The sequence below is a fragment of the Lactuca serriola genome, chromosome 6 (assembly GCF_051521515.1).
Source record: "Lactuca serriola cultivar US96UC23 chromosome 6, Lser_US96UC23_V15, whole genome shotgun sequence".
Taxonomy (NCBI): Eukaryota; Viridiplantae; Streptophyta; class Magnoliopsida; order Asterales; family Asteraceae; genus Lactuca; species Lactuca serriola.
In genome coordinates this window covers 79,470,811-79,542,899 of record NC_136413.1, presented here as the reverse complement: position 1 = coordinate 79,542,899, position 72,089 = coordinate 79,470,811, and the positions used below count along the sequence as shown (strand labels likewise).

Here is a 72,089-nt window from a genome sequence, read left to right as displayed (position 1 = left end):
AGGTCCAGTGGCAGCATCGGAGAGGGTCCGAGCTGACCTAGGAGCCGGAAGCGGAGATGCGGGAGCAGCATCCAGATTTGTTTGAGTAAGACTTCGAGGGCGAAGTCTGATTCTAGTGGGGGAGTATTGTAACATCCGGATTCCCAGGTATGGTCATTTGATTATTTATTTTGAGATATGAGGAGTGACTCGACGAGTTGATGCCCTAACTCGTCGGGTAGGATCGCGAATGATGACTCGAATTAATGAGTGGACTCAATGAGTCGATGAATAGACTCGATGAGTCCGTGCTGTTAGCAGAAACCCCAAATCCTTGGGCCTGTGCCCTATTTAAGGGTCCTTATGGCCTTCATTTGCGGCCACCCATCCAGAGAAAAGAACCCTAGCATATTTGAGCGTGTGAAGTGAGAGAGGGAGACATCTTGAGCCATTTGCTGTGATTTTGCTAAGGAGGAGAAGTGATCCATCAAGAAGGACCAAAGTAGGTTGTTATTCTGAGACTTTCAAGCAAGGAGACTTCACTTTGACGTAGCAATTCGACCCTTTTCTTCTTTTGTGTAGGCTTATTGAATCAAGGGTTTCTTTACCATTTCTTGAGTTGGAATAAGAACCATGAGAAGTCCCAATGTGAAATAGAGCTTAGATATGGAACTTAAGGGGTCCAGAGAGTCCCAATCATCTAGCTTTATGCAGTCCCTTTGGGGTTTTTGATCTTGGTTGTCATATTAAGAGCTAATTCATCAAATAGATCCATATGAGTGTTGCATGAGCATAAAGATTGGACCTTTACGTGACTTTTGAGTGTTTAAAGGTCATATCTATATTTGGGAGTTTCCATGGAGGAAACTCGCCGAGTCCATGAGAGAACTCGACGAGTCGAGTCGGGTTGCCCCGCGATTAGTGATCAGTGGTAACCCGTCGAGTGAAAGGTTAACTCGACGAGTCGAGTGAGGCCTTAGAAGGATTCATAGGATGCACATGAACTCACCGAGTCCCACGAGTGCACTCAGCGAGTCTTGTCAAAGTTGAACCATTGACTTTTGTTGACTTTTAGGGTTTGGTCAACAATTGGGCTTTTGGGTCTTGGAGGGGTAAAATGGTCTTTTACCCTTATGAGGAATTATAAGGGGGATTAATCGAGCCTTTGAGAGTCGTTGTTAATTAGATGAAAATTGTTTATGCGATTAGGCGGAGGCTAGATCAGTATTCGAGATACGAGATTATCCGAGTTACCCAAGGTGCGTCTTCTCACTATGCTTTACCTTGAACGGTAATTATGTGTGTCCGGAAGGTCTTATAAACTATGAAGAGTATGTAATATATGTTTCCATGTGATATGTATATGTTATGTGTGTTATGAGTAGTATGGTATGGATCGGAAGGTCAGCACTGGATGGACCGGAAGGTCGATATGGCATGGACTGGAAGGTCGACGGAGTAGGACCGGAAGGTCTACTCAGATTGTGGGACCGGAAGGCCCCTGAAACACATTGACCGGAAGGTCTCATAGAGCTGTAGCCTTGACTGGCTTATGTATTGTATGTAGTATTTTGGGAAACTCACTAAGCATTTATGCTTACCATGTTATGTGATATGTATTTCAGGTACTAGCGAGGATCGCGGGAAGGCACCGGCATGATTAGTACACACTGATAAAGGATTTTTTGTAGTTGAGATTATGGGATATGTTCTACCGTAATAACATTCAATACACTTGTGTTTTGAAAAGATTTTTATTAGATGTGTTATGGTTGAAAAATGAAAGAAAAATTGTTTTAAATTTTTACGCTGTTATAATGACTCGCCGAGTTGTATGAACAGCTCGTCGAGTCTGTTCTTGTGACAAGGAGATTACCTTGGACTCGCCGAGTGTGTTATACCACTCGTCGAGTCCCATGGTTTCCAGATCATGGCTATGTCTTAAAACATCGAATCACTACTCTGGACTTGTCTAAATCCTTGCTATCACTCAACTGGGTTCCTTTGAACTACAACAGATTGGGGACTGAAACCCCGGACTCGTCGAGTTCCAAGAACAACTCGTCGAGTCGCCTATTGTCCAAGTCAATAACTCGATTTATAACGTACAACCCTCAATCAGAATGTAGATATGGGCTTCTAAGATCGTTCTAGCACATAAAGTTATGAACTTTACGTGCATGCATGGAAATATAAGTTTTAAGGACACAAAATGAGGTCTAAAGGGGGTGCATGTGCTAATATGGCCATAAAGCTTGCATATTTATGCCATGAACTCGGTTCTAGAGTTTAGATATGAAGATGAATCAATTGGGACGTCCAAGTCTTAAGGATCAAGCTTATTGACCCCCAGAACTCCATAAAGGGGCAAAGGAGAAAATCTATAAAACCACAAGTCAAATATAAAACTTGATTACCAGAAAATGAGGAGAAATTGTTGTTGTTCTTGGATCTACAAACTTCTCTTGAAGTCCTCATTCTTCCTCTTCTTCACACTAGCTTCAAACCACACAAGTTTACTAAAAAATGGCACTCAAACACTCACAAGGCTCAAGGTGGCGAGTTAGGGTTTTCTCGACATAGAGGGAGTGATAAGGAAGGTTATAGAGGCATTATGCTCTTTAGATAGGGGGACAAACCCTTGAAATTAGGGTTTTCATCAGACAGTGCCGACTCGCCGAGTCGGTCTTCTGACTCGTCGAGTAGACTTACTTAGTTCCTGCCCCGAATCCGATCTTACTCGACGAGTTGGGCCTTCAACACGTCGAGTTCAAGGGTAAAATTATGAAATTGACTTGATTAAATGCGTACCTGAAACCGGGTGTTACACGAAGTCTACAACTTTCATGATGTTTTCCCCGAAGATCTTCCCATAATTTCTCCCGAGCGCCAAGTCGAGTTCCGAAACGACTTGAGCCCTGGAGCTACCCCCGTAGCTAAATCCCCTTACTGTCTAGCGCCAACAGAAATGCAAGAGTTATCCAGCCAGCTCAACGAACTAATCAACAAGGGATTCATCGGACCAAGTTCCTCACCTTGGGGAGCCCCGATATTATTTGTGAAAAAGAAGGATGGGTCCTTTTGGATGTGCATAGATTATCACGAATTGAACAAACTTACCATAAAAAACCATTACCCTCTTCCCCAAATTGATGACCTCTTCGATCAACTTCAAGGAGCTAGCTACTTCTCAAAGATAGACCTGAGATCAGGGTACCATCAATTGCGAGTCCAATAGGGGGATATTCCTAAGACAACATTTAGGACTCGGTATGGTCACTATGAGTTTGTAGTGATGCCCTTTGGTCTAACCAAGGCACCGACGATATTCATGGATCTGATGAATCGGGTGTGCCGCCCGTTCCTAGACAAGTTCGTGATAGTATTCATAGATGATATACTTGTCTATTCTCGGAGTGAGGAAGATCATAGACAACATTTGAGGCAAGTGTTGGAAACTCTAAGGTCGGAGAATCTATATGCAAAATTCTCTAAGTGCGAATTCTGGATCAAAAAATTAACTTTCCCCGGTCACGTGGTTAGTGAAGAAGGCATACACGTCGACCCCTCCAAAATCAAGGCGATCGAGAATTGGTCAGCACTGAAGACGCCCACAAAAATCCATCAATTCTTGGGTATTGCTGGCTACTATCGCAGGTTTATCCAGAACTTCTCCAGGATTGTTAAGCCTCTAACCATCCTAACTCATAAAGGTGTAGCCTTTTGTTTGGGAGAAAAGCAAGACATTGCATTCCACACATTGAAATAGGCCTTATGCAGCGCACCTATCTTGTCTCTGCCGGAAGGGACGGGGGACTTCATTGTCTACTGCAATGCATCCAATTAGGGCCTAGGTTGTGTGCTCATGCAGCGAGGAAAGGTTATTGCCTATGCCTCGAGACAATTGAAGGCACACGAAGTCAATTTACAACTCACAACCTAGAGTTGGGAGCAGTGGTCTTCGCACTAAAAATTTGGAGACATTATCTCTACGGAACCAAGTGAACTGTCTTCACCGACCATAAGAGCCTACAACACATTTTTAATCAGAAAGAGTTGAACATGAGGCAACGACGATGGGTAGAGCTACTCAATGATTATGAGTGTAAAATACGCTATCATCCGACAACGGCAATGTGGTAGCAGATGCCCTCAACCACAAAGAGTATCCAGGTCGCAGAGTGAAGGCACTTACAATGACCATCCATTCCCATGTGTCCACACAAATCATAGAGGCTCAGCTGGAAGCCTTGAAACCAGAGAACATGTTGGATGAAGCTTTGAGGGGATGGAAAATAATTTAGAGATTAATGGAGATGGAGTATACTATTTCATGAACCAGATCTGGACCCCAAAGTTTGGCGGTTACAGGGAGGTTGTCATGAACGAAGCTCACAAGATTAGATACTCCGTTCACCCAGGTTCAGATAAGATGTATCTGGATCTCAAAAAGCTCTATTGGTGGCCAAACATGAAAGCAGAGATTGCTACCTTCGTAGGTAAGTGCCTGACTTGCGACAAGGTGAAGGTGGAATATCAAAAGCCCTCAGGTTTACTTCAATAGCTAGAAATACCTGAGTGGAAGTAGGAAGGAATTGCGATGGATTTCATCAATAAATTGCCCAAGAATCTGAGTGGTTATGACACTATCTGGGTAATCGTCGACATATTGACTAAATCCGCCCACTTCCTGCCAATCAAAGAAACTTTCAAGATGGAGAGACTGACCTAAATCTACATCCAAGAGATAGTTTGTCTGCATGGTGTGCTTGTGTCTATTATCTCCGATCGGGATAGCAGATTCACCTTGAGGTTTTGGCAATCACTGCATAAGGCTATTGGAACTAAGCTGGATATGAGCACGGCTTACCATCCGCAAACCGATGGGCAGAGTGAGAAAAACATTCAAACCCTAGAAGATATGTTGAGAGCATGCGTTATTGACTTTGGTAAGGCGCGGGATACCCATTTGCCATTGGTCGAGCTCTCTTACAACAACAACTATCATACCAGTATCAAGGTTGTGCCGTTTGAATCCCTCTATGACCATAAGTGCAGATCCCATATGTGATGGGATGAGGTGGGTGACACGTAGCTAACTAGAGGTCAAGTCCCTGATAACTCTCTCACCGGCCCAGAAATAATCCGAGAAACCATAGAAAAGATCGTACGAATTCGGGAACGGCTAAAGGCTTCAAGAAATAGACAAAAGAGCTATGCTGACAAAAGATGAAAACCTTTGGAATTCCAGGTTGGTGACCGCGTTCTATTGAAGGTCTCACCCTGGAAAGGCATGATATGTTTTTGAAAGTGTGGAAAACTAAATCCGAGATACATAGGACCATTCGAGATCCTCGCTAAGATCAGTCATGTAGCCTACAAACTTCGTTTACCCCAAGAGCTTAGCAACATTCACACCATCTTCCACGTGTCGAACCTTAAAAAGTGTCTATCCGAAGAAACCCTTGTGATCCCTCTCGATGAAATCGAGATCAACGAGAACCATAATTTCATGGAAGAACTAGTCGAAATCATGGATCGGGAACTCTAAAGAACGAAACAAAGTCGCATACCGATAGTGAAGGTCCACTGGAATGCCAAGCGGGGACCTGAATTCACTTAGGAGCGAGAAGATCAAATGCAAAAGAAGTACCCGCATCTTTTTCCGAGTCCATGATTGTATTCTATGTTAGAATTTCAGGACGAAATTCCCTCTATCGGGGGGATGATGTGTCGACCCGAACCTTTTTCAGTTAACTCCCGTTAAATAAAAACTTCGAATTTTATTTATTTTATCAAATTTTTTCAAACTCGTAAGGATTGAGAAGAACTTATATTATATAAATTAAATTTATATAAATGTCGGGACTAAAATCGTGCGAAAAGTCAAGTTTTTCATCGAAAATCAACCAAGTCTTGTGCATTCCGGTGTTTACGGCCGCGAATTGTTCACGACCGTAAACCGTTCACAGCTGGGGGGATCCCACCACCGACCATGAACCCAACCTATATATACGTGTTCCTACCCTTATTTTTACTTTTCTGGCCGAAAACACCACTTTATGTCTCTAAAACCACCAACCAAAAACTCAATCTATCCTCCGAAAATCACCCAAATCCACCTTGGAACTCATTTTGGAGCATCAAACATTCATATTTTCATCAAATCAAGCATTCTTTGTTCTTGAGTTCACGGCCGTAAACCCTTCAAATCTTCAAATCTTCAAGGGTCGAAATCAGTTCACGGTCGTAAACCATTCAAAGACGTAAACCCTTAAAGGCAGAAAATTGTTCACGATCGAGAACAATTCCTGGAAGAGAACAGTTCACGGCCGAAAACCCTTCATGGCCGCTATCATCCCCAATCGGAATCTTGGCTGAAAACCTACTTTTACTCTTCGATCGAGTCTCGGTAACATTCCTTAACCAAAAGTAAGTGTTTTTCTAACACTTTAACTAATGGATTCACTAATTTAAATACAAATATGTGTTTAATTATTATTAGGATTTCGTTAACTTTGCGTACAACAACTCGAGGGTCCTCATTTCCAGTCTCGTTGTCCGACACATACACGCATTCAATTGTGAGTTCATACCGCTACGCTTTACTATTTTTAATGTTTTTCGGGGGGGGGGGGGGGATACAAGCCAAACACAAATAGTTTTTGTGAACTTTATACACATAAGTTCAACAGGATTAAAACTTAGGCAATTGATGTTGGATTAGTGTCTAAGTCCATAACTATAATTGGTATGTACTTGACCCGATTTGGCATGGTCCATTTTAGTTGCATGGAATCGGAACAATTGGATAGACAAAATGAGAAAAAAGATACTTATGATTTATATTAATATATTATAAGTTCTAATATATTAATATGGAATCATATTATTTAATAAGTATTGATCAAGAATTAATTTAGTGATCAAAATGAACTAATTAAGTACGGACTCTTATATATATATATATATATATATATATATATAGAGAGAGAGAGAGGATAGGCCAAGTTCATTTAGGTTGGGCTAAGCTTTCATGGATAGTCCTTGGAGTGTTTAACCCATGGATCCTATGGAAATGAAAGGTCATGGGTATTAGGGTTTACATGAATGTAACCCTAATCCTCCACACTATATAAAACGGTCTATAGTTCATGAAATGGGAACTAGTGTGTGTGCACAAGATGGGAAAATCAATTTTGGTGCAAGAATCCTTATTCTCAAGTTATTCCAAGGGTTTTTGGTGTTATGTGAACCATTTGAGGTGCAACACTTGGGGCATAAAGCTCTTAAAGGTTCAAGACTTCAAGCTCCATCAAAAGCTATGTCATTCAACTAGATTCTTGTATTGCATAAGCCAAAAACCGCTCGAACTAAAATTCGAGTTTCGGGTCGGGCACCGCTATGCCAAATCTTAGAAAATCATAACTCCCTCATACAAAGTCAGATTTGGGCGTTCTTTTTATGGATGTTCTCCGTTTAACGTATACTACAACTTTGGTTTATATTACTAAGGCAAAAAATTCTTCTATTGTAAATTCACTATTTACGTCTCACGTTGCCGGGCCGGTTTTGCCGAAAAACTTCGACGGGCCATAACTTCTTCGTTATAACTCGGATTTCGGCGTTCTTTATATGTACGGAACCCTTGAGACATATTCTACAACTTGGTTAAGATTATTTACTCTAAATAATCTTTTGTAAAAAATTCGTTTTCGACCCCTATTATCTCTAAATTGACTAACCCGGATCTACGGGCGTTACAGAGAAAGGCACAATATCGATAGCGAAATACAATTTAGTTCTCTGAGAAACTACAGTTAGGTAAAAGTTACTGCCCCACCCATGTAAAACAGGTGGAACATTATGCCGAGGGGTTACCACTAGAGTATCGAGCTATTGTGAGGCAACGCAACACTTTGGCGGCTGCCATGGATGAGGCTATTCGAATCGAGGTTGATTTGGCCACACCCGGGCGCACTGTGATCAAGGGTGGGGAGAAGAGGAAACAGGATGGTTCGTCTGAATCCTCGAGGAAGAAAAAGAATGCTCACCAGGATACGAGGGGTGACAAGTCGGATTACTGTATGAAACGTCGCTCCTTACACAAGGGCTCATACAGTAGCGACACCATGAGATGCAGACAATGTGGAAAATTAGGCCACAAGCAAGAAGAGTTCAAGAATGAGCCACTCTGTTATAATTATAGGCAGATGGGTCATATGAGTGGTCAGTTTCCAAATCCAAAGGTTCAGGCTGGTGGCAGTGTTAAGAAGAATGATGCACCAAAAATGCAAGCGCGAGCATTTCAGATGATTGCTGAGGAGATCAGACGCGATAATGAGGTATTCTCAGAACTTTTTTATCTAAGTGTTTTGTTGCTATTTATAACTGTGTTGATGTTAGTGTGGGTAGACAATTTGTATTTGTTGAATTACGTGTTTGTTATATGTTAGTAGAGAGTATTTCTGAATTTTTGTGTGTTAGACATGGTAAAAGCGGTAGGGAATCCTATTTTCATTTTTTGCGAAATGTACGAGGGTGTTGTAATATGACGATTGGACAAAATTTTCCCTTTTAACTTGGATTCCAATCGGGATCAGGTTGTGCGATGTTGTCATGGATAGGTTTTTACTGTCTTCCAGTGATACTAAGATTCTCTATGCTAGAAACATGAGCGAGTTTCGCGTTTCATTTGAGTGTATGTCTATTTCATGAGGAGAGAACTTTAGGGTTCATTTACATCCTTTGTGCTTTGTGAATAGAAAGCATTAGGTTCCTTTGGCTCATGCGGTGGAGGGTTCAAGGAAGTCAATGGGTACCTTCTTGTTGAGGTGGTCAAGCAATGATAATAATACGTCAAGGACAGCTAAGTGGTGAGTCTCCTGTTGCTAGAAAGGTTACAAGTCGATGAGTTGATGCACGAGTAAGGAGAGTCGGTGAATATCTTGGTGAGAGAAAGATCAAGTAGCGATGTATGAAACGATCCAAGCTCATTAAGTTCCGATAGGAGGGCATGTACAGGTCAGAAGTGACTTAGGTGGTCGAAGATATGAAGGTTTGTTACCCTAAGTTGTTCGTATCGGTATCTGATTCCGAGGACGAGATCATTTTAAGGAGGGGAGAATTGTAACGACCCGAAACTTCTTTTGTTAACGATGTTAGTTTTTCCGTTAGTCGAATATTTAGTTTCGTAAAGATTATTTCGATTCTAGATTATAAATTGAAATAAATTAAATAAATAGGTGGTAATTGTTATTATTAAAAAAATGATGTTAATTAATACCAAAAAGAATTAACTAAAAGTAAAAAAAATGTGTAATTTAATTAAACTGATTCATGAAGTTATTAGGTTAAAATGTAACTAGTTTTATTAGGGTAAATGGTGTTGAGGGGCCAATGTGTCATAAATGGAAACTAAAAATGTTATGTTGTTAGGGTTAGAGGTGTTTGAAATTTAATCATGGAAGTTTAGGGACTTAATGTGAAAATGGCATTAAAAATCCCATGTATTACATTGGACGTGATTAAGGGGCTTTGGATCAGCCGTTTTGATGTCTTGGGGCCATATTAATCGATCAAAATAAATTTCCCCAATTGTTTATGTTGTGTGTCAAGTAGCAAGGAAAAAAAACGATTAATCATATTTGGGCGTGAAGTAGTCATCGACGATTGCTAGGAAAGAAAAAGAAGAAAACCAAACGTGAAGGAGAGGGGAAAAAGGGTTGCGAGTTTTGTGAGTCAATTTGGGGCTAGGAATCGTCCTTGGTATGTCTTTGATTCTTCTCTTTTGAAATTCATTCATCAATTGATGAGAATTGATTAATAGCAATGTCAATTCCTTTCTTTTTGGTGTTATTGATCATATCATCTTCTTCCTTACAATATTTGAATGTTCATATGTTTAATTCTAGTTCTATTGGGTGTAATTTTGATGGTTTATTGCTGTCAAAATTGCTTATGAACACCTTCATTAAGTTTATTGCTCAAGTTTATGTTTTGATCAAAGTTTTGGAGTCACAATTCTTGTTGATTTCTAAAACTTATGATAAATTCCACCATGAATCAAATGGATATGTTTCTGTGATTAAATCATGCTATTTCGGTTAAGAAGTTAATTTTTACCCTTGTAGGTGTTTTTAGTGATGGCTTAATGTGTTAAGTGGTCAAAAAGCCCTTGAAACCCAAAGCTGGAAAATTCAGCAAGAATTACCAATCTGTCCCTATGTTGGAAAAATTATAGAAAAATAAACAGGAATCGAATTAATGATCTGTAAACTCTCAAAGTTTCCATTTTGAGTCTAGTTTATCCATGAATTTTTCCAGAACCTTTTGTTGCTTCTAACTTAGGTGAAAAACGCCTTTTTCACCAGCTGGTCAGAATTTAGCTGTATTGATAGGCAGATTTGTAAAAATCATATAAAATTGTAGAAAAATCGTTTGGACCTTCAAAAGTACATTCTAAAAAGATAAAAGTCCTAACTTCTGTAATATGAAATAAAAACGAAAGCTATACAGGTTCTAAGTTTGTTAAAACAGCTCTAACAGGTGGCTGTTTTGGGTTCAAAACTGGGAATTTTACTTGCTAGTTGATTTATGTGTTTGGCTTATAAACTTGTCATCTTTGGCATTGTAGAACTCCAATAACCTTGTTATTTGAAATGTAATAGGGGTAAGGGTGATACTTCAACCAATACAATATTTGAAGTGTGAGTTGATCACATTTTTGGCAAAGGTGAGTGAACTTGTGGTTTTAAAAGTACATTGTTAGGAGTATCTCATATCTTAGATGGATTGGGATGAACCTAGTTATCTAGGATGCATGTGCCCTTTTGATGACTGATTGTTATGCCGTTATTATTGAAAAGTTTTATGTGTAATGATATCTAGGGTGTTGCACGCTAGACTCTTCCTTGTTTATTGTGAGATGTGAGTTAGGGTCATGCTAGATTGAGTTAAGTGTATGAAAATTATGTGATGTGAGCATATTAATTCTGTTTGAAAATATTTGTTTAAAATGTTTTAGAACAAGCATGTTAGTGTTGTATCAACTTCATTGATGTGTTGTGTATGGAAGTAGTGTGTGATGTAAAATGTGATAACTTCATGAAATTACATGTTTGCATGAAAATAACCCTTAAAGAGGTAATATGTTAATAAAAGAAAATTCATAATATTTACATGTTGAAAGGGTAAATGTGCAACTTCTTATTTAATTAATTATTATTAAATTAAAAAGGGTAACACACTAGCGGGGCGAAGGGTAGTAACCTAGACATAGGTATATACCCAATCCGGATATTATGATGACCTAGTGGGTTGAAAGATACCTATAGGATAAAGAGCTTAAGGCAACTGTGACGCCGATTGGTTTTTTTAGACAACCACTCGAGACATGGTCTTCATACTGTTGGATAAGGTGTCTAAGTCCATAACTTATTTGGTATATACTTGACCCGACCCGGCATGGTCCATTTGGGTTGCACTTCACCCGAACTATTTATATGGATAATATTTATGAGAATAGTATGTTTATGATTTATTAATATATTATAAGTTATAATATATTAATATGAAATCATATTATTTAATTAGTATTGATCTTAAAATAATTATGAATTAATTTAGTGATCAAAAGGCGACTAATTAAACATGGGCTATTATATTTATATAGTGTGGGCTAACACTCATTATGAAATGGGCTAAGCTTAAATGGGAGTCCATGGATGGTTCATGGAGCTTTTAACCCATTGATCCTTGGAAGAGGAAAAGACATGGGTCATTAGGGTTTGCATAAGAGGCTTGTGATGCTTGAAATGACACTAAGTGGGTGTGCATAAGAATGGCCGATTTCTAGAAGCTAGACATACTCTCTCATAAAGTTTTCCAAGTTTGTGGTGTTTTGTGATTTCCATTTGAGGCATTCACATTATTGGTGCTTGGCTCTCAAACTCCAAAAGAATCAACTCACAATCAAAGGTATGTAACTCTTCTTGTTCTTTTATGTTTAAAAGTACCCCATGCCATGCTAGATAGGTTATGAACCTTGGAAAAATTATTTTGCATGTATTATAGTCAAACATAGATCCAAGGTTTCTAGGGTTGCATGAACACCTTAGGAGCGTTAGTTTGCTCAAAACCCAGTTATCGGGACTGGAGTGATGTTGTTTAAGCGGTGGGACCAGCGCAAACATCATGTGGGATTTGGGAGGTGTATCGGTTGGAATTGGCACCGCTCGTACCAGTCCTTAACGACAACACATGTACATGTATGTGCACAGTCGGAGTAGCGAACGTAGCGCACCGGGAGCAATGATTACGGGTGAGAGTTGCGCCTCACTTAGTGCATTGGGTCGTGCCGGTCACGTTAGTAGCAAACGGGGTCTTGCTTTGGGGGATTTTGCGGTGAATAAATAGACCCTAAATAAGAGGTAATACTTTAATAATTATAACGATGAGCTGTGAGTAATTATTAATGTAAAGCGGAGAAACAAAATATTATATAATAATATTCAAGAGGTGAATCGATAAGATTAATTACAACGGTGTGAAGGAGAGTAACTAATAAAATAAGCTCTAACTGAAGAAATAAAATAAATTGAGCTAAACATGTGTTTGTTATGTGGTGTGATTTGTATGTCTTGCTAGTGAGTCTTTGACTGGGTGTGGATACTTTGTGTGAATCCAACTATGATATGTGTGTTCTATTAACACTGTACTATCTTGACTCACTTAGCTTATGCTAACACTTGTTCTTTGTTTGTTGGTTTTCTTTGTTTGTTGGAACAGGTAGCTTGACATGATGCCTTGGTGAGGATGGGAGCTTTTGGGTAGTCTTAGTTAGTATCTTTAGTTATGATACCATTTAAACATGTTGGGTTTTCATCATTACGTTTTTGTGAACTTTAAATTTAGATGGGTTTGTTTTTACATGAAAGTAACATTGGTGATGTTTTTGAAATAAACATAATAAGTATTCCGCAACGTATTCTGTTAAATAATGTTTTACAAATAAAAAAAATTGGGTGAAAAATCACGTTGTTACACTTTATGACTACTATATGACAAACCATGACTTGACCCTTAATGATCTCACCTATTTACTTGATGCCGCTGAATCACAATGATTTGGAGCACTAGTAAAGCAAATTTGATTGGAAGATCAACTTCCCAAACTTCGATGGACATTGACAATGGATACATTGGAAATCTAGAAAAGCTTTCTCTTCCCAATGGAAAGGGATCGACCATAGTCAACTCGGTTGACAAATGGTAAAGAGAAAGGCTAAGTTTGAGATAGTCTCGTGTACCATTCCCAAAGAGTCCATATGTTTCTTTGTCAAAAGAAGGGGCATTGGTTGCGAAGCTGCCCTATTTATTTGATAGATCATAAGGATGGTCAAGTCAAAAAGTTTGACTCTGCTTCAGGTAAGTCCACTATCTAACTCTATTAAGTTCCTAACTGTTGATTCTTAATACATGATGTGACTAGATTACATTTTGATGTATGGAAAGATCAAGCAAAGGGAAGGAAACTTAAAGGAAAAGTATGTTGAATATGATCGCGAAGATGGATTTCTATCGCATAATTTGAAGATCGGATTTTTGAGCTGCTGCTTAGGGGTTAGGATAGATTACTAGGAAATATGTAACAACATAGTTTTCATCTAGCGCCACTACTTGTACGTGGTTCAATGTACCATTTACACGGACCACAAGAGCCTGAAGTATCTCATGGATTAGCCCAACCTAAATATGCGCCAGAGGAGGTGGTTGGATGTGGTGAAAGACTATGACTATGAGATTCTGTATCATCCAAGCAAGGCTAACATGGTAGCCGACGCCCAGAGCCGCAGAACAGAGTGCGCCCCGATCCGTGATGTGTATATGAGGATGACCGTGATGACGCCGGTCTTGGATACCAAACGAGAGGCCCAGGTGGAGGCCGTGAGACCGGAGAACCGCAAGAGGGAGCAGGTGATTGGGCAGGTGTCTGAGTTTACGACGGATAGCCGAGGACTTATGACTTTCCGAGGGCGAATTTGGGTGCCCTATTCAGGCGGAGCTCGGCGTATACTGATGAAGGAGGCGCATAGATTGAGGTTCTCGATCCACCCCGGGGCCACTAAGATGTATTTGGACCTGAAGAGAGATTACTGGTGGCCCTGTATGAAGAGGGATGTTGCCTGGATAGTTGAGAGATGCTTGACCTGCCATCGGGTCAAGGCGAAAAACCAACGTTCGCATGGTCGGATAGGCGGTAGGTCGGTGATTTCGTACGAGAGGCCCAGATAGGCGGCGATTCGACCTACAGTTTCAGGTCAGAGATTTCGTACTCGTGAATGTATCCCCATGGAAAGGGGTGATCGGGTTCCAGAAGCGGGGCAAGCTGGGGCCCTGATATATCGGCCCTTTTAGAGTGACCGCCAGAGTGGGTAGGGTAGCATACCAGTTGGAGCTACCTGCAGAGTTAATTCAGATTCATAACACCTTCTACGTGTCCCAACTGAGGAAGTGTGTGGCCGACGAGACGACAGTAGTACCGCTGGAGGACATTCAAGTGGATGCGAGCTTGAATTACATTGAGAGGCTGATTGTGATTTTAGATCGAAAGGTGAAGGTTCTAAGGAACAAAGAAGTGCCCCTGGTTCAGGTCCAGTGGCAGCATCGGAGGGGATCCGATTTGACTTGGGAGCCGGAGTCAGAGATGCGGGAGTAGTATCCTGAGCTATTTGAGAGTCAGGACTTCAAGGACGAAGTATGATTCTAGTGGGGGAGAATTGTAACATCCGGATTTCCAGGTATAATATTTAATGTATTTTATTTTGAGACATGTGGAGTGACTCGACGAGCTGGTGCCTCAACTCGTCGAGTAGAGTCGTGACTGGTGACATGGATTAATGAATGGACTTGACAAGTCCATGAGTCGACTCGCCAAGTCAGCGGTGCTGAAGGAAACCCTAATTTCTTGGACTTATGGCCTATTTAAAGGCCCTTATGGCCTGCCTTTGCGGCCACCTTCCCCAGAGAGAAACCCTAACCTGCCTTTTCGTTGTGTAAAGAGACAGAGAGTCCATTTTGAGCATTCTTGTGCATTTTGGAGGAAAGATTGGAAGAGCTTGGTAGATCTAATCAAGAGAAGGATGTGGATCTTGCATTCTTCTGTCATTAGCTTCTCTTCTGAGGTAAAAAGCACTTACCTTGGCCACATTTTTGTTAGATCTCATTTTGGGGAGTTTCTAGGGTTTTCTCCCAAATCATCTTGTGCCTTTGAGTTATTTGAGCATGGTTGAGGTTAGAACCTCAAATCTGGACTAGAGAAGGTCTTAGGAGTCCAAAGATTTTAGCTTTATTGAGCTGGAGGCAAGCTCATATGCATTTAACCTTTCTTGGGGCTTGTAATGGGTATATGGAGCATATATGCCATGCATGAATGTAAAGATCAAAGCTTTACGTGACATTCAAGACTAAGGAGTCTAGATCTAGTGTTTGGAGCGATAGATCTGCCCAAAAACGTCTGAATGGGAGTATGGACTGGATGGACTCGTCGAGTCCATGCGCAGACTTGACGAGTCGATTAGGGTTTACTCGATAAAGTCTGGTACGCTGTAACTCGACGAGTAGACGGGTCTACTCGACGAGTAGAGATGGTTTTCATAAGACCTCTAAGGGATCGAGGGGACACGAGGAGTCCTCCTGGTGTACTCAACGAGTTGAGTCAACATGGACTGTTGACTCAAGTTGACTTCTGTTGACTTTTGGAGTTTATACCAACTATGAGTAATGGAGACCCTGGAGGGGTAGGATAGTCTTTTACCCTTACCAAGAGTTAGAGAGGGGTTAGTAGGAGCTTATTAGAATAATTGGTCTAATTAGAGATAATCACCATATGTATTAGGCGGAGGTTGTTTCAGTGATTCATGTACGAGGTGTACTAGCTTGCTTACTTCGAGGTGAGTCTTCTCACTATACTTTACCTAAAGTGGTAGCTATGTGTGACTAGAGGGTCTTATGTGCTTGCTTGAGTTATGCATGTTTGTGTGATATTTATTGTATGCTACATTATTTGTTGCTTAGACCGGATCGGAGGGTCCAACGAACTATGAGGCCAGAGGGTTCTCAATCAGACCGGACCAGAGGGTCTAACGAGCTGTGGGACTGGAGGGTCCCACTGAGACACATTGACCAAGAGGGTCTTCCAGAGCTATAGTCTCGAGTGGCTAATTATTTATACGTGGTATTTTGGGGAACTCACTAAGCATTCGTGCTTACCGTGTTATGTGTTTATGTGTTTCAGGTACTTCCGAGGATCGCAGGAAAGCACCGACTTGATTCTACACACACCCACCGAGCCGGAGTTATATGTTTTATGGATCCTGGATTGTGATAAATACTTTTGAAAACTATATTGTCAATGGATAATTGGTGTTTTGAGAAATGTGATACATGTTTTTATTATAATTAAAAAGGAAGATTTTGTTTGAAAATTTACGTTGTTATAATTAAGTTCTTTAATTATATATATTTCACAATAAATATTTTACCCAATTACCCATTCCCGTTATTCTCACATATTGATCCTAAAATATTGATCTTAAGGGACCTATCATAAGGATCATCATCGTCAACGGGTAGACAATATTGCTTGGGGGACTCCTTTAGAAACATGTATCCATATGGCAACCATTTAGGGATATAGTACATCAATGAACTTATAGTTCACTAACACTTACATGTGAGTCTACCAACGTTCCACTAGACTGTCTAGTATACTCTGTTAGACAACTGGTTCATCAAAAGTTAAGTCCTCTCATCACCATCTCATCATTTTCATCACCCATTACAACCCAATATTATTTATTTAAATATATAAGAAAATATGTATATGATCAACCAAATAAAATCATATAATTTATCTAACACATATATAAAGTAATTCATATAACATGCACACCTATCATTTAATCATTTAGATACATTATATCTATGTCTAAGCATAAAGTAACTATGCACTCACTTGTTAAAGTGGATGACTGGAATGTTGGACAGTGCTTCGCTTCAGCACTTGTCTTTTCCTTTGATGTGACATAGGTTTAATTATCACTAAGTATTAGTTTATTATATCTTATGACTAATTAATAGTCTAGATTCCTCAACAATCCCAACGCCTACTGATCTACAGTTGATAAGAAACAACCATGTAGGATCATATCGAAGGTACAATCCATTTGGTATACAGAGTACTGTTTGAAAATTCCACTTTAAACACCTCATTAAATCCACATCCCTGTAAGTAGATCAATCAATAATATGACGTTGGAACCACTGACAAATCTTATTTATAAATTTGTAACAACGACTATGAATTTAAATATAAATTACACTAAAATAAAAATAGAGTGTAATTTAACTTACATAGATTCCCTTAACAAATGTCTGGAAATTGAATTGGCAGAACCTCGGTCTGCTAACTATCGGCCTCCTAGGATTCGCGGGGCTTCGCCGGTATACTAGAAACTATGGTAAAATGACTATAAGTCGAAGAATATCGAGAGAGAATGCGTGTGGGTCAGATACGAAATGCTTATATAGAGGCAAGCATATATAGCCCGAAAAAGCAATGTGCGCCATGCATTATGTCGGAGGTGGTGACATGGCATTTATCTAGCGATGACACGTGTCTCAATCTCGTGGGTTGTCGCTGCACCCCAAGCATCTTGTTTGTGCGTACGACTGCACATGAATTTTTTATAAAATCTTAGAAAACTCATATCTTCTTCATACGCGCTCCAGTTTGACGGGTTTTATATCCATGCGTAGCAATCGACGAGATCTAAAACTTTTATTTAGAATCCATCGGCTAAGTTTGACTTTATTTTTAAAGTTATATTTTTAATAAGCTTAGTCTGTTAAAGTCCGTTAAAAATTCATAACTTTCTTGTCCAATGTCCGTTCTCGATTGTCTTTATATCAACGGACTCCTATTAACGAGATCTTCGATTCTTGCTTAGATTGTTTCAGCTAAAAATCAACTGATCTAAAATCTGATTTTTGTGCTAACACACTTACACTGAAATATTAGAAAAATCATAACTTCCTCTCATTAAGTCAGATTTAGACGTTCTCTATATGCACGTTGTTGGTTTTATGGTTACTATAACTTTTGTTTATATCACTTAGGCTAATAAGCGATCTATCTCTGATTCACTATTTACGACAATCGATGTCGTATCGGGTCGAACGCGAAACTTCAAAGAATCGTATATTCGTCGTTATAAGTCGGATTGGAGCGTTCCTTATACTTCCAGAATCTTCATCACAACTACTTCTTCCTTCATCAAGGTTATTCGTCATAATTATTATTCTATTTAAGACACACATTTTATTTATTATTTTATTATATTGTTTTAAGCATGTATACTACATATAACTACATATAGAACACATAATACTTAATGATTCTCTTTATTTACATCATAAAAATGTTACAATTGTTGATCATTACAATTATATCATATTATTAATGCTTAACGAGAAAACGTGAGCATTACATTTACTAACTATAACTGAGTCCAATTCATTTATATTAACCTTCTACGTATTTACCAACTACTCTTATTGATGAGTTTTGAGCATAACAACATTCCTATGTGTTCAGTAAAATTGACAATTATGTTACCTGGTTAAGCTATATAGGTCCCAGATTCTTTGTAAATATATATGCTTCCCTTTTTATCTTAATCTTACATGTATGAAGAATAGTCTACATTCCATCTGATACACAACTGTGGAGTATTTTATACTATGAGAGGTGGATTGCTTCTTCAAGACATGGAACACAAAGCATTACCACTTTTGGAATTAGAGGCTTGTATTGGAAAGATAAAGGATCATATTAAGTATATCTACTTATATTTATATTCTAAAATAAACAAAGGACATGACTAGGCCCTTGTTTTCTTTCTCCATTTTATCTGTCACCATCTTCACTCTATAAGCAGTTGGTAAAATTCATATTTGTTTTGTGGTTTTTACCATTTTACCCTTGGGGACTGTTTTAACTTGTTTTTACCATTTTTCCCTTGGGGACTGTTTGATCTTCTTGGGTGCTACTGTGGGGTTTACATTTAATGATAAACACTCTTTTGTCATCAATTTCTTTGATGTTGAAAGCATGTTTACTATCAAGTGCTTCCCCTATCCAAAATATTTGTGTTGGTCTCTTTGTTACATGTTGCCTCTACTTCTTATTCCATCTTTTTCTTTATATAAAGCTTCTCATTCTTTTTATTCTCCTTATAAAAATTTAATAATTTGTTATTTGAACTCAAAGTCAGGTACTATGGCCTTGAATTATAATAGTGGGAAAAAATGTGATTGGCCAAATAAGTCGGTCACGATTTTGTGTGATATTTTAAAAAATATATCATGAAGAATGGTTGTACCTCTCTAGTTAAATGGCAAGACCTTCAACCAATTTTTGAAAAAGATGCTAATACCAAGTTAAATAACTACAAAGTGTTAAAGAACAAGTATGTGTTGGATTAATGTCTAAGTCCATAACTATTTTGGTATGTACTTGACCCGATGGTGCATGGTCCTTTTAGGTTGCCTTCACCAAAGCAACTTGATAGGATGAATTATGGAGAGAAAGGATTAAATATGATTTATTAATATATTATGAAAATAATATATTAAAGGAGAAATCATATTGTTTAATTAATATTAGTCAAGAATTAATTGGTAATTAAGTTTGTGACTAAAAGACATTAATTGAACTTAAGGGACTTGAACTGTCAATTGTATGATAGTTGAATATTGAGCTAATGGACTCCATATTAAAGGGGTGGACGAATTCTATGGGGAAACCCATTAGAAATCGTCCTAGGCCCTTAAGGAAAGGAGTCCATGGTTGCTTAGGGCTTAAGCATCCAAATTAGGGTTTCCTTGTTAGATAACCCTAATAGCCTCACTATTTAAAGAACCCTTATGCCCCAAAAACGTGGTGAACTAGTTGTCTAGGGTTTCCACACGTTTTTGGACAGCCTCCTTCTCTTCTCTTCTTCATCGTCTTGCTCTTGGTGTTTGTGAGCCATTAGAGGAATGATATTTGTGACTCTAAGCTTTCTAAAGTCATTACAAGGAGGATTTGAGATTGTTATTGCTACATAACAATCAAGGTATGATCTAAACCCTAATTCATATGTTATATTGATTATCATATACTAGATCTAGGGTTTATAGTCTTGGATGAATTGCATGTACAATAGAGAAACCTAGATCCAAGCATTAGGGTTTGTATGAGCACATAGGATGTTCTTATAGCTAAAACCCATCAGTGGTACCAGAGCCTTGATTGGTTTCTATTGTATTGATGCCTTGTGTGTTTGTTCAAGTTGCAAAATCGAGTTTTGAGCTCCCTGCCTGATGAACTCGGTGAGTACCACAGTGTACTCGGCAAGTAGGCCTCAACTAGGCGAGTCCAGTGTGGTACTCGGCGAGTTCGAGCGTCATAATGAGGCATGTTTGGGATTTCTTGCTGTTTTGGTCATGGATACTTGCCTTAACTGTTATGGGTCATTAAAATTCGAATTTTAATCATATTTTGAATGTATCATTGATTAAACAGTAGATATTTACCAATTAATTAGATAATAACTTCCTTATATGATAAAGTTTAATTATTTGTATTAATTGAGTAACTCATTTTGCAAGAAATTGAAATTAGGTCAAATATAGATAATGATGAAATTAATTGTTTAATTTATATTATTTGTTATTTGATACTTATATTATGAAAAATTTCAAATTTTCCCTTTTAGGTTTTATAGTTTAAATTTGAACTCAAAAGTTTTGTCTTGAAATTTAAATAGTTGAAACCCTAATGTTTTGAAATGTTTCAAAACTTGACCTCAAGTTTTGGAATTTAAAGGTTGATTAAAAGTTTAATTTAGGAATGTTAAATTCTAAAACCCTAGTATTGTTTTGAAAAGTTCAAATCACACCCTTATGGTTTTATTAATTAATTAAAGTGTATAATTAAAAGAGATTTAGTAAATACATAAAGTTTTGGTGTACAATTTAATTAAATTAAAAGTATAATTATTAAATTAGAACACCTAGTATTTTAAAAGTGTAAAATACACCCTATACTATATACAACATTAAAAGTCTAATATTATATATATATGTATGAGTAAAAATCAGTCTTACCGTTAGTAGGCCTCATTCACGAAGCTGGTCTATAAGAGGTGTTTAAGGAAATTGCCTATAAAATGGCGATTGAATGGGTATCCACTCTTACCCACCAAACTCTTGACTAGTGGAGGGTCGTTAGCCGAACGGGTAGGATAGGACAGAAACCTTCCATTATAAGTATAATGAAGTATAAAAGTAACTAAATGCTTTTTCAAAATTCCCAATCTTAGTTACTTTAGGCAAAAGTGAATTGATGCAATTCCATGAAATTACACTTTGTACCCTTGCGAAGACGTTAGTGGAGCGTGTGTGGTTAACCGGCACACTAAATGGTTCTAAGCAAAGGTTGCAAAGGGTGACTCAATGTTTGTCATAGTTCGGTGGAGCGTGTGTGGTTTACCGGCACATCGAATAGGTGATTGTAACATGTGGGGGCACCATGTAGATTTGCATGGTTATTCACACCCGCTTTGTGATCCTCAGCATCCCAGTCACAAACTAGAGGGGCATATCGAGATTTAAACATGTCATTGAAAAGTTCAATGAATCTCATAGGATCTAGGAGTTTTCAATACATTTAAAACTTAATCTATTTTTCGTTTTTCGTTGGTGGAAATTAGTGAATCGTCATTCACTTACCTTCAAATGTTCTACAATTAGGGTTACGGCATCCCTCTCCCGAGTTGTGGAATATTGCGTTGGGTCCTAGCCTTAATATCTCATTTGGGTGATTTATTAAGGACTCAATCAATCAACTAACTTGAATTTGTTTTCTCCCGTTTTGTAGATATCAAAGTACGACAACTATGGTCTTCCCAAATCCCGTGGAACAAGCATTCCACATGAAGATGATATTCCACGATTCGATCGAGGAACAAGAAATCATGCTTCACTTCCTCCTCCTCCTCCCATTGTTCTCCCTAACCCACAAGATCAAAGAATTGAAAGGTTCAATGTCACTAAAGCCCTATTGGAAATGAAACATGAAGATGGTAAACCCGTGTGTGCCCACATTCTAGAAATGAAATCACACATCGATAGGTTGATAATGTTGGGTGCGTCATTCCCTGATGAGTTGGCTATAGGCTGGGTTCTATAGTCACTCCCTGAATCATATAATGAGTTCAAAAGAAAGTATTATATGATGGATCATGACGCAAACCTCATTGACCTAACTTACATGCTCATTGTTGCTGACTCAGAAATGATTTGGCAAAGCAATGGAGCATATTTGTTAGGAAAGTCAACCAACCATGCTTCCGAGGACGTTCTAGGAGAACCGACCTGCGTTTGCTGCCAAGAGAAAGGGCGTTGGATACAAGTCTGCCCTAAGAACCTGAAAAGTCCAGAAGATGGGAGAGTCAAAGAGTATGACTGTGCTTCAGGTAAAAACCACTATCTAACTCCATTAAGTTCCCATTCATTGATTCTTAATACATAATGTGATAAGATTGCATTTGAATGTTTTTGTAGGATCAGTGAAAAGAGAGGAAGCTTGATGAAAGAGCAAAAGGAGTCTAATCACAAAGAAATGGATCTCGATCGCATGGATTCGAAGATTAGATTTTGAGCTTAGATAGTTATGATAGAGTTGTTAGGAATATTTATTACATAGTTTTCAATTGATTTTGCATTGTAAGGACAAAATGTTTTCCGCTGCTTTTATGAATAAAATAAATTTTGGTTTGACTCATTTATTTATTTATTTATTTCCTTGCAATGAAATCGTTATAAAAAATTGATGTTTGCATATTTCTACAACGAATGGATGTGATTCTTAATTATGTTAATTGTGGAAATGTCAAGAATTTACCAAATAGGGAGAGTTTCTCATCATCCAAGTTTCAAGTGGACAGAAACTTGAAATCATGCAACAAGTATTGTATGATGAATGAAAAACTTTCACATTTGGGAAAATTAGACTAATTCGTTGACAAAGTGTCAAGTGAAGGACTAGGAGATCAAGTACACAAGGTTATGTGTTGATCAAGTCCACCACAAGAGTAATAAAGATATTCGTCATGATTTACTAAGGTTGAGTAAATATGATTACACTTATGAGATTAATTGTAATTCTTAGTTGATTGAAAAAGGTTTATATCAATAGCAGAACGAATAAGAAGAATCAAGTAGGCAGAAAGATAAAAGTTTCTCTATTCTAAGAAGAAGGGAGAGTACCTTTTATCATATGATAGGTCTTAATGATTAAGAACCATATCAAAATTGATCCTCTAAGTGAGTCTTAGTGCAATTGTATATCTAAGAAGAGGAATCAAGAATTGAAGAAATGGTTAAATCAAGAAGTCAATCATACTTCGTTCCAAAACAAGTCTTAAAGTTAAGATTGTGACATTGAGTGACAAGTCTTAAGAAGGTTTATAACACTCATCAAATGTAGAATATGGAAAAGGTTTTCTTATTATTGCACATTTGAAATTGGAAAGTTGTGATGTCTTTGATAAGACAAAGATCAACTAGGACCAATTTTGTAAAGTGTTTTGTCTTGATAAAAACTACACTAACTCTTGAATATTTGTTTGTCAAGAAATGCTTTATTGACAAGAGAATCTTATATGTCAAGGAGTCAGTGGGAGTCTTAATGGTCTTGAAAGGTTTCAAGAACAAATCAAAATAAACCTTATCGAACATCACTAGCACACGACTTGAGGTTTACAACCTATCGTGTTGACATTATCTTGTTTCTGTGCCATTCCAATAAAGTTAATTATGCATGTGAGCCCTATGAGTTCTCATTTGAATGCATAAAAGGCAAGGACCTTAATCAATGAAAAGTACATTGATGGGAAAGGGTGAGCTGCTTAACTACTTGGAAGACATGGTGGGCAGCCGTGTTACCATAAGGCAAAAAATCAAGATTGAGAAAGATCGGTCCATATGATTTTGAATTTGTCGTAAACTTTGTTTTGACAAATTCACATGGATAGGAACATATACACCATTTAAATCTAAGTGTCATAAGATTTCCTCCTTCATGAAAATGACTGTGAGGAAATGCTTTCACTAAGAAAGATTTTAAGAAGATAGCGATTGTAAAATTGTATTCTCAAATTTGATTATGGTTACGGTATCCCTTTCCATGATCCGAATTGTGAGATTTGACAATTAGTCTGAATTGTTTAAGACACACATATGAGCTATCTTGGATAAAGGTGTATGAGATTAAGAAGCTTAGATAAAAGATTATCAAAGCATTAAGTATTAGAAATATGAACTTAAGAAATTCAATAGGTATTGTTTTTCTGTAAGTTAAGTTGTTTTCTAAATACATGTCAAAGCTAGTGGGAGCATAAGTGTTATGTTTATAATAATCATCATGATAGTGGGAGCATAAATTTTATGATTGTATGATTATTAAGTCAAGTATTGCAAGATTAGCAATATTAATTATAGAAAACAAGAGTCATACTTTGCAAAGTAGTAAGGATGTAAAGTTATTTTTCTATAATTAAGGGAGAGAATGTTATGCTTCATTTCAACTCTAAAGGCTTAGGTTGTGGAATGTTAATAACTTTAGTCAAGGATACATAGTGTGTTCTTAAATTCGATTATGATTACGGCATCCCTCTTCATAATTGGAATTATAAGAACGTAGCACATAAAATATTATGGCAGAAGATTGATAAAGTATTAAATCTCCATGTAAGACATTATGCATCGTGTCAAATACGCTTCGAGTATAGGATCGATTGCAAATGCTATAATATTTGACCATTCTAAAATTTTCCAAATGACTAACGCATTTAGAGGGAAAAAGGACTAGAATCGGTTTTGACTAAGATAATTAAACAACTATCAAAGGACGATCCAAAGCTCGCTGAGGATTGGTCGCTTGTGAGTAGTTGAAAGTATGATATTGGATGGAGCATATCGACATTATTATGAATAGATAAGATTCTATTAAGAATGAGTTGTGATATGGTAAGTATGGAAAGGTTTCCATATTGGGAGTTAGATATTGAGAATCTATGTCTAAGATTAGAAACTTTTATGCAAAAGGATGTTCAAAGGAATGTACTTTGAGTAAGAGACATCACATCTATGGAATTGTCTTGTAATAATTTCCGATAGAGAGTTTTGTAATTTCATTGGCAATAGTCCTTGTGACTTTAGTGCAATGATATTACGAAAGGATCATTGCATAAAATGTTAGAATCTAACATATACTATAAGTGACAAGAATTTGATATTCTTACACTTGTGATAGGAATTGTGAGTTGTGAAATGAGTGTGATTGGTAATGTGTTCATTTGATCTATTTCACAAAGTAAGAACCATAGGAAAACATTGTGTGCATGCTAAGAGCATGGGACAAGTATAGTTATGATTCAAGTAAGAAGTTGATTACCCGAAACAACAAATAATGAGTAATCGATATGGTGATAAATAAAGGGTGTTTTATTTATACTCAAAGGTTTGAGACCATATGGGATTAGTATTATTCTTGTGTTTCAATTTGCATGTTTTGACTTCCCGAATAATTAAGTTGGTTCAGAACAATCAAATTATTCGAACGGACCACAGTCGTTCATATGTTGGAAGTAGGTATGAATGAAGACTGTCGTGAATTGGTGTGTGGATTGTCTAAAGTGTATTAGACATAAGAAATTGTTTGCTACAACGTTCATGAGTGCTTATGAATATGATTTGAGCATTGGATTAAACCCACCCTCACTTGGATCACTTCATGGATTTTATCATGAGTGATTGGTGAGACGATAACATCTTATATTATTGAAACCGAGATGTGTGATTTGTATCTTGCGAGTCGGTTGCACATTGATAATATGTAAACGCACCAGTAACTTGTTGTTATAAAACATATTGTTGTGTGTGATTTGGTGAGTGATTGCAAGCGAGCATTGAGTCAAATTGTATCCGTTCCTTTCATCCAAAGTAGGATAAAAGCGATATCTGTGGGCCCCTCGATGATTTAGTGATGGCACCTAAGCGCTTGGCCAAGCCAGGACTAAATTGATGTGTTCAATTGTAGTCTGTTGTCAGTCGTCATAAATCTAAATTCGGGAAATAGCACATAGACAGAGAGAATGATTTAGATCCATGTCTGGGTCTATATGATATCTAGAATGGAGGAATATATGATCTCTTATCTAAAGGACACGCGTATCTGATAGGATCAGAGTTGACAGCCGCTTTAGAAAGCTACGGTTGCAGATCAGGATCTGAAGTCATACGCATAATAGTTATTAGACTTATCCAAGTGGGAGACTGTTGGATTAGTGTCTAAGTCCATAACTATTTTGGTATGTACTTGACCCGATGATGCATGGTCCTTTTGGGTTGCCTTCACCAAAGCAACTTGATAGGATGAATTATGGAGAGAAATGATTAAATATGATTTATTAATATATTATGAAAATAATATATTAAAGGAGAAATCATATTGTTTAATTAATATTAGTCAAGAATTAATTGGTAATTAAGTTTGTGACTAAAAGACATTAATTGAACTTAAGGGACTTGAACTGTCAATTGTATGATAGTTGAATATTGAGCTAATGGACTCCATATTAAAGGGGTGGACGAATTCTATGGGGAAACCCATTAGAAATCGTCCTAGGCCCTTAAGGAAAGGAGTCCATGGGTTGCTTAGGGCTTAAGCATCAAAATTAGGGTTTCCTTGTTAGATAACCCTAATAGCCTCACTATTTAAAGAACCCTTATGCCCCAAAAACGTGGTGAACTAGTTGTCTAGGGTTTCCACACGTTTTTGGGCAGCCTCCTTCTCTTCTCTTCTTCATCCTCTTGCTCTTGGTGTTTGTGAGCCATCAGAGGAGTGACATTTGTGACTCTAAGCTTTCTAAAGTCATTACAAGGAGGATTTGAGATTGTTATTGCTACATAACAATCAAGGTATGATCTAAACCCTAATTCATATGTTATATTGATTATCATATACTAGATCTATGGTTTATAGTCTTGGATGAATTACATGTACAATAGAGAAACCTAGATCCAAGCATTAGGGTTTGTATGAGCACATAGGATGTTCTTATAGCTAAAATCCATCAGTATGATGGAATGCGAAAAGACTACAATATTTGGAAATCCTTAAAAATTAGGGAGACCGATCTTGGTTGGACTGAGAGTACACGACAACTAAATTGTCCATATGAATGGTGGGGCAAAAAAATTAAGGTAATAAATTTGAATATATTTTTTAACTAATGCAACTTTCTCGTTATCTTGAAAACTAACAGAAAAACATTATACTATATACGAAAACATGGATGTTAAGAGAATTCGGAAAAAACAACATTCTTTAGATCTACACGAAGCATGTGATCAAATATTTTGGGATACGGTTGCGAGTGGTGCAGACTGCGTGGCACCATCCATGGATCCAAGTACTCTCAATGTTATGCCTCATGTTATTATTGATGATGTAGCAACTAATGATCATGTCCCAACTAGTGATGCCACTTTTTTTCTCTTCTCAAAACCTTTTGACACTCTTCTCACTTGGATAACTTAGAAGAAGAAAACGTCGCTTTTTATTCAAATTTCATGAATTGGGTTGGCGGTGTCTTGTCACCGAACAATATTGGGGATCTACTCAACATCAAAAGAGTTCCAAAGAAAGTTCTAAAGTTAAACCTATACATTTGAAACGTAAAAATATAGAGTCAGTTGGATCTGTAATGTTTAAGGGATTTATGACTCAACAAAATGCCATTAAAAAACGTACTCTTGAACTATTAGAGTCAGATACATCTACTGTCAATCAAAGTCATGATTTTAGTATAAGTGTAGTCGTAGGTTTGATTAATCGATTGGTTGATGATGGGATAATGACAAATGGGAGTGAGTTGTGGTGCTTTGTAATGAGTTTGTTTGAAGTTCCAATAAAAAGAGAATTGTATTTAACTCTCCCAAACGATGCGGGTAGGATAACATGGCTGAATTATAAGAATAACATTGGCAACTAACTTTTTTTTAATAATTTCATCGATGATTTGTTATTGATAGGATTTTTTTTAATTTGAGTGGGTTATTTCATTTGGATATTGTTCTATTTCAATTTTTAATGCTACATACTGGATTTATGATGCCCTGTGTTATGATTAATTTAGAGATTATATATGATTTTTGCATATTTCATGTTTATAATAATCATCTTAAATAGGTGTTTGTGTTTGAATGGATATTGAAAGAAAGAAGAAGATAAGGAAACATTATTAGTCACAACGATTATCAGACTCATGCTCTACGAGTGTTCTAGCTGCTGCATACTTTTTCAAATACATGTATAAGGAACCTTGTATGACATCAACTCAAACAAGAGTGTATTCGATGAATGAAATTTTAAATGATCATCCTATTCAGTATATGTTTTACATTTGGATCTGTTGGGTGGGAATGATCTGCACATGACACGCGTGTGTTCCTTCATGCTATTAACATACCATCAATGAACTTCCCCAAACCACCCGAAGGTAAATTATCATAATTATCTTCATTATTTTACTATTATTATATAAAAGATGTTACAATTTCTTATTTTTCACCATTTTAACAGGTATATTATTTGGTTGATAAATGTTATCCGTATAGAAATGGATATATGGTTCCATATTCCAAGACAAGCTACCATCAATCTCAATTTCAAATTGAGCATCCAACTAATATGCAAGAAGCTTTCAATCGTTCACATTCATTGCTGCGAAATTATATTAAAAGATCATTTGGAATCTTGAAGAGTAGATGGAAGATACTTAATGGAATGCCAAATTTTAGTGTGCAAACTCAGATTGACATTATTATGGCCACATTGCTTTGCATAACTGTATTCGTCGTAGCGCAGAGGACGATATGTTTTTTAATTTTGTTGCAAAACATCCTGATTGTGTACCAACTGATGAACTTCATGATGTTCGTGGTAGTGACACGAGTAGGGAAGACTTTTACGAAGGATCTAATAATATGAAGTGTGTCCGTAATGATATTGCTACGTTCATATGGAATGCTCGGCGTCGATGATTTTATTACTAGATTTTTTATGTCGTCGTATGACTTTAGGTTTTGTAATAGTACCTAGTTATCGAATATTTTCTAGTTTTAAAAAAGAACAGTTTAGACAATTATTTTTTTCATCATTATGTTTCTATTTTATATTTTACAAGATGTCATGTTATGTAATTTTACATATTTTAAATGCTTCCGGCTATTTTTCCGAATACTTATATAACAAATAAAAGCAACAACCACCGCTTCGTGATTATTATATTATTAATATAATATTTTTTTACTTTTGACTTTTATTCTAATGGTTTTGATTTGATATGGGTTTTAACATGGTGTATTTAGAATGCCCCTATGTTACCAGAGTTCGAAACTTGCATGACAACGCTTTCCTTTTTTATTACTCAGGCAGTCAACCTTTTGTTATTATATTTCATTTTTTATAAATTTTATAAATATCTTTCAAAATATCAAATCAAGTGGTAGTTTACTTCGCTAGCAGCCTAGCAGTGGTTTTATTACTATTTCCTTCTAAACTGACCTAGGTACGATACAAAATTTAATCATCTAACACTTATTTATTTTGTTTTCAATTTCTTATTATTTTTATCTGATTAATTACTTTTCTTTTTGTTTTATTTGGATTACTTTTAAAATAATTATCATCTTATCATAATATCAGTGAGCGTTAGTTATAAAAATAAAAATATATTTAGAAGGTCCATTTTTATTTTCGCATAGAGTCTTCAAAATCAACGGACCGGCCCTGTATAAATCTTCACGGACCGATCTCGAGCTCTATACCATAAGGCTTGTTCGAGCCCCAAAACTTTTAATCCGATTGTGACTTTATGTAAATTTTTGTTATTCTATTGATTGAAACTTGTGTTAAGTGGAGCACTAATCCAGAAGAAAAGGATTCATGTGATTCAAAGTGTGATGTGATGGAGGTATGATGAACAGTGCTCTTGAGTACACTTTGAAAGCTGGTGGTGGAAGATGTAAATTTGATAAAAACAAGATTGTAGCATCAGTGAGTAATTTAGTGTGGTGTCTCTTGATGAAGACCAATTGCGATTGCTTAGCTGTCGCTTTATATCGGTAAAAGTATTTACACAAGTGTGCGAAGAAATATTCATTATTATCGTGCTTATTTTGCTAACATCCAAAACAAGATATTCTTGTGCAAAGAAAAATTCGCTATTATTGTACTCATTTTGCTAAATTCCATTTATAACTGTTTTTGTCCATAGAAGTTTGTGACTTTGTGTTGACCATAATTCTACTATCATATCTCCATTCCACACAATCATATAGTATTACCACAAATAAACAAAACAACAGTATACATCTGCTCAAAATAAGACAATTTGAAGAAGTAAAAATCAAATACGGCAAGAAATGCTTGCATAAAGTTAGAATATGAAAAAAGACGCCATTTTAATCAAAGCTAAAAGACAACATCAGTTGAGCTACATTAATGGATTTTGACAAGGCTTGTTGTTGTCCACATAACTTTACGTGTCAAAATCAACAACACCTAGGAATACAAACACAACAATTATCTCGGGAACTTTGAGCCCTTTAATTGCAAATCTCCATTCTCTCACTCAATTTGTTGGATTTGAGCATCATTAATTTTTCCCTATCTGACTAACCTATCTATGAAATTGATTTAATCGGAAACCGGTTCCTGCAATTGAATCTGTCTAAAACCAATTCTCTTACAACATGGAAAGAGAAAAATCCAAGATCGGGAATTGATAATACTGTCGGACCCATCAGATTCCGACAACACAGTCAAATCGCAATCGCTAATGACTCAAACACAAGCATCATAAGTGGTTCCGTCAACGGCATCGGAATCGGTGAATCCCACGTAATCGAATCCGGAAACGTAATTATCTCTATCAAGATCTAAAAAAACTTAGTGATAATGTATTTTAAAAGTAATTATAGTGTTTTATAAACTATTTATATATTAAAATATAACGTATTTAAACTATGTATTTAAAAATATAGATACGTTCGCTTAAAAAAGATACACTTTTTGGAAGGGTGATATAATTTTTTTAAAGTGTAGTTATGCGTATTTAAAAAGTGTTTGTACATTTAACCATAACGTATTTAAAAATATATATACATGTATGTAATTAATAATTCTAATAATAACATATTTAAGAAATATTTATGCATGTATCTATTTATGTTTATAATAATAACTAGAATGGTTACTCCCGCTACGTGGGGGCCAGAAACTTTCAATGTTGTTTCCGAATCAATAAATATGACAGACGTAAAAAGTGCAATGATGAAAAGCCCGGGCTTTGTCCCGGACCGTTTTTTTCATGTTTTTATGAAAAAATGTAAAAGTTTTGGCTGCAAGGATCAGAAGTGTCAAAACGGATAAAGAATTAAAGAGGTAGGAATTCACAAATTTTTAGAAAAGGGATCAAAGTTGTCAAACCATTAAAGTTTTGTGGCCAAACTTTAAATATTAAAAGGTTCCTAAAAAGTGTAAAAAATATTGATTGCAAGGACAAAAAAATATCAAAATAGGTAAAGAATGAGGAGCAAAGTGCAGGGACCAATTCTGCCAAAAAAATGATAACTTTACTATTCATAACATTCATATCTTTAATATATATATATATATATATATATATATATATATATATATATATATATATATAAATAATATTAGTATTATACAATTTTTACATAAAAATCGTCCTAACTTAGTGCTATAGCTTAGTGGTAAGGAAAAGTTCATGGAGAGACCCGTTGAGTCCGGTCAAAGTTCACGGATTTGAGACCATTGAGTCCGATCAAATCTGTAACATCCAGTTTTCAGGTATTGCTTTTCCTAAGTTAATTATTTTAATTAGTATTTGTGGAAATTTTTGGTAGGCCATGATGTGGTGACTAAGGCCCCATGGCATGCCAATAGTCTCTGATTAGGAATGCGGATCTGCTTGGTGCCACTGCGTGGCAGCCTATTTACCATGATGTGGCAGCCATTTTGGTACAAATCCTAGATTCTCGGGTTTGTATCATATTTAAGGGGACTAACTCCTAGGACTGCCTCATTTAGCAACCTTCGACCTCTAAAATCAATCCACACCCCAAACCCTAGCCTAGTGTGTATGAAGTCTTTTGTGAAGATTGAAGGAAGGAGAAACTCATCTCGTGTATTGTTAGCTTGGTTCCAGTTTAGATCCATCATCTTCATCTTATTTCAGACCTTGTGGAGGTATAAAGTCTCAACCTTGCTTATTGTTACTCTAGATTTCATTCTAAGTCTTTTATGATCTATTTTGTCTCAATCTTCTTGTCCTTGGAGTTTAAGTATACTCCAGAGCATTTGAGTGCATATTTTAGCTTCTAGACCATGGTGTTGGTTGGAAAATGGTCTTGCATGAAGCATTTTGGTGTTTATGTATTTGGTACTATCATTAAGAACTTTGGAGTAGAGATATTGACTTATTGAGGTGTCTTAATTGATACTATGTTGTATGGATCTTGCCACAGCGTGGTAGGCGGTTTTAATCGGGCTCAAGTTGAATGACCACAACATGGCCATTAGTTGGCCACGACATGGAAGGCATCTGGAGTTGACTTTGACTTTTGACCATTGACTTTTCGATATGGGCTGACTTTTAGTCAAATGGCTAGTTTTAGAAGGTAGACTACGAGTTTACCTTGTATGATCCATTAGGAGGCGTGTAGCAACTAGTTTTCGACAGTGTGAGCCTGTTAGCTATTGGTTGCATTTGAGAGGCGAGTCTTCTCAAAATACTATGTAGGATGTTAGTTGGCTTTGTGACTCTTTGATGTACGATGGGCGAGGACCGTTTATATGTTGGGTGGTGCCCGTTATGTGAATTGGTTAGATCTTGTTATGTACGATGAGCGGGGACCAATACGTGAGTCGAGCAGGGCCCATTGAATTGAATGGGCAGGCCCCTATATGTTGTGGTTCGAGCCCATATGGTTATCTTGTATTTTGGGGAACTCACTAAGCTTTGTGCTTACAATTTTGTAGTTTAAATTTTCAGGTACTTCTGGTTCCAATAGGAAGGGTCCGACATGATCACACAACATCCCATGGATTTTATTTTGTATTGTTTATTTGATTCACTCTAATGTTGAGAATATTTTATACTTTGGTTGGTTTTGGAACAAATAGTAGTATCGTTTTGGGTGTTTTGAAAATGAAAATTTTTACTAGTATTTTTGGGACGTTACAAAATCCTTCTTAGTGCCTGGTGCCTGGCTCCTTCTTCTTTTTAATACTGATGAACATGCTAACGTGGCTCAACTACATGTCAACAAAACAATCCCAGTCATCGCCATGTCATGGTGACTGGTTTTACCTACAAAATGCCACAAATGAAAACAATTTTGTAAGTTTGAGGCATTAGCGCACCTAAAATCCATAAGGTTGTACGGTATGCGTATGATGTCACACCCCAAACCAGAACGGCAGAAATGTATGGGGGTGGATGGAGGTGAATTAATGTACAGTATCATAACAATTGAATAGTAATGAAACATAGCAACCCAAACATTCATACATTGATAATACAAGTTTACACCGTTGATAACTTTGTTTTGCTCAAAAGTTAAACATGAATAACAAAAGTAGAAAACATAATGCAGCGACGCCGGGCCTCAAGGGGTGATGAATACCTATCTACTGATTCCTTGAGAATACATGTGGTTTTGAAAAGTGTCAGCAATTAAGTTGATGAGTTCATAAGCATTTTTATGTGAGAAGGATTTGTAACGTTTTTGAGAAAATGATTTTTAGTATACTTCTAGCAAATCCGATATTTAAAAAAAAAAAAAACGAGTTAAAAGTCTTATACCCAAGACTAAAATGTATGTATTTTCCTTGTATCTTTTCCTTGTAAAATGATAATGTATGTTTCCAAAAAATCCAATATTTCCTTATGTATGAACTAAAGATGTATGTAATTCCTTTGTATACTTTCCTTGTAGAGTGATAGTATATGTTTTCAGAAAATCCAACATTTCCTTATGTATGAACTGTAGTCTTAAACCCTAAGACCAAAATGTATGAGTGTGGTTGTACTGAACAATAGTATGTAGTTATATGTTTTTAGAAAACTAATGAAGTGTAAGCTTCCCATAAACCGAGATAGTATCGTTAATCCCTATGTTAGTTATTATAACCATGCTTGATATGACTATTATGCATGAACGACGTTCTTCAGGCGTCGGAATCGGTAAGATATTTGTCACCCTAGATTTGTCGGTCTAACTGTAGCGAACAACTGAGGCGTGGGTTTGTCAATCCCATATAGATCTATACACAACGGTCTTGCTCTCCCTCCAGGAGACTCTGGTTATAATGCAAGACTTAAGGTGTACGCTAGGTAGGTACGGTGAAAAGAATGTCTTACAAGAGCATTAACTGATTTACGCGAACTATGAGTCTATGACTCATTTTTCTTGTAAAATGAAATAGGTATATCTTTGTACAATTTTATGTATCTTCTAAAATATAGGTGTGGTTTGTAACTTCCAGACTATACCAATTATAGTTTATCTTGTTTGTTTGAAACTATTTATATAATCTTTTATATAAATATAAATGCGTAATTTGTCTAGTATCAAAATATGAAATCAAAACATAATATTTTTGGGTTAAAACCCACCAAGTTAGTAAATGGCTATGAGGTAATCATTTTTGCTAGAAAATCTATCTTTTAGAAATGTTTCCAAAAATCATATAGTTTTACAATCATAAATTTTCTTATGGTTTTATATCATAGATTATGTTTATTTTTAACAATATGTATATCACAAATATTTATACCAAAAACTATAAACCACGAATTATGCAAATAATATTTTACCTTTAACATAAAGATGTAAACATGAAATTATTTGTGGGATAAATAAAGTTTTACTTGTATCCCCCCCCCCCTCGAAAAAAAACATGAAAAAGCTTGAAAATGTGGGGGTATGAACTCACCTTGAATGGTTTTGATGGGTGGATTTGAAGAGGTGTTGAGAAGACTCCAAGTCTAAACTCTTGCTTGAAATAGATGGACTTCCTTGGAGATGGCTTTATCCTAAGTGTTTTAACGCATTTAGAGTGTGTAATTGGAATGAACTAAACATAAAATTGAAATTGATGCCAAAGAGTCTCGAATTTTACTTACCAGAACATAGGAAAATGCTTGAAGAATTAAGCCTCTTTAAAGCTTGAAGCTTGAACTCATGAGAGCAAATGGGAATTTCACAGTGATTGGGAAAAAAGTTTGTGATATGTGAGGGAGTGTTTTCGTTCAAAATAAAGGAATGGAGGTGATAAGATGTGTGCTTGATTAACTGGAGGTTAAAGTATGGGTATTTGGTGGACAATGCGTGGGATACTGATATTTTATTGGAAATGGGGGAGAAATCAAATCATAAAGTCGACTTTTCTTGTCCTATTCACCTCCTAGACCGCAAACCTCCTTAAAACACTTTAGTATGACCGAAATCACAAGTGATTTCGGTGCTAGTCATGGCTTGAATAAGTGTTTTCGGTCCTAGGTCTCGTTCCATGGTGATTTCAGCCTTAGTGGGTATTTAAAGTGTTTTTTCAGCCCTAGTGGGCTTGCTTGGGGTTGATTTCGGTTCTATTGTTTCCTAGACAAGGTGATTTCGGTTTTGGATAATATACATCACAAAGATAATAGCCTTAAAACTCCAGAATTTAAGGTGCTTTCATAAATACATGTTGTTATGTTAAGACTATTTGATTCTTGTTTGATTTGCATGAACTTTTCAAGGCTTAATTCAACATGACGTTCCAAGTGTATATTATCTTTTAATCATATCAATGGTGCCCTCTTGGCTTTCAAATAACATTATAGCATCCAGTTACATAGATCTACATTGTGGATTCCCTTATACACAAGACCCCTTAGACTTGGTTTGACCTAAATTTTCTAGTTGTCACATATGAAACGTCGTGGAGGCGCCGATGTGACACCTCTACGACCTCGTTATTGATGGAGGAACACCAACCCTGCTTCTCGTTATGTTGAAGCTCGTTGCCATCGTAACTTGGCTCAATGTGTCATTCTTCTCTCTGTATTCCTCTCTTTTTCTTCTTTCTTCGACTTACAGTGGCATTCAAAGCTTGGATCACCACCCCCAAAAAATTGATAGAGAGAAGAAGAATATTGATGCTTTCCTAGCAACATGAATACTTGGAACCATACCGATCAATCTAAAAGGATAAAATCGCAAGTTTCTGCCAAACATAAAGTTTTTTATGGCATTATCCCTTAAATGTAAAGTATAAACATGTTCTTCCTCGTGTCTATATATATATATATATATATATATATATATATATATATATATATATATATATATATATATATATATCCCGTGAAAAACAAAAATTACGTGACAAATGAATCAAATACATGTTTTTTCGGTCAATTTTTTCTAAACCGTGTTATTTTTGTATCATGTACTGATGTATTTACTTGTTTTGCCAAAAAAGCATGCAAATAGTTTATTTCTCAATAAAGTTTTGTTTCTCATCTGATCTTTATATATATATATATATATATATATATATATATATATATATATATATATATATATATATATATTATTTTTCAACTTAAAACATAGTTTATCAATCTGTACGATTAAGTAAATCACATAAAAAAAATAGAGCACTGCATCTTTATGGATTAATATAATAGTATAACATGACTATCATTTAACACTATTTATCATTCAAAATGAATATTACCGTTGTGATAGAAATTCAATAAAACCCTCGACTTAAAAACTCGTTACCGTTCATTGGAGCTTGAGCAAAGAAGTTGATGAAGTCGACACACACGAAGGTTGCTAAAAGCAACACACTTGATGAAAAATTAAAACTAAAGATATAAACGAGCTCTATGAAAAATTTGTGAAACACAATGCTCTCGAATGTTCACTTTATAATATAAACAACCCACGAAAAGTAATTTTCACCTCGGGTGGACTTCAAAAAATAAATGTCTATTTCGTTCCAATAAATACTTTAGGTGAGAATACAGCGAAATTTTGGCGAGCATTATATATATTCAATAGATTATCCCATGGGGATATAAAATAGTGAACATAGTTCACAAGAATGTTCAATTTGAGAATGAACTACTACTTCAACAAATCAAACAAACTAATTCATTGCAAACGAACTACTTATTTCTATTAAAAGAAAGCTACACCCAATACAAGATCATGTCATTTTATGTTATTTTGTTGTCTTCTCTTGAAAGGATATATCATAGTTAAGAAATTGCTAGGGAAGACGTGTTCTACGTACCAAAACGCAGTACGAATGTGTATCGGGGACGCTCTGGATCGCGTTTCTGAACCTAAAATTGGCATTCCAAAATTGCAATTCTGACGTACCTTATGCTATTCAGATCGCGACTTGCCTAATCCAAAACGTGTATGCAATCAATTGGGTACGTGAGTGGGAATTTGAAGAGTCATGCGTCTCCTTGGCGTTTCTATGTAACGGATCCCATTATGAGCAAACCTCGAAAACCGAGTCATACTCTGTAATTCAGCCTATATTAGGCTTCCCTCCCATCACAATTTTCATTCAATTTAATTTCACATAAAAAAAATCGGATTTCATACTTTATTTTGATTCTTGAATCCCGATTCCTGATTGCAAATACAAAATCATGGTTTTTGGAAAGAAAAGAAGTACTATTATCTATGAGGAAGACAATGGAGGTCAACAATCACAACAATACCAGGAGGAAGAAGATGATTATGTTGATCTTGGAGATGAAGAAGACAATGACAACTAACCAGAATGTCGATTAGAACACTAGACAAGTCAGTCAAGTGGGAGTCAAGGCACACATCGAAAATCCCAAACGATAGATGTTAAGCCTTTATATGATGAAGTTACTTTCGTTAGTGTTGGTGGCACTAAAAATCCAGGGTGTTCTAAAAAAATGGGTTTGTAAACTTGTCATGGAACATTCACTGGCTCGTACACACAAATTTATATTCATTTTTTGGTACTCAACTCGGAAAAAGACCTAAAATTAAGAGGTGTCCCATTGTACTAAAAGAACGAGAAACTTATGAAAGGTTGCAAAAGAAGGTGAAAGAGGCTGAAAAGTTTGGAGTCTCTAAATCACCAAGGAATTTTGTTTTAACAAAAAACCAAGTTTGACCTCTAAGAAACCGATAGAGCAATCTTTTGCAATAATGGAGAGAAGTGCAGTTGATTTGAAAATTGTGAGGGTCTTATGTGCTAATGGGATTCCATTTAATGTTTTAAAGAATCCTCAATTTTGTGACGTGGTAAACGCATTAAGAAACGCATCGAAGGTTATAAAGTGCCATCAAGTGAGAAAACAAGAACTGTTCTACAATACGAATGCGTGAGAGATGTTGAGAAAGACTTGACATTGTTTAAAGATACATGGTATTCACACAGTATTTCTATCGTATTTGATGAGTGGTTAAACATAAAGCATAAACCATTGCTTAATGTTCTTGCTGTAAACAATCGAGGTTCTATGTTTATGTATGCCACTGACTTTTCTGTAATGGAGAAAACAGGTAAAGTGATTGCTCAATTTCTAAGCCAAGTGATTGATTCTATCGGCCCAAGTAATGTTCCTAGTGCTGTGACAGACAATATCAACAATTGTAAAGTTGCTTGAAAGGAATTGGAAAAGGTATACAAGCATATTTTTTGGCCGTCATGTTGTGTTCATACCTTAAACCTGATTTTAAAGATTTCACAAGCGAGTTTATTTGGTTATAGGAGGGGAAAACGATTGTCAAATATTTTCTGAATCATTGACAAGCTTTGTACATTCTTAGGGAGACTTCAAAGTTGGATCTTTTGAAGGTTGCAAAAAACCCAATCTGGTTCTCACTACATTTTGTTGAAGAGGTTATTTACTTGTAGAGAGGCCATATCTACAGAAATTGCTCGCAGTTTGTGGAGAGATTGGGTGAACCACAACGATGAACAGACTAGAACAATTGTACAACTTGTTGTTAATCATATAAAATATGATGACTTTTAGGTCGAAGTTGAAAATAGTTTACGTGTCATGAAGCCAATTTATTGGTTGATCAAATTTTGCGATGGTTAAAGCCCAAAATGGGAGAAATATATGAGAATGTGAATAATATGTTGAGGGAAATACAAGATGTAATGAAGGAAAATATGTATGCATCATATTTCCCTCAAGTACAACAAATTGTATTGAATAGGTGGGAGAAAATGAGCATACCTATACATTGTTTAGGATTTTCTTTAACTCCTAGGTTTTAGGATACACGTTATCTTGAAACGTTAGCACCGGGTGGAATTCGTAAGAAAACACCTAACCTTGATAAAGAAGTTATACAAGGTGTCATGGAAGCATTTAATCGCATTCCTGAAAATAGAGACGAATAATGATTGTTGCGAGAACAATTTGCTACATTTAACATGAAAAAGGGTTTTTATTCGTTACCAGCAGCTCAAATGGATGCGGTTACTATGTAAGCAATTGATTGGTGGTCTACTTATGGCGCGGAAAAACTGGAGTTAGCTAACGTGGCAAAAAATGTATTGTCACAACCTATAAGCAACTTTTCAGCCGAAAGAAATTGGAACACTTATTCCTATATTCACGACGTGAAGAAAAACCAACTGAGTTGTAAAATGGTTGACAAACTTGTTTTTGTTCATTCAAATGTTCATTTGAGTTCAAGGTTTTATGAAGAATATAATAACGGGCCACACCAGAAGTGGAATATGGATCCCAAATCTACAAACTTGAAAGGATCAAGTTCAATGCTAGAAGACATGAAATGGAAAGATCCTCAAGGAAGACAAAGATAATGGCTAACGAAAAAAACAATAGGTGGAATAGTGGATTAAGTTACATGTTTGAGTTTAAGTTTTAAGTTTATGTATTATGTTTTGACTTTTGATGTTTGTTGGATTTGATATGATCTGTTTTGAATTTTTGATGTTTGTTTGATTGTAAGTTTTAAGTTTATCTAATATGTTTTGAATTTTAGTACATGGTACCACCGCGCGTAGCACGATTTATGTGACTATGGTTTCCACTTTGCATATTGTTAAATTTATTCGAATAGTTATTTTCATTTACCGTATGTTAGGGAGTGTTTGGTTTAGCTTTTCACAGTCCAAAAGTCTTTTTGGAAAAGAAAAAAAACAAAACTAGTTTTAAAAGCTACTTTTAGAGTTTTATACAAAAAAATGAAATAAAAAATCAGAAAATCCTGACTTTTTATAACTTTTCCAAAAATACTTTTGTTTTTATTAAATAACGTATGTTTTCTTTCTATTCATCGTCGTATACTCCTTCCTCCATATACGTCAAAATAAACCAGCAGCCACAAACAATCTTCCACCCTGAAGCTTCCGGCGACCATTTGTAGGTGAAACCCTAGCCTTCATTCGATCACTCAGACGGAACCCCCAAGAGATACGGCGGTCCTCCGGTGGCGTATGGCCGACTTCGGCGGATCTGAAGGGACCAAGAAAAAAACAATGATAACTGAAATCGTTAGTGTAAATAGTCACTCGTCGCCATATCCAAAACCACCAGCAACCTCGCATCCATTTCATTTCGATTTCTTCCCCAATTCGATTTCAAAAATACGATTTTTAATAGTGAAGATCAGAGGAATGTAAATATGTTCGATATATTGTGGATATACAATCCCCAAACGAATTAAGGTAAACCCTAACCATTTCTGCACAATTATACTTGCTTAACTTCCGCATTGATAAACAAAACAAAAAATATACATCGAGCTTCATCCAAAATCGATGAACATATTCTATAAACAAAAACAAAAACCTGGTGAGCGTTCAATTCTAGCTCTTCCCGAATCCAAACAATGATTTAATCGCATTTAGCGCATTCTCATTGATAAATGATTCATCAAACTTCTGCATCAACGCCTCAAACCCCTCAGATTTCCTTACATTCTCTAGATCAGGATCAGAACGAATCCGCTGCAATATTAATAGCAAAAATTTAACTATAATTATTAAAACTTGTTACAACATATATATATATATATATATATATATATATATATATATATATATATATATATATATATATATATATATATATATATATATATATATATATATAACTAAAGTTTTCAGTTTTCAGTACCTTGAAATCTTCAAATCCAGCTTTCAGAGCATCTTCTAAAGCAGAAAGTCCAGCTTGTAACTGATTAAGCTTGGAATAGCAGCATGCAACATTGTAATTTGCTACAGAAGCTTCGTTATAATCTGGTTGTGACCCTAAAACGGATTCGAACTTTTCCAATGCCTCTTCATACTTTGCACTCCTACAAAAAGTGATCAGTTGTTGAGATTTTAGAGGTGTAAAAGTCATGAGGTTTAAAAGGGGATTTACTTGTAAAGTTGTAGGCCTTCACGAAGCTCACGTTCTCGTGTTTCCTTTTGTTCCTTCTTCCTTAAGTAATTTTGCATCTAATTCAAACACAAACAAAAAATCTCAGTAAAAAAAAAAAAAAAAGCATATATATGATTTTGGTGAAATTAATTTGGATTTGTTAAAAAAAGGTGGAGTGTAAACTTACTTGGATTTCCCTGAGTTTGCCACTAACTATTCCAGAATTTCTCTCAGCTCTGATGATCTCTTTCTCTGTTAGCTTAGTATCATCGTCCATCTTTCCTGCCAATCATAAGTAATCAAGTTTTATATATGTAACATGATTATTTTTTTTATGTAACATTCTTATAATTTTATGAAATTATATCCTTTTTTTGTCTTGTTCTTGTGAAATTTTGAATTGTGTTTTACCTTCTATTATAACAGTTCAAAAATTGTGCAAACAGTATTATTAATACCGAGTATATTTCTTTTTTGTAAAAAAATACCAGTTATATTTTTATTAGGTTTTTACAAATTTATAAAACATTTTTGTTGTTATAATAATTTTTAAATTGTATTAATTACACAATTACAACCAAAATAAAATTTTCGTATATAACTATCTCGATTTAATTGTTATATTATATAAACAACATTGTATTAATAAATTCCAAACATATAGATTAAATTTAATATCAATTGAATATATAACACAATGTTATAAGTAATAATTATTACATTTAAAATATGGTTATACAATTAAATAAACTAGAGATGAATGCGTAAGTTCAAACTTGAATGACCAAAATTGCACATATGAAAGTTTAACATTTTGATGTAAAAGAATTGTATAATACCAAATTTGACGTTGTATTATTTTTTTACATCAAAATGGTGCAATAAATGGTGTTGGATTAGAACAAAATAGTACAATCAATTGTGTAAAATTCGGGATTTGGTGTTTGGTTATAGTTGTATTTATTTTTAATTTTTTTTAATATTACATGATATTTGTCCTTCGGCTTTATTTCTTGTTGCTAGTGAGTATATTTTATTTTATTATGTAAATTAATGCTATCATTTAGCTAGTATCATAATAAGTTATTTGTTATTAATATATTTTGTATATTTAAAATCATCCCTAATAAATAAAAATCTTTTTGTCACATGTCACCTTCTCATTTATTTTGGCACATGTAATTTTGTGGTTATTTTAAATTAATTTTTATTCCACATGTCATTTTATGGTTTTTTCATTTTATTAAATCCAAATTTCATTTTATTAAATCCAAATAATATTTAAATGCAATAATAAATATATATCAATTTCATTAATAAAATTTCCTTTTAATTTCAAAATTACTAAATTAAGGATTCATTAATTTTATTTATTTATTTATCTAAATTATTTTTTTTAATTTAAAAGAGAAAAAAAAACACTTTAACTTTTATAATTCAATATTTTCTCACTTTTCTTATAAATTCAAACTTTTCAAATGTTTAAAATTTTGTGTTTAATTTTTCTTTCAAATAAACTCATGTAATACATGGGTCTCACATCTAGTTTTCTATATATATAATAACTAAGTAACTTTAGGGATGCTTGTCACCTTTTTACGTTTTTAACGAATCTAATTTTCCCGTTTATCCTTTCAGTTTAATATTTTGTTTAATCAACTTGTGTTATATACGGGATTAGGGGTATCTAATATGGTATGTTATACATAATTAAGAAAATGTAACCATATGAATCATAAAGAAGAAAACAGAGTAAATAACATCTTAGGCCCTTAAGAATAATTAATTTCTTCAATTTTTTGCCTAAAAAAAATCTTAATAATTTTTTCAATTTTTTGCCTCAAAAAAATTTCTTAGTACTAAGGTGCTGATTTGAGGTTTTTGTAACATTTCGGTGCCTATTCTGAATAAAAATGAAAACATTTTTTTACTAAAATTGCAAAAAATCAACTATACTCAAATATAAAAGATAAATCATTTTCCTTGGAGTTGTGACAAAAAAAAAACGTTACAAAAACATCAAATAAAGACCATATAAGGACCATGGTTACAACAAGAGAGCTTTTTGTTACCAAAATTACAAAAATCAACCACACTCAAACACCTAAAATGTAACTTATTCTATAAATGATATGTCCATGGAATATATGAGTATTATACTCGAGTTAACATCGCAAATATAAACATTTTCAATTGGATTAGATGGAAAAAAAAAAAAAAAAAGACAATTAACTTTGATATGTTCTCTAATTTGGTACCTAAAGTTTAAAAATTACTAATAAATGTTAGAAGTTTTTAAATAAATGGTTGACTTAGGCATACGCTACTAATCCCCAAGCTACTTTAATTTTAGAGAAAACTGCAAAAATAGTCTTTATGATGGATTGTATCCAAAATATTCCATTTTTTTCAAAAATCATATTTTCGGAAGGTTTCGTTAAAAACTAATGGTGTAATCAAAACCACAACAAAACTCTCCTACAAAAACGTTTATTATCATTATTTTTTTACTTTTTTGCGAAAATGGAGCTTTTTGTATTGGTACCCAATAAAAAGAAAACAAATTAGAGACCGTTTTAGTTTTCTCTATATTTAATCAATTCACAATTTTACTTTTAGATAGTTGCCACTCACAGTTTGTTCATTGACATCTGCACACGTTAATTTATTAAGGGGGTGTTTGGGATTGCGTATTTAAAACAACTTATACTTATTTAAAAGCGCTTATTAGTTTATCCAGTGTCAAAAAAAGAGTTTAAAATAAAAATGTTTGGAATGTCAAAGATAAGTAAGTTGATAAGTTATTTTTAGAGTTTGGCAAACTTTTATTTTATGTGTGATAATGAAAGAAGTTATCAAAAACTCTTTAAATAAGTCAATGATTAAGTAGGAAGTGACTTATCAAAAACTCATTATTTAAGTGGTACTTATGAAATTCTTTTATCCAAACACTGATTAAAGAACTTATATAATTATTATTGTTTTTTTATTAAACAATTGTTTGAGAATTGAGATATCTAGGTGAACTAACCATATCTCTTTTGCATTTTCATGAGCAAAGGACCGATTCTTTGGCGAATAGTGTACATGGTTCTTCCATATTCAGCTGCAGGCCATAACTCTGTTCCAAATACTGCACTGCAACATATTTAGCATTTGATTACCACGTTTTCAATCAATTCTACACTAACGAAATGACATCGAATCCATAAATTGATATGAAATCCGGTTGTAAAACCATCAACTACATGTAAAACGAAGAGAAGAAAACATGAAAAGTGAGTTAGGCATTTCATCGAATACCTGGTGGCCACAACTTTATCCCCAACAGTAAACATCTTAGTCTTATCCGCATTTCCTCCAGGTGCAATTGCATCAATGTAAGTTCCACCATCTCTACCTTTCGCGAATCTCAAACCATAAGGCTGCTCAATCTCTACCTCATACTCTTCATACTTTTGCTCTTCTTCTGTCGCCGATTCTTCCGACGATGCTCTAACGATCAAAACCGACTGTTTCTCCAAACTCGAATTCCCTAACCTGATTGAAAAAGTTAGGGTTTGGGGCTTTTTGTGCAACGTTTGCTTGAACTGGGGTGTGACGAAAGATAACGTTTGTTTCGTTGGTGAGTTTGCAGTTCGTGGTAATGCCGGAGAAGAACAGAGAGATGGATAGCTGTTGGGAGCAGTTGACATGGTTGATTCAACTGAAATCTCTTTGGAATTTGGAGTCGAAAGTGATCATGGGGGAGGAGGAGGAGGTCTGGTTATTGGAAGGAGGGAAAAGAGATTACAGTCGAGTGATCAAGTGGTTCTAGTGGAGTGTTTCGTAAGTTCAGTTATCTCATTACACGTGTCACCTTGTGGGTGGTCTGAAATTTTGCCTTTTTAGGAGTAATATTTCTTTTCTCACCATAAAATAGAATACACCGTAATATTCTTAGCATCTTTTATTGTATATTGTTAATTGTTAATAACTTAATACTATCATATTTTCCTACTAACCCTACCAGAATACATTCGACAAAAACCTAAAACATTTCTCCTCAAAAAGAAATTAAAGATCGGTGCAACTTATCGGGGAATTCTTTTTTTTTCTTTAATGATTACATTTTCAATTTACATTTGCTTCAAATGGGATTGTTTCTTAAATTCTTATGGATAAATAAAATATAGAGTAAAATACACTTTCGGTCATTGTTGTTTGGCCAAATTCTCAAATTTGGTCATGGTATTGGTTTTTTTGTCATGGATGGTCCCTATAGAGGTTTTTGGTAATACCGGTGGTCCCTGAGTTCGTTACCTTCGGGTAAGCTTCGTTACTAATACTGTAAAAAGACTTCATTATCTTCTGACTAAACTTGATAAAATTATAAATTATAAGGACCATTTCTATAAATTAGTCTCCTATTAGCCCGAAATTAACTCTATATCTTTGGTTGGGGGCAAAGCTCTCCCTCATTTACTTCTTTGTCTGGAAGCACCGCTCCTGATCCTTACTTGTGGCTAGGTTGGCTAGCCCATGCATTCTAGTATCACAAACCAAGAAAACGAGATAGATGACCATAATATGCACTTGGTATCATCAGTTTTAAGAAAAACATGAATGAGGAGGAAAGAAGGAGCAGTCAGATGTAATTAGCTTGAGACTCAATCAGATATCAAAAATTGATAAATAGAGACAGAAATTGGAAATCAGGCAAGTCAAAGAGAGTATCATAAAAATAGAAAGATGGAGATCGAGAGAAGGAGAATCACCAATGGTTGCTACTTTCATTGATGTCGGAGACGAGCATCGACGATACTATTATTGTTAGTGACGTTACCATTGTCGGAGGCAGTTGTGCACGGGGTTTGAGCTCTTGATTTGATTTCATGCATGGATTAACTGAGAAATTCTAATTTCTTATTCTTAGACATAAATTGGAAGGTATATTTCCTAAACTTCAATTTGACTCATTGGAGTTTGTCTCTGAAAGCTAAGGCCACATAGTTTGTGCAAAGTATAATGTTTTTATCGACATCCTATAATGCATGTCTTCAAGTTTTAGTTCATGCTTATTGTTTTCAAGTTGGCACCACTAGGTGATTATGGTATCAATAATGTGAAAGATCAAATCTCAATGTTTGTTCAAAGTACATTGTTATCTTAAGCATCACTCTCAAAGTATAATGATATTATGTATGGTGCGTCAATGATGTTACAAGTAAAATATATCCAACAAAGAATGATAATTTCAAGTTCTTGGTGTTCATTTGTTTGTGAATAGGTTTTGGTGCAATTCCTTGTCCTATCAGTAATTAAGCTAACCAAAATGCAAACATTATTTACTTGGGTAAATTTATTAGGAAATTAAGTATCTTGATCACGCCATTAGAGTAATGATTGCACAAAATACCATGCTTTTGAGCGGTGGTCTAATGGTTATGGGGATGGGGTGATTTGATAATTAAGTATCTTCTATAACTATGTAATGATCTTCCACTAATGGTGATGGTGGTGGGGCTGATGGTGATTTGTGATGGTGATGATGGTGGGGTTAGTGGTAAGTTGTGATGGTGATGATTGGTTGTGCTTGTGGTGGGACAAGTGGTGATTATAGATGGTAATAGTGGTGGGGCTGGTGGTAATTAGAGATGGTAATTGTGGGGATGATGGTTATGGTGGTGTGTAGCTGGTGGTGTCTAGTGCGGAAACACTGAGGTGCACGACATAAATCAGTGATCATAGTTATTTAACATACATTAAACAGTATAAAAATATCAACTTCTACTATTATCGACATAGAAATTACATTGTTGATGTCTATTTCTAAATTACAACACATGCCTAATAGTTTGGAAATTACAAAAACATAGTGTAATAGCGTAAAGTGTTTTATGCGAGCTCTTCCGGCTAAAATGAACTTGAGAATACATGCATTTAAGATACGTCAACAATAATGTTGGTGAGTGCTACAGATTTTGACTTCGTAACCTTTATGACCAAAAGTGAATTTTGTATAAAAGTTTGAGTAACACATTATATAAAATGAAGTTATTTTCCCTTTTTAAAGTATAAAACAATTGTTTTACACCTTTGAATTTCCGCATATTTGACTTTACTAGTTATATGAATAACTTAATATAAATAAGTTTATAAACATTGTGTTGTTGTGTCGTGGTATTTATTAAGTGATATTTTACTTAATTTGGAAACCGAAACTTAATGAGTAGAGCAAAACCATCCCACTGCTTATAGTCTAAATTCCAACTTGTAAGAGTGAACATTCCTCGTATGAATCCTAATCCGATTATATAAGACAATAAGGAAAACTCTAGGGTCTATAATGAGCTCATAATCGAACTACGACACAAAACCTCTACACTAGCACTAAAAATGAGCGTCCTGAAAGTCCACACCAACGTTTTATCAACGTCATGGATTAAGTAGAGTCGGAACGTCAGTGCCGAATTCGACTCGTCAGGCGATGGTTGTAGCTAGCAACCGTTGGCGGAGTTGTCTACCTGTATAAATCTAAGCAACCGATCTTATACTTTTCGTTCCCCCGTTCCATACGGATTAACGGTTATAACATATAGAGTTTTTACTAATGTTTATAGTCTTAATTTATGAAACGAACATAACTCGTGTAAGGACCCAAAAATCAGGGGTAAAAATTTCGTTTTAATTAAGTTATTACATAAAAACCATCAATATAAAACAGGCATAATAATATCTCATGTCAAAACCGGTGTGACAATAATCAAGCAAGTCATCATAAAATAATATCAGAGGGTAATCCCAAAGATCTCCTGTGCGGAAAAACATAGTGTGATGCGCTGCGATCGAGCCGGCTCATTTCCTTTGAAAATGAACTACCTGAAACCAAAACTGAAAACCATAAGCACGAAGCTTAGTGAGTTCCCCAGAGCATACCCCACACAATCCTCATAACCACATAATCCACATTAGCTATAGCAGCTACATAAACCATATCAATCAGATAATCATATCAGTCAAATATTCATGCATATAAACATATACGGATGTCGTGGGCTCCCCCCAAGGTCTTACTCCAGGATGTCGTGGGCTCCCCCCATGGTCTTACACCTAAGTGCCATGGGCTCCCCCATGGTCTTTAATAGGAAAGTCATGGGCTCTCCACATGGTCTTACATCCGGCGCCATGGGCTCCCCCATGGTCTTTACCTGAAAAGCCATGGGCTCCCCTACATGGTCTTACATCCAAGTGCCATGGGCTCCCCCATGGTCTTTCATGCAAATATCACATAAAACAAATAACATAGCACATAGCATATAACCCACTAGCATACCACATATCACTACACCACCTAGTGTACCACGTATCATAAAATGGGTCGGCCTTGGTGCCTTAGACCCATTGGTATGGTGAGGAGACTCACCTGGCACTGTTGAAGTCCTGTAGACTCAATCCCACACTGCTGAAGTCCCGCAAACTCAATCCCACACTGTTGGACGACAGATTCCCGAACTGTCAACATAAAATAATACCCAATTAATAATTGGGCTCCACTACATAACCATAAGTACTTACTTTGGATAATTACTACATTACCCCCAAGTTCAGCTTCTTCAAGCCCAAGGCCCAATCCATAGGCTCAAAGTCAACTAGGAATCAAAGCCCAACATATGGCCCAGTTTTCCAAATTGGGCCCAAACCCCTTACATGGACCTTACCCCAAAGCCCATTAATTATTCTGGTCCATTTGCTTGAACTTGGATGGCCCATTTAATAATCCAATCATCAAGGCCCAATAGAAAGGCCCAACAATAAACCCAAGTGAAATTAGGGTTTCACATAAAATGACGATTAGGTTTAAGTGTTTCACACTTAACCCATTAAGGACTTAACCTACTAAGGACTTAATCCATTAAGTCCAATATTGCTTAGATTAATCTTTGCCAATGATTATTATTTTAATATTTCAAACTACTAAATAATTCATGTGCGTGTGTCCCGATTAATTCTCAAAATTAGGGTTTTATCGTCATTAGGGTTTCCAACCCAAATACTAGTCTATTTATCAATTTGCTGGGCTTTTAGGTCCATTAGGGCTTTATTGGGCCTCTTAAGCCCACCATAATCTTATTAAGCACATTAGGGTTTTATTTAAGCCCATTAGGCTACATTGAGCCCATTAGGGTTTGCAAGGCCCATTACGGTTTCAATCACCCCAAACGAATCAAACTCACAAGGCAAGCACACCACCACCCGACACAGTGGCCGGTGGCGGCAGGGGCGGCAGCCACCACCCTAAGGTGGTGGTTTTTAATTTCTTTTCATTATTTTTCTTTCCGGTTACATTTACAATGCTAAAACTCAAAATAAACACACACACTAAACAACATAAATACACACACACAGCCACCCTACGGTGGCCAGTGGTGGGTTTTCTAAGGATTCTAATCAAGCAACACTCGAGGAGAATAGCTTCAGCTACAATAAACGCACCCATAGCACCATTACACACCCACAGACGGCACATGGTGGCAGCAAAGGATTTTTATGATGGGAGCGGCGGCGGAACGGCGGTAGCAACCGGTGATACTGAGTCTTCCTTCCAATTGCCGGTGATTCTAGCTTATTCATGACCACACAGCAGCAAGTTAAACCCATCGTCATCCCCTGGTGGTAGTCCCGGTTGATCATAGTGTCGCTGGCAACGGAATATGGTGATGGCGGCGCTGGAGGTCGTTGAAACAGAGATGACGGTGGCATAGAATCGGAGGTAACGACAGCAGCATGTTCGGTGACTTCGCTACAACAGAAGAACGGGGAGAAAGGGTTACGACTCTGACTTGGGAACAGTGGCGGCAGTCGGCGACTCTTCATCGGTTTGACGCTGCTCATGGCTTTTCGTCACAAACCGTGGTTGCGCCGATGATTGGCTTCGCTTGGCCGGCACTGGTGGCTAGCAAACGATGGTCGGAAATGGAAGAGACGGGAGTGGCAGCGACTGGACGACCATGGTGAGGGTGGCGGCTGAAAGCATTGCTTAGGGTTAGGATTTTTTCCAATATACTTAGTTATATATATGTAGCTGCATGAGGGGAGGTGACGGGTGTAACCCGTGTTTCACAAACTTACATCCATTTTAACAAGATCGACCCCTCCCTACCCAAATCTTTTCCAATTTAAATCCAAATCTTACCTTTTAGCCCCTAACTCCATAATTTCCTTTCATTTTAAGTCCAAAACTTAACAAATAGCCCTCCACTTGAGAATCTTTTGCAAAGCAACCCAACAATTACCTTTTTAACCCCTGCCTTCAATATTCTTTACAAATCAAGCCCAAAACTTACACTTAATTAATTTATTTAAATAAACGGGCGTTACAGCTCATATAGTAAAACCCATATGTGTTGGATCCTAACGATGTACGTAGGCATCTTAGTCCTAAACTTTCAATTATAAGTTTATTATACTATTGTAATTCTTCAACGTTTAGTAAAAACGATGATCTAAGTCTTAAATTTGTAAAATTCTATAAGACTTGATATTTAAAAAATTATCTTAATTTTTATGATATTATTCGGGCAACATGACGACTACGTTCTAGATAATTTCTAGGTTTCAATCAACGTAAAACCAATAATTTCCATGTATTCACTAAATTGCATAGCTGATAAGATGCATTATCTATAAAAACACAATTTATAACTTGGAAATCGACATGCATAATTATGTAACAAAATTCGTAATCATATATAAAATGACTTATATTTTTATAATAAATATAAAAATGTAACTCTTTGGTTTTAACTTCATATATATATATATATATATATATATATATATATATATATGTGTGTGTGTGTGTGTGTTGATTGTAACGCCTTGTTCTGAATCAATTCCTAATTCGAGGTTGTGGCCCGAAGAGCGGTCATCATAAGGATCAGGGCCTTTAAAAAGGTAAGATCTAGGCCCATTTTGATGTGGGTAATGTAGATATGTGACCCAATAGTTCGGTTTGTACTTTGGAGTCAAAGGGTAAAATGGGAATGTAGTGTTTCATACTTCTTTTTATGAATTATGGATTTTAGTTCGATGTGTTTTAAGTCAAAAGTATTTAGATAGCTTGTAGAGCTCCTAAATACCTTTCCATGGATATAAAGAATGTCGAAAACAGATTTAGAACAAAGAAGTTATGACCGTTTTTAAGTTTGGGTGGTTTTGGGCCAAGCTGAGTACGTTGGGCGTACTAATGGAATCCTGAGTATGTTGGGCGTACGCAATCAGTGCCAAACCCTATTTTCGTGGTTTAAGCCCTATTTAAGCTCCTTAACTCCCCCAAACCCACTCCATTCTCAGCCTCCACCCCTCCAACACCCCTTTCATGAAACCCTAACCTTAGATGAGCCTTTTGAGCTAAAAGAATGTGATTTTGAGTGCTTTAGAGTATGCATGGTGCACCTTGGAGAAGAAGGAACTTATTGTAGAAGTGTTGGTTGCATTTGAGCTTGTAGATCTGAGATATGGACTTTGTTCACCTTGATTTATCTTCTAGAGGTATAAAGTTTGAATCTTGATGATGCATTTGTTAGATCTAGCTAGTTTGGATGTTATGAGCTTTTGGTCATTCTAGTGCATAAAGTTTAGATCTTGAAAGCTTGTGACCTTGTTATGGATAAAGTTGGAAACTTTATCCATCTAAACATCATTGTGATTTAGATATGAAGGTTGGAGACTTGGACTTAATGGATTAAGTTAAAAAATATGTGCTTTTGGTCCTATTTGATGCTTAAAGGCTAGATCTTGGTGGTTTGGACCATTCTAATGGATAAAGTTGGAAACTTTATCCATTATGGAGCTTTAAGGATCCATAAAAATGTAATCTTGATCCTTCTATACCTTCCATGAGAATGTCATGATGTCTTAATGGATTGATAAGTTAAGGTTTTAGCTTTTGGACCTTTTCTAGACATGGAAAGTCATAAATTTGGAAACTTTATGACTTAGAATGATGTTGTGGGACTAGATCTAAGTGTTGGATGAAAGGACTTAAGAGATTAAGCACTTAATGGAAAAGTGTCATTTAGCTGGGTAGGTCGGGGGTACCTTTGACTATGCTGCGCGTACTCGTATGAGGTTCCGATTTTGGTTTGTAAGTACGCCATGCATACGAGCTGAGTACACTGGGCGTACTTAGTCTGAAGTTTGACTTGTTGACTTTGACTTCCGTTGACCATTAACTTTTGACCAAATTTGACCTTGGGCCAAACTTGAGGGTTTTGGCCTATTAAATAAGATTTTATCTGGTTCTGGTATTGATAGCTCGGGAAGTCGGCGGGACAGCAACTATGGGTTCTTCCAGGAAGCTTTTGCAGTCGAGGTGAGTTTCCTCCTGTTTGAACGAGTCGAAGGCACCAATGTCGGTCCGTATTTATGATTGTATGTTTTTCGGACTAAGGTCCGATGTCGGACGATGCCCAATGTATGTTTATATGTTTTCCAGATTACAATCCGATGTCGGGTGATGCTCGAGGAGTGTATGTATGCTTTCCGGATTATGGTCCAATGTTGGGTGGGGCCCAAGGAATGTATGTATGCTTTCCGTATTATGGTCCAATGTTGGGTGGGGCCCGAGGAATGTGTATATGTATGTTTCCGAACTATGGTTCGATGTCGGGTAGTACCCGATGATTATGTACATGTTTACTTATACTTGTTGTCTGTGTGATACTTGTATGTGCCTGATTAGGGAAGTGAGTGTGGGCGGGGTCCCGTATCTCACCAATAGCTGAGTATGGAAGGGGTTCCATATCTCATCATTAGCAGAATAGGGGCGGGGGCGCGTGATAGGTGAGGCCTTAGGATTGAAAGACATGGCAATACGTATGTTTTCTTTATATGTTAGCATTATTATATGGTATTGATTATATGTGTATAGCGAGCGGGGCCCAATGACAGGTTGGGCCTAGGATAAACAGATCGGTATACCGAGCGGGGCTCAATGCCATGCGGGGCCTGATGTCGAGTAGGGCCCGATGAAGGGGTGGGGGTCCAATATATGTGATTATGTGTATGGTATGTGGTAGTATGGGGAACTTACTAAACTTCGTGCTTACAGTTTTCAGTTTTGGTTTCAGGTACTTCTGGTAGCAAAGGGAAGAGTTCGGGATGACTGTATTACACACACCATGATGATTTACCCTGGTATGTTTACTTTGATATTTTGATATTATACTCTGATTTTATGTTTGGATACTATGACTTATGTTTGATAGAATGATTTTAGTAACTATGGTATATTTAATGGTTTAAAAATGAAATTTTTGGTCGTGAATTTTTTGTATGTTTTATATATATATATATATATATATATATATATATATATATATATATATATATATATATATATAACAAATGAAGGTTTTTCTGCCACTTGTCACACAATCATTCAATTTGTCAAATGTCACTTTTTGGTTATTTTGAATTATTTTTTTTTCCACATGTCATTTTATGAGTTTTACTATTTTATAAAATTCTACATAATATTTTAATGTAACAATTACAATAAATGTAGTAATAAATGGATATTAATTTTACTAATAAACTTACCTTTTAATTTCAAAATTCCCAAAATTAAAGGTTATTAGTTTATTTTATTTATTTAAATTATTTGTTTAAATTTAAAAGATAAAAAACATTTCCATTATAATAATTATTGTTTTTCTTATTTTTCTTATAAATTCAAAGTTGTCAAATATTTTGACTTTTATATTTAATATTTTTTTTTTATAAATTAACTCATGTAATACATGGGTCTTACAACTAGTATATATATATATATATATATATATATATATATATATATATATATACACACACACATACATACATACATACATACACTCCAAATTCCATTTCAACTTTTTTATGCATTGTACTTATATATATATGTATATATATATATATATATATATGTGTGTGTGTGTGTGTGTGTGTGTGTCTATACATCATTTTAGAAGGATAATCCAATATTACATATTACACCATCTTTACATACCAATTATGCATATATATACATTTATAGTCAAGTTTTTCATAAACTTTATTTTATCAGTTGCATGCATGTATATATCAACATAATTTATGATCTTTCAATATTTCTCAAACATATGTGTATTCATGTTTTTCACCACAATATCTAGGTATATCATATTTTAACAGTCTACAAATGTTTATATGAACTTTTACTGAGATATAGTCTTTTGGTAACGATCTTTTAAGATTTATACATAAAATCGTATAAGATGCATTATAGTTCAAGAAAACTTCATGATCATCATGTTGGATTAAGGTGTCTAAGGTACTAACTAAAATTGGTATAATATTGATGAATAACAGTAAAATCCTTTTTGAGTTTCCATCATAACCAAGAAATTACTTAGATTGATTTTAGAGAGAGATGAATGATTTATTAATATATTATATGACTAATATATTAATTAGAAATAGTTATAATCGAATTAGAATTAACTAGAATTAATTTGGAATTAATTATGGGTTAATTAGAATTAATTAAAAGTTGAAGGACTGTAACTATAATTGTTCAAAAGTTAAGCAGATGACAGGTTTTAGAACACTCCTGCTTGGGACTGTTGTAGCACCTGGTTCCTGGTACGTAAATCTTATTTGAGTATTTCCCTTCTTTTAGCCTTGGACTCCGCGAGTCATAGGTCCGACTCGCCGAGTGGATGCGGGACCCGGGACAAGTTTAAGTTGGCGACTCGGCGAGTCCATATCCTGGACTCGGCGAGTCACAACTAATGGATGAAACCCTAAGTTTCGGGGGTTTGCACCCTATTTAAACGACTTAACTGCCCCAAGCCAGCCCCCATTCACCCTCAGAGCCCTGTACCTCTCTCTAGGCTTGCTTTCTTGTGAGTTTGAAGTGTTTTGTGGTGTTATTGAAGTTTCTTTGAAGGAAAAGAAGAGGGAATCAAGAAGAGGAGAAGGAGGCCAAGCATCTCTGTGTCATTCCAACGTTTCCCCTAAGGTATAGCTCGTTTCCCCTCTGTTTTTAAGCTTATAGCTCCATAAAAGTCCTTTTTGAGCCATTTCCAAGATTGTGTATGCTTGAGGGTTTGTAATAAGTCGATTGGCCTCTAGATCTAGGCAAGATTAAGCTCCAGGAGCTCAGATCTGTTAGCTTTATGGCCCCATGTTGCTTGTTCACCCTAGATCTACCCTTTTGAGGCATTTTGAGCCCTAAAATCCGTATTGGTGAATATCCACACGTAAAGTTGGAAACTTTACGTGTGATTCGTGTCCTAGAAGTCCAGATCTGTGAATGGCATGGACTGGAATCGAGCAAATCTGTGTATTTAGTGGGTGCATGGCAACGACTCGGCGAGTCGTTCATGTGACTCGCCGAGTCTATTCGCGAGTCTCCGAGTTTGTCCGCTTTTCGTAGTGTCGAGTGAGCAGTGAGTCACGGGGTGTGACTCAGTGAATCGGAAGCTGAACTCATCTTTGGAGGAACTCGGCGAGTCAATGCCCTGACTCTGCGGGTTCAAGGCAATCTCCTTAGATCAAGAACAGACTCGGCGATTTGTTCATACAACTCGGCGAGTCGCAGCATAAGTGTTCTTCGGATGAAGATGGACTCGACGAGTTGTTCATACAACTCGGCGAGTCTTAGCATAAGTGTTCATCGGATGAAGATGAACTCGACGAGTTGTTCATACAACTCGGCGAGTAGGATGAAGGACTTGAATATCAGTTTAGAAGGAGAACTCATCGAGTCGTCGCCTAACTCGACGGGTAGAAACAGGATCCAGGACAATCGTTTGGATGGTGACTCGGCGAGTTGGAAAGCCAACTCGGCGAGTCGGGTCAACTGAAAGTTGACTCTGACTTTGACTTAGGGCATGGTCAGGGGTAAAATGGTCATCTTACCCAAAGGTCAGTGAGCAGTGTTTGATTGAGTATGTTGTGGGAATTGCAGCCGAAGGATTTCCGGAGCAGCAGCAGCAACAGTAGGCGGTCAGTTCCTGATCAGATCAGCAGCTACTTCGAGGTGAGTTACCTTCCAGTAGCGGTGGGTCTACGGCCACAATGTCGGCCCACCAGTAGGAGTTATATGTAGATGTTTGTCTCTGTGATATTCATCTAGGGATTACTACTACCCGTGTTATGTTATGTGCTAGTATGATATGATGCTATGTGCTAGTGACAGTAGGGGGAGATAGTCCCCGAGGTACCCGGTCGGTAGGGCCGAAGGGGTGGTTATACCCAGTCATGATAGATAGATTCTGATCTGATGATACTTGTTATGTGGTAGTAGTAGAGGGAAGGAATAGTTTCCCAGTATCCGGTCGAGAGGACCGAAGGGGAGGCCAGCACCCAGATATGCTAGGCAGTATCCGGTCGAGAGGACCGAAGGGGAAGCCAGCACCCAGATATGCTAGGCAGTATCCAGTCGAGAGGACCGAAGGGGAAGCCAACACCCAAATATGCTAGGCAATATCCGGTCGAGAGGGCCGAAGGGGTAGGTCGGGCACCCAGATATGCCTGACAATATATGCATGTTATGAGATTATATGGTATGTGGTACGGTGGGGGAACTCACTAAGCTTCGTGCTTACGGTTTACAGTTTTGGTTTCAGGTACCTCCTCAGCTAGGGGAAAGGAGCCGGCGCGGTAGCAGCATGTCACACACACACTCTCTGGTTTCCGCATTTACGAGCTTCACTGGGATTTGTACTCTGATATTTTGATTGGTTGTATGATTTGGCTTTTAGACATGGTTCACGTTGTGTTGTGGTTGATCAAACAATGTTTTTAGTTATTAATATTTTCTAAAGTAATGTTTTAAAACAAAATTTTTGGTCGTGAAAATTGGGTCGTTACAACTGTTTTGAGGCTCATTTGGAGCCTTCTGGAAGCCTTCATGAAAATAAATAAGGAAATAGATAATTACCTTATTTGAGCATGAAATAATATTATTTTATGTTCAAATCAGTGTTTCTAGGTGTTTCCTAATCAACTATAAATAAGGCCTTGGACTTTGATTTTTCGGCCAATGCATTCAGACAAGCCAAACCTGAAAATTTCCTACACCTTCCCTCTCTCTCCTAAATCTTTTAGGGTTCTTGTGTTGTGGGTCATGACTATTAGAGGCATGCACACAATTGAAGCTAGTTTTCAAGAGCCTATTTGATTGATCAAAAAGGGTTTGTTTACAATAACAAATAAGAGTTATGTTAATTATCCTTGTGAATTTCGATTTCTATTAGGGTTAAAAGTTTTGTTGTTCAGTCATATGTTGCTTCAATATAGTCATGACATAGATCCAATTAGGTTGCATGTACCCTTAAGAGTTTAAGGTATTTTCTACATTATTAAATGTAAAACACATTACATAAAACAACAACAAAATACACATGTATTCTCCCCCAAAACTCAAAAACCATAAAAGAGGGGTCGTAAAAACTCACCCTAGTCGTGTATGGTTGTTTCGTTTAGTAAATCGGTTTACGTCCGGGTTTCACCACCCTTTTAATAAACGATTTTTGGACAATATATCCGCATGAGATCATAGATTATTAAGTTAGAACTTAATCAAACACCTTTTTATAACAATCGTGTTGTCTTTACTGCTTTTTATAACAAAGCAGTAAAGTCTCAACCCAACACATTATGTCGACGTATAACAGATAACAAACATAATCAACAGACAGATAATCATGTAATCAGAAATCACAGGCAGTCCTACATATCTATTGGTTTATACATACCAACAAATAGCATATAATCATACAATTATATCTCATACTCAACATATCAATGTATAGTATGATATTAATCCAATTGTCCGACCTTGGTGCCTTCGACATGTAAGTACAGTGAAGAAAACTCACCTCACGGTCTGAATAATAGCTAATGATGTCTCGACTTCGAATCTCATCTCTAACTGACACCTTCTGGAGCTTGCTAACAAGAAGGAAATATTAGATCCAAAGTGCTTCCCAAACTCGAAGCTCTCCACACCACTCTCTTCTTCTTCAAGAACACTTCTAATCACTCCAAGGGCTCCAAAAATGCTCGCTTACACTTAGGGCTTGCTTGGGGGTTGATTTCACAGAAGGAGGCTGAATAAGAATGAGATGTGAGGCTTTGGTGAGGTTTAAATATGAACGAAATCCTAAAAATTAGGGTTTGCATGATCCTCATGTACGCTCTGCGTACGAGGTGTACACTCAACATACCAAGGTGCGCCCTAGTACGCTTATCATACACACGTACGCTCAACGTACTCCCCAAAGCAAAATTACCAAAATGCCACTATGGGCCCTTTTGCACTCTTTCTCTTACTTAAGGACCAAAATGCAATATTATTCAATTACATGGTCAAAATTAGAAGTAACTCATCATTGGGATGTTACATACTGTAAGGATTTGGTGATTTGAAAATGAAAATTGTTTAGTTAGTATTTTTGGGATGATACATTTTTTAGCGAATTTTATGGATTCATTATTAAAGAAAACTTTTTAATGAAGTGTTTTTTAGGGAAAATGTCACAATAGTCATTAAGTTTACACGAAAATTATATTTTGACATTGAGTTATCTTTTATCTCAAATTGGACACCATGTTTCCAATTTGTTACAATTTTGAACACTTAACCGGTTAAACAGGTTGTCTGCTAACGTGACATGTTGATGTGACATGATGATTGTGACATCTCTAAATTTTCAGAACCGAAAAAATACATTATTTACGCCTTCAAAAGTCATAATGTATTTATTTTCGAAAATTCCCAGTATATTACAATTATTTTAAGTAGAAATGATTGTCTCAAATTTATATAAACTCTAAGGATGTCAAAATAGATAAACAACATATGTTACATCGTAAATACCTACTCGTCATGAACACTATTGCATGTATTCACTTCAATCACTAAGCATCATATTCAAGTCTTCAGCAGTCTAAACACCACTACCTGTGATGAATATAAAATGAGTGGGTCAGGTTGGGAAACATGGTGAGATACATGGGGTTTTCAATCCCACAATAACTTAATCATATATCTTAAACCTTCAAAACCAATTGTTATCATCAACACACACACACACACACATATATATATATATATATATCATATCTATAAGATAATCTACCCTATCCCATAGATCCACACATATTGATTCTATACAAAGACCTCACGGTATTTAACAAAATGATCATTATCAACAACAAGCTGTTTTGGGGATTCCTTGGCAGCAGACGAGGATAAAAAAGACAACAAATGAGAGGAATGGAGTACCGAATGAAGATATAATGTTCATCACTGGATTAGTATGTTTATCCAAAATTTTCCCTTTGTTTTTGTAATTACTAAACAATAGGGACCATTTTGGTTAAAGTTATAAAAGCAATCAAGAACCTAATAATGTATTTGTAACACCCGTCTATCGAGGTATTATTTAATTTAAGTAATTAATATTAGTTTGGACTATCAATAGGACAAATGGACTTATGGAGTGGACCTTAGCAAAATGGGCCTAATAGTTAGGCTACCCATAAGTCGTACGCTGGGCGTAACCTGGCGTATGCGATGCGTAGAGACGCCTAGGATTCGGGGGCGCATGCACGCATGCGCAACATACCAAGGAGTATGCGCAACATACGTGAGCAAACACAAAACCCTAATTTTTAGGGTTTAAGCCATATAAATACCCCATTATGGTTCAAACCCTAACCTCCTCAACAGTCCCTCACCCTCACTAAACCCCAATACGCCCTCATACTCCATTGTTGTTTGTGTTCGACCTTTTGAGCTCATTTTGGTGAAGAAAAGCTTGGAAGAAGAGAAGAGGAGTTGAAGAATAAGAACTTGAGTATCTTGAGCTCAAGGATTTGGAATCATATCATGTTTTGGCACTTAAAGGAGGTATAAAGCTTCTATCTTTCCTCTTAGAAGCTTAGATATAGAATTATGGAGCTTTAGACCTTTTAAGGTCCAAAGGATAGATCTTTTTCATGCAACTTCGTTTTTTAGCTTAGGGTTGCCACCCTTGGAGATCAAAGTATCCCTTTAGCAGTAAGGTTTCAACCTTTAAGGCCTTTATGTAACCATGCATGAGATCTAGCCATTTCCATGGAAGTCCATTGTTGTTTTTCCAAGCTGGGTTCATTTGGTGGGTTGCAAGCCACCAAGTGATCGACTTTATGGATCAAGACATTGAAGAGGACTTGGATTTGTGTTTTTCGACTTTGGATTAGAGTATTAAGCACTTAATGGGAAAAGCGACTTAATAAGGAAGTACGTTGGGCATACATGCAGGTACGCGCAACATACACGCCATTTAGCCAGAACGCTTAATGTACATAGGAGTACGCCCCGCGTACTCAACAGGCATGGGCTTAGTGTTTTGGGTTTTGGGTTTTGATTGGCCCATACTTTGGACTTTGGGCCTTAGTGGGACATCAAAAGTCACATAATTTGGGCTAAGAATATGTTTAGGCTTAGGGAAGGCCTATTTGAGAAGTTGAGCCCAATTTAGAAAATTGGGCCATTAATGGGCCTTTAATGGGCCATTAGTGGACTTAGGTGCTGTTTGTTTTTTCGAAGCAAAAATTCATGAAGTCTGCGGACCACCTCTGCAATCCTCTGTAGCAGAAGAGGTGGAACAAATTGCTGCAGCCTATAATAAGAAACATGTTTGTTTTTTAACATCTGCAGTAAACTGAAATTTAAATAAACTAATTTTATAAACTGAAAATAGTTATCAACACCGAAATATAAAAAAAACAAAAATATAAAACTTAAAAAAATGTAAAAGACGCTAATAGTTTTATTCTAGAAAAAAAAACTAATTTTAAAAAACATTAAAAAAGAAAATAATAATAAAAATTAAGAAAGTATTGCAAACGTTGTCTACAAAGTTCGTAAAAAATTACACACGTTAAAAAAGATGCAACTGAAATTGAAAATATTATTAATAAAACGTTAAAAAAAATTAAAAAAAATCAAGCTGAAAAAAAATCATGGAAATTATAAAAATAAATTGTATCACATCCGTAACTAAAAATTTAAGAAAAATCAAAGTTTAAAAAAAAATAAAAAAAAAGTTATACAAAAATTCTTAAAAAAACACTTAGAAAAAATGAAAGCTGAAGAGGTTAGAAGAGGCAAGTCAAGTGCTGCACCACGCAGCACACGCGCAGAGGTTTTGTAGTATGAAGTCTTCCAAAAAACAAACTGCTGCGAGAGGGAAAGTGTTGCGCGTGTGCTGTGCCACGCAGCAATAAGTGGTTTGATGAGGTTTTTATAGAAAAACAAACATCACCTTAGAAAGATTAGATGGAAATGGGCCTTGTGTATGGTCCAAATTAGAGCAGGGGTAAAATGGTCATTTTACCCTTAGAAGGATTCTCAGTTTATCTGACTAAGTATTATTGTATAGAGTTAGTCGGGGAGTCGTGGGAGCAGCTAGCAGAGATTACTCACGCACGAGTTCAACATCTAGTTTGAGAGGTGAGTCTTCTCCTATAGGACGGGTCCATGGCTCCTCTCTTATAGGACGGGTCCATGGCTCCAAGGTCGGCCCGTTTATATGTGATTGAATGTGTCGGGGTTAGCCTGTGACATCCCCAAAATCTCGGCCAGAAAAGACCGATTTTCATTTATGCTTTTAAAATATTTTCAGAGTAAATCCTTTTGATTTGAAAGCGTTGCGGAATTTGTTCCCAAAAACAAAACATGATAAAACAATGTTTACCAAAGCATTTCATAAAAGAAATGCATTTTCATTATAATCAAAACTCGGGGTGTTATGTTTCGATACAGACCAATAAGCATAAATGAATACAATACAAGTCATTTAACAAATATAAACATATGCAGACTTGTAAACAAAACAACTTGATGGTTCATCCATCTCATGCCCTTCCGCCACTTCCTGTAATACAATTTAAAACTGAGAGGGTCAGGCTTGGGAGCCTGGTGAGCATATAGGGTTTTCAACCCACAATAAATAATCATATTTAATTTTCACCAACCAACAATAACCCAATTACCCATTCCCGTTATTCTCACTTTATGTCCCTAAAACAACTAACACAAGGGACCTAGTCTAAGAATATTTCATCGGGGCGACAACACATGCTTCGGGGGTACCTCAGCAATATAAGTCATATAAGGCAACCATGAGGGGGATGGAGTACAACAAATGAACACCCGAGTTCATTAGCACCTACAGGTGGCGAACCTGCTAATGTTTCCACAAGACTGTCTAGAATAGCCAGTGGTCGTCATCTAAACTCCGCTAGATGACTCAATCAAACAACAACGAGGCCTCTCATCTGTTTATTACACACCAACTATCTACCCATGTTCTACCCAACATATTAGTACATAAAAATATACATTTGTATACATAGTTTAAAAACATGTATAGCATGCTTTAATCAACACATAATCCACATAACAGATGAGGCACACACACATAGCACATATCTCATAGAGAATAAATCATATCTATGAGATAGAAGAGAGTGAATACACATTCACACATATAAACAACCATATACTATACACATAACACGTATTTTATAGAAAATACTTAATATTTATGTGTTAGAAGAAGGTAACTACACACTCACACTTATAAACATCAATATACTTAATACACTCGAACCAAACTTGTATTATTATCGTGTTTATGAAAGTTAGTATACACTCACTTGATCAGAAGATGATCGGACAGCACTACGACTTGCAGAAGTAGTAATCCACAGCAGATCTGAAAGATCTTCACAAAAATCGAACTTCTCGCGGGCAGTGCTTCGACTCGGAAACCGCACTTCTCGGGAACTTCGGGATCTCGGGACTTGCCTCGGGGCTCGGGAATATTACCGGGGCTTCGGGGGTTTACGCGCAGAGCTTCGGCACAAAGACGAGAGGAAATTAGCAAATGAACCCGGAACCCTCGCATCCTATTTATAGGAGGCTGGAAGCCTCAATTACGCGGGGCGTACTGCTCCAAGTTCGTAAGCGCATGCGTCATCCGAAGCCACTTGCTGCGATGTCGACACCTTCAGAGTACGCGGGGCGTACTCGAGTACGCGGTGCGTACCTCGGATCAGATCGATGACTCGCCTTCGGATAAGGCTTCCGAATTTTGATTTAAATTTAAATACAAAATGATTAATAAACTTCGGAAATTCATAACTTCTTCATACGAACTCCGTTTTCGACGTTCTTTATATCCACGGAAAAGTGAGACTACGCTCTACGACTTTCGTTTAGACTCCGTTGGCTAATTTTGACTTTATCTTTATTATTTATTTTTAATAGTCCGCGATAGACAAACTTCGTTATAAACTCATAACTTCTTCGTTTGACGTCCGTTCTCGCCTAACTTTTTATCGCTTCGATACCAACAACGAGACCTTCGATCCTCGTTTAGATTGCTTCGGCTAAAAACCGTTCGATCTCAAATCGAGTATTTCAGGCTGCATACCGCTAAGCCGAAACTTCGATAAATCATAACTTCCTCATACGAAGTCAGATTTGGGCGCTCTATATATATTCGGAAACCTCGTTTCAACTACTACAACATAAATCAAAGTTATTAAGTTTATTTTACACTTAAATTTTGATGCTTATTTTTATTCTTAGTTAATCAAACCACATAATTAAGCAATTAAGCACAAAACACAAAATACTCAAATAATACAATCTTATTACTTCAAAATGGGTTACAAAGGTTAACCTAGACTATTACATTGCTAAAAGTGGCAAGCCCGGAAACCTAGGCGTTACAATTCTCTCCACCTTAGAATGATTCCGTCCCCGGAATCACACATCAACAAACAAATGCGGATAGCGACTCAACATGTCACTCTCCGTCTCCCAGGTGAGATTCGGCCAATTCGTGTGTTTCCATCGGACAAGCACTAACCCAACCATTTTGCGTCGCAACTTCTTAGTCTTTCAGTCAACAATTGCCTCTGGTTCTTCAATCAAACTTTTATTCTCATCAATTCTCAATTCAGAAATTGGAATTATATCGGGAACTTCTCCCGTGAACTTCCTCAAATAACACACATGAAAAGTGTTGTGAATTCCATTCAGTTCTTCGGGTAATTCAAGCTTGTAAGCTTGGTTCCCAATCCTCTGAAGAACTTTAAACGGTCCAATAAACCTTGGACTCAACTTTCCCCTTTTACCAAATCTTATAAGTCCCTTCCACGGCGAGACTTTAAGCAAAACCGAATCTCCAACCTCAAAAGTCATCGGTCTTCGCTTCTTGTCAGCATAGCTCTTTTGACGATCTTGAGCTGCTAACATTCTTTCCCTAATTATTTTCAACTTTTTAGCAGTTTGATGAACCATCTCTGGTCCCATAAACTGCCTTTCCCCAGCCTCAAGCCAACAAGACGGTGTACGACACTTCTGTCCATACAAAGCTTGATAAGGTGCCATCTTAATGCTCGAGTGAAAACTATTATTATAGGAAAATTCTACCAAAGGTAAATGTTCATCCCAATTACCTAGGAATTCCAAGGTACATGCTCTCAGCATATCTTCAAGTGTTTGTATTGTTCTTTCACTCTGACCATCAGTCTGCGGATGGTAAGCTGTGCTTAAACATAACTTGGTACCCATTTCCTCTTGTAGACTTTTCCAAAACTTGAGGTGAAACGGCTATCACGATCTGATATAATCGTTAACGGAACACCGTGAAGCCTCACAATTTCCCTCACGTAAGAATTCGCAAGCTTTTCCATAGACCATTTCTCCTTGGCTGCTATGAAATGCGCACTCTTAGTGAATCGATCAACGACCACCCAAATCATGTCATGACCATTCTTTGTTCTGGGCAGTTTAGTGACAAAATCCATAGCAATGTATTCCCACTTACCCATAGGCACAGGCAATGGTTCTAAACTCCCGTAAGGTTTCTGATGTTGTGTCTTGACTCTCGCACAAGTCACACACTCAGCCACATACTTTGCAACATCAAGCTTCATCGTCGGCCACCAGTAGTAGGGTTTCAGGTCCCTATACATTTTAGTGTTACCCGGATGAACTGAGTACATGGTTTTGTGAGCTTCTTCCATCAGAAGATCCCTAATTCCTCCTGACTTAGGTACCCAAATACGATCTTGGAATACCTTCAGTCCATGACCGTTAGTACCAAACACCAATGTTTTACCCAAACGTTCCTCCTTTTCGGTCATTTTTCTCAGAAGCTTCCTCTTGAGCTTTCTTTATACTTTCCACAATGGTCGAGACAACTTCAATTCTCAACGCTCTTGGCCTTTTCCTTTCAAGATTGACCTTCCAATTGAGAGCATCAGCAACAACATTAGGTTTACCGGGGTGGTAAAGTATCTCGCATTCGTAGTCGTTAAGTAATTCTAGCCAGCGTCGTTGCCTCATATTCAATTCCTTCTGATTAAAGAGATATTGGACACTCTTATGATCAGTGAAAAGTTTGCACTTTGTGCCATAGAGGTAATGCCTCCATATTTTCACTGGACCAACCATTATCCCTTCTTGGTTGACCACGTGACCCAAGAATTTGACTTCACGAATCCAAAAATCACATTTGGAGAACTTTGCATAAAGCTTCTCCTTCTTCAAAACTTCTAACACTTCTCGCAAGTGTCTGCCATGCTCCTCCTGGCTTTTCGAGTAAATCAGAATGTCGTCTATGAACACTATCACAGATTTATCAAGGAAAGGATTACAAACCCTATTCATCAAATCCATGAACGCTGTCGGAGCATTGGTTAGTCCAAACGACATAACCAAGAACTCGTAGTGTCCATATCTAGTTCTGAATGCAGTCTTCTCGATATCTTGCTCTCTTACTTTCAACTGGTGATATCCTGACCTAAGATCGATCTTCGAGAAATAGCTCGAACCTTGCAATTGATCAAATAGGTCATTAATCCTCGGCAACGGATATCTATTCTTTATTGTTGCCTTGTTCAGCTCTCTGTAATCGATGCACATTCTCATACTTCCATCTTTCTTCTTTACAAATAACACCGGAGCTCCCCAGGGCGATGAACTAGGTCTAATGAAACCTTTGTCCAATAACTCCTGAAGTTGCATCATCAGCTCCTTCATCTCCGTCGGTGCTAATCGATAAGGTGCTTTTTCTATTGGCGTGGTTCCTGGTAACAAGTCTATTCTGAACTCCACTTGTCTATCAGGTGGTAATCCAGGAAGATCTTCGGGAAATACTTCCGGATAATCACACACCACTGGAATACTCTGCATCACCTTCTTTTCCTTCTTAGCATCAATCACGAATGCTAAATATGATGTACATCCCTTGGTCAAACACTTTCTGGCTTTTATTAGAGAAATGATTCCAGAATTCACTCTGCGTTTGTCCCCATACACCATGAACGAATCTTTCCCAGGCGGGTTTACTTTAACTATCTTCTTCTTGCATAAAATTTCGGCATCATTAGCGCTAAGCCAATCCATTCCCAACACGATGTCGAAACCATTAAGATCGATGGGCAATAATTCCTCGTGAAACTTATTCCCATTAAGGTCGATTAAGATGTCTTTCATACGATGGCTAACAGGTACAATCTTGCCACTATCTACTTCGACTAATAAAGCATTATCTAGTCTATCAACAGGCAAAGCTAGCTTTCTACCAAACTCATGCGAAATAAAGGAGTAGTTGGCTCCAGAATCAAACAAAATTTGAGTAGGTAATTCGTTTACGAGAAAGGTACCTGAAGCGACATCAGCTTCATCTTTCGCAGCCTCAAGTGTCATCTGGAAGGCTCTCGCCTTCGGCTTTGGTGGAATGTTGGGCCTAGCTGCCTCCTTCTTCTTCGGACAGTCTTTCAAAATATGCCCCTCTTCATTACAACCAAAACACATCCTTTTGTTGTTTGGACATTCATTGGCAAAATGTCCAACCTTCCCACACTTGTAGCAGGTCACATCCTCGCTACATTTCCCAAAGTGCTTTTTCTTACACTTATCACACCACTTCGCTTCACCTCCTCTTCCTCCAAACTTTTTCGAATCAGATTTCGAAAATTTGCTTTTCTTACTGGAACCAGATGTTCCCTCAAACTTCCTTTTCTCACCAACCTCAACCTTGACGGTGGTTCTTCCCTTAATCATGTTCTCAACAGACTTGGCAGCCCAGATAGCTGCCTCTAAAGTAAGTGTCTGACGTACTGGCACCTCGTACTCCCATGGGAGTCCCTTCGCATACCGATCCACCTTTGTCAGCTCATCTGGAACGATACGCAAGGAAAACTCCATCTTATCGGTGAAGTTATTGGTGTATTCATCAACTGACATGTTGCCTTTCGTCAATGTCAAAAACTTATTCTCCAACTCCAACAGATTTTGAGCCGAGCAGAACTTACGCTTGAACTGCACCAAGAATTCTGCCCATGACAATTGCAGTGGCTCATTAGGGCTCAACGTCTTCCCTAGAGTGTTCCACCAACGAACGGCTCCACCTCGGAATTGTCACACGGCATAGATAGTCTGCAATTTACCTCTGCAACCACAAGTCATGAAGGCTAGCTCCATTTCGGAGATCCAATCCATAACCCCAATTGGATCCTCATTTCCATTGAAGGTTGATGGTTTGCAAGTCAAAAAGTCCTTGTACTTGCATCCCATTCCATCATTCCTTCCATCATGGTTATCTTGCCTAACTATCGGTGGGTTGGCTTGACCAATAGACCCACTAAAGTTTCCACCTTCCGAGTGCCCTTCATTTAATTCAGGCTCCTCCACACGAATCGACAGTTCTTCACGATTATGTTGAAGCAGCCGTCTAGTTTCATCCATCTGATGATCCAACATCGTCTGAATCATCAATTGCACACCAGCCATGGTTATTGGCTCAGGTGCTGCTGCTACGACAGGTACTTGCTCAATCACTGGTGGTTGATTCCTGTTTTCGTCAGCATTTCCAACTCCACTTCTTGTTCTCACCATTTTGATCTACACACCGAATAAGGTGAAATTAGATCCTCAATCATGGTAGATAATCAAATCATCCTTATCACACCGAAACGTTTACATGCTAGTTCTAATATCGTAGACGTACGCTTAGAATCCTACACACATAAGGTTTCTAGATCCGGTCGGCAACAGACCATAGATCCGAACTAATAATATCATATATGGCAACATATAACATTTAGCACATAAAGCATTTTAGGCAACTTTCCTAAAATAAACTAGTGCTCGTGTCTAAAACTCAACAGACACACATCTCAAAACTTCACTTAGCATTCAAAGTTTAAGTCTAGAAATCCTACAAATTCCTAGTTCGCTTAAACTAATGCTCTGATACCAACTGTGACATCCCCAAAATCTCGTCCAGAAAAGACCGGTTTTCATTTATGCTTTTAAAATATTTTCAGAGTAAATCCTTTTGATTTGAAAGCGTTGCGGAATTTGTTCCCAAAAACAAAACATGATAAAACAATGTTTACCAAAGCATTTCATAAAAGAAATGCATTTTCATTATAATCAAAACTCAGGGTGTCATGTTCCGATACAGACCAATAAGCATAAACGAATACAATACAAGTCATTTAACAAATATAAACATATGCAGACTTGTAAACAAAACAACTTGATGGTTCATCCATCTCATGCCCTTCCTCCACTTCCTGTAATACAATTTAAAACTGAGAGGGTCAGGCTTGGGAGCCTGGTGAGCATATAGGGTTTTCAACCCACAATAAATAATCATATTTAATTTTCACCAACCAACAATAACCCAATTACCCATTCCCGTTATTCTCACTTTATGTCCCTAAAACAACTAACACAAGGGACCTAGTCTAAGAATATTTCATCGGGGCGACAACACATGTTTCGGGGGTACCTCAGCAATATAAGTCATATAAGGCAACCATGAGGGGGATGGAGTACAACAAATGAACACCCGAGTTCATTAGCACCTACAGGTGGCGAACCTGCTAATGTTTCCACAAGACTGTCTAGAATAGCCAGTGGTCGTCATCTAAACTCCGCTAGATGACTCAATCAAACAACAACGAGGCCTCTCATCTGTTTATTACACACCAACTATCTACCCATGTTCTACCCAACATATTAGTACATAAAAATATACATTTGTATACATAGTTTAAAAACCTGTATAGCATGCTTTAATCAACACATAATCCACATAACAGATGAGGCACACACACATAGCACATATCTCATAGAGAATAAATCATATCTATGAGATAGAAGAGAGTGAATACACATTCACACATATAAACAACCATATACTATACACATAACACGTATTTTATAGAAAATACTTAATATTTATGTGTTAGAAGAAGGTAACTACACACTCACACTTATAAACATCAATATACTTAATACACTCGAACCAAACTTGTATTATTATCGTGTTTATGAAAGTTAGTATACACTCACTTGATCAGAAGATGATCGGACAGCACTACGACTTGCAGAAGTAGTAATCCACAGCAGATCTGAAAGATCTTCACAAAAATCGAACTTCTCGCGGGCAGAGCTTCGACTCGGAAACCGCACTTCTCGGGATCTTCGGGATCTCGGGACTTGCCCGGGGCTCGGGAATATTACCGGGGCTTCGGGATGGCTTCGGGGGTTTACGCAAAGAGCTTCGGCACAAAGACGAGAGGAAATTAGCAAATGAACCCGGAACCCTCGCATCCTATTTATAGGAGGCTGGAAGCCTCAATTACGCGGGGCGTACTGCTCCAAGTTCGTAAGCGCATGCGTCATCCGGAGCCACTTGCTGCGATGTCGACACCTTCGGAGTACGCGGGGCGTACTCGAGTACGCGGCGCGTACCTCGGATCAGATCGATGACTCGCCTTCGGATAAGGCTTCCGAATTTTGATTTAAATTTAAATACAAAATGATTAATAAACTTCGTAAATTCATAACTTCTTCATACGAACTCCGTTTTCGACGTTCTTTATATCCACGGAAAGGTGAGACTACGTTCTACGACTTTCGTTTAGACTCCGTCGGCTAATTTTGACTTTATTTTTATTATTTATTTTTAATAGGCCGCGACAGACAAACTTCGTTATAAACTCATAACTTCTTCGTTTGACGTCCGTTCTCGCCTAACTTTTTATCGCTTCGATACCAACAACGAGACCTTCGATCCTCGTTTAGATTGCTTCGGCTAAAAACCGCTCGATCTCAAATCGAGTATTTCAGGCTGCATACCGCTAAGCCGAAACTTCGATAAATCATAACTTCCTCATACGAAGTCAGATTTGGGCGTTCTATATATATTCGGAAACCTCGTTTCAACTACTACAACATAAATCAAAGTTATTAAGTTTATTTTACACTTAAATTTTGACGCTTATTTTTATTCTTAGTTAATCAAACCACATAATTAAGCAACTAAGCACAAAACACAAAATACTCAAATAATACAATCTTATTACTTCAAAATGGGTTACAAAGGTTAACCTAGACTATTACATTGCTAAAAGTGGCAAGCCCGGAAACACAAGCGTTACATATCCCGATGTAGGTTTTATGTTCCGGTCTTAGGTCTGATGTTGCGCGGGGCCCGATGCAGTTAGTATGCTTTATGTCTACGTGATTCTTGCATGTGTATGATTATGGGTTCCGGACTTTGATCCGATGCCGGGGCAAGCCCGAGGAATGTTAGCTTTTTTGTTATGCTTATGTATATGTTTATGTTTATGTTATGCTCATGATATGTATATCGGACTTCGGTCTGATGTCGGGCGAGGCCCACGTTATGTCGGACCTCGATCTGATGTCGGGCAGGGCCCGATACAGGATTCGTTCGATGCCGATCGGGGCCCGATGCAGGGGCGAGGCCCAAGATATGTCGGACCTCGATTCGATGTCGGGCGGAGCCCGATACCGGATTATTCCGATACCAGGCGGGGCCCGATGCAGTGGGCTAGGCCCAGTATGTGATTATGTGTATAGTATGTGGTAGCTTAAGGAGACTCACTAAGCTTTGTGCTTACAGTTTTCAGTTTTGGTTTCAGGTACTTCCACTAGCAAAGGGAAGGGCTCGGGATGATCGCATGGCACACACCACAGTTTCATCCTAGGATTGTTTTAGACTCTGGTGATTGCTTATATGATTTTGATACAGTTTTTGACATGATGTTTTCGAGATACATGATTCTTGATTTTTATTATGGTGGTGGATGATTTATGGTTTTATTAATGATTTAAAAATGGAATTTTGGCTTGCATTTTTTGGATGTTGCAAATTGGTATCAGAGCCTTGGTTTGAGGGATTCGGGCACACTTTCGAGTGTGTTTGGACTCAAACTAAGGAACTGGTATAGAAATTTTCAAAAGAAAAACCATTTTTATAAAAGGATTTGAGAGAAAGAAAAGAATTTTAGAAAAAGCAAAAAGAATTTTGAAAA

At 36.7% G+C, this 72,089-nt stretch overlaps 1 protein-coding gene and 1 long non-coding RNA gene across 2 annotated transcripts; one reads left to right on the top strand and one right to left on the bottom strand.

Moving 5' to 3' along the window:
• Positions 1-9,533: 9,533 nt before the first annotated feature.
• On the top strand, positions 9,534-12,996 carry LOC145058168 (uncharacterized). Its single transcript, XR_013686254.1, has 3 exons — positions 9,534-9,747; positions 10,650-10,714; positions 12,769-12,996. It is a non-coding gene; the product is annotated as an uncharacterized LOC145058168 (long non-coding RNA).
• A 27,983-nt stretch (positions 12,997-40,979) lies between these two features.
• ZKT (protein containing PDZ domain, a K-box domain, and a TPR region) lies at positions 40,980-45,452 on the bottom strand. The gene is made up of 6 exons (XM_079007140.1): positions 44,952-45,452; positions 44,680-44,786; positions 41,836-41,930; positions 41,649-41,725; positions 41,400-41,580; positions 40,980-41,230 (listed from the first exon to the last, which is right to left on the bottom strand). Exons 1-6 carry the CDS (start codon positions 45,341-45,343, stop codon positions 41,090-41,092), a joined length of 993 nt encoding a protein of 330 aa, XP_078863266.1. The 5' UTR covers positions 45,344-45,452; the 3' UTR covers positions 40,980-41,089.
• Between the last annotated feature and the right edge of the window lie 26,637 nt (positions 45,453-72,089).

Bases quoted from the DNA above. Each gene is read 5' to 3' on its own strand.
- ZKT (XM_079007140.1), bottom strand. From the start codon at position 45,343: ATGTCAACTGCTCCCAACAGCTATCCATCTCTCTGTTCTTCTCCGGCA. The intron at 41,931-44,679 runs GTTAGTTCACCT...TATGATTGGCAG, and splicing joins GAAAATGCAAAAGAGATATG to GAAAGATGGACGATGATACT. The intron at 41,726-41,835 runs GTAAGTTTACAC...TGTTTGAATTAG, and splicing joins GCAAACTCAGGGAAATCCAA to ATGCAAAATTACTTAAGGAA.